The sequence below is a fragment of the Meriones unguiculatus genome, chromosome X, assembly GCF_030254825.1.
Source record: "Meriones unguiculatus strain TT.TT164.6M chromosome X, Bangor_MerUng_6.1, whole genome shotgun sequence".
In the NCBI taxonomy this organism is placed as follows: domain Eukaryota; kingdom Metazoa; phylum Chordata; class Mammalia; order Rodentia; family Muridae; genus Meriones; species Meriones unguiculatus.
In genome coordinates, this window is record NC_083369.1 from 146124669 (window position 1) to 146196757 (window position 72089).

Here is a 72089-nt window from a genome sequence, read left to right on the forward strand (position 1 = left end):
ATTCTAGCCAAGGACCACTCATGGAAATGGCCTGGAACCCCTGAACAGAAGTAGCCTATGGCAGTTCAGTATCCAAGTGGCCTCGATAGTAATGGGGACAGGGACTGTCTCTGACATGAACTCAGTGGCCTGCTCTTTGATCCCCTCCTCCTAAAGGGGAGCAGCCTTACCAGGCCACAGAAGAAGACAATGCAAACACTTCTGATGAGACCTGATAGACTAGGGTCAGAGGAAGGGGAGGAGGACCTCCCCTATCAGTGAGTGGACTGGGAGAGGGACAGGGGTAGGGAATAGGGAGGCTGGAATTGGGAAGGGAGGACTAAGGGAGGTACGGGACACAAAGTGAATAAATTTTAATTAATAAAAATAATTAAAAAATTAAACTTCTAGGGGCTTCAGAGATGGCTCAGTGGTTAAGAGAATAGATTGCTCTTCCAGAAGACCTGGGTCTGGTTCCCAGCAGAAATGTGGAGGCTCACAACTGTCTGTAACTCTAGTTTTGGGGATCTAATACACTTTTCTGGCCATTTTGAGCACTAGGCATGCATATAATGTGCAGACATACATCAGGCAAAACAACCATATGTTTAAAATAAGTTTGAAAAAAGTTAAATTCCTGTGGGAACCAGGATTGAGGAGGGGCTAAGGGAGACAAAATCACCAACCTGGGAAGCAGACTCCGGAGACCAGCATCTAGTACAGCTCTATTTTTATTGTTGAATAGCAAGCATATTTTTTTCTTTTTTTAAAAAAAGCTATTTATTTTTGTGGTGTGTGTGTGTGTGTTTGTGTGTGTGTGTGTGTGTGTGTTAGCACATACATATGTGTAAAAGTGTCCATAGAGGCCAGAAGATGGAATCAGATCCTTTGTAGTTAAATTGACAGGTTTGATAACAGTACTAGCAAGTATTTTTATATGGCTTTGGACCAATGGGAAGTTGATAAGAGTTCTGGGGTAGGCAACCAACACACTGTCACTATGGGGAGGTTCCAAGCCTGCCAGCACCTGCCAGCACCCTCTAGCACTTTCCAACACCTTTCAACACTAACTCTTCTGTGAAGACAGGGAAAGCAGCCACCACCCTGTTCCAGGCCCCATCTGAGGCTCTACCAGTTTCCTGGGATCCTCCTCTTTTGTCAGTGGACATGGGCAATAATACTATTGAGTGGTATGGAAGCCTCCCTCACCATCCACCTGGCCTCACCCCGGGGTGCAACACCCACAAATTCATAAAATTAATTTCTCTAGTTTTGGCTAGTATATTGCCTCATTTTTTCTAGTTAATTCTTATGAAAGTACCTGTTTCTATTTCAGTGTGTTCTGCATGGATTTCTGAGTTCTTCAATTTCAGATATGTGTTCTATTTTCATGATACATGCCATTGATGCCTTTTAGTTCTCTTTGACATGAAAACATAGTTTTAAAATGTATTATAATAATATATTTTCTGGAAAACTTTTTCTTTCCCATCGGGATATTATTCTGCTTTATTTTGTCTATTTAGGTAATATATTTGAATCAGATCATCTTATTTTTCATTTTCACATGAAATTAATTTTTCTAAACTTTAAGAAGGAGTTGTATTCCAAATGGCATGTTAATCTTTCCGTTTGACTATTTAGGTGTAGAGTTAACAAAATTATGACTTTACTGGGCTTCCTTTTTTTTTCTCGTTTGTTTATCTTCTTTCTGTTTTAGTCAATTGGGAATCTTCTTGCTTTATGAGTGTTCTGTCCTGAACGGAACCTTAGTGGGTAGGTCCAGGAGTTTGTGAGGTGAAATTGTTGTAGCCCTTTTCTTTTTTTAATTTTAATTTAATTTTTAAATCTTAATTACAATTTATTCACTTTGTATCCCAGCTGTAGCCCCCTCCTTCATTCCATCCCAATCCCACCCTCCTTCAAATCCTCCCATGCCCCTCCCCAAGTCCACTGATAGGGGAGGTCCTCCTCTCCTACCATCTGATCCTAGCCTATCAGGTCTCATCTCTGTGGACTGGCAAGGCTGCAATCCCCAGGGAGAGATGAACAGAGAGCCTGCTGCTGAGTTCATGTCCTTTTTTCTCCTTACTAGGGAACTCTCTTGCACACTGAGCTGTAATGGGCTACATCTGTGCAAGAACTCTAGGTTATCTCCATGCATGGTCCTTGGTTGGAGTATCAGTCTCAGAAAAGACCCCTGTGTTCTAGCCCTTTTCTAACTTGCAGTATATCTTGCCCCTGTAAGTTCTTCATGCTCATGTAACTGAAATTATGCATAACAAAACCCTGTATATACTATATTTTATGCACAGATACCTATGTTAAAATTTATAAATTAGTCATAGTAAGAGACTAATAACAATTACTACTAACAATATAGTGCATTTAAGGTACTATAAAGACAGCTCAGCAGGAAAGACCACTTTTTCTTCAAGAATGGGGACCTGAGTTCAGACCTCTAGCACTCATGTAAAAGCTGTGCATAGCTGTATGCAAATAACCTGAGTGTTGGTTTTGGGGAAATCACCATGGAAGTGAGGATAGCTGATGATCATTGACCGCTGGTCTAATGCTCCTCCAACAGCCAAGCTCCAAGTTCACTGATGGACTCTTTCTCAAGGTACTAATAAGGTGAAGACACTTGAATTTCCACTTGGCCTCTGTGTGTGTGTGTGTGTGTGTGTGTGTGTGTGTGTGTGCTTGTGAACATAACTATGTACAAATATGCATGTATCACAATACAACAAATAAGTGGAATTAGAATTAAAATTTCATATTGCATTGTTCCCCTTTCTCTCCTGTTTCTGTGATGTGAGAATGTGTCATGCCTACGTCTCTGACAGACAAAGTGAGGGTCATAACTGATTCCTCATGTAGCACCATTACAGTAATTTTTGCAGTGTAAGGTGCAATAGTAAAACTGGCATGAGCTTCTCTTTCCTTCACAGTTGAGATCCACAATTCAATTTCAGGGGAAACTTGTGATCTGGAGGTTCATTTGTTTTTGAGTTGGCCAGAGTTCCTGATTATGATGGTAAATCTTGGTTGTTAACTTCTTTGGATCTGGAAACAACTATAAGATATGCTTCTGGTTGGGCAGTGAAGGTATTTACTGGAAGGATTAACTGAAGAAAAATATCTTCCCTTAGAGTGGGCAAAACTTTTGGTATTGGTGTGTGTGTGTGTGTGTGTGTGCAGATATAAGGATGTTTAAGAAAAAAGCTATTTTTTTTTAAGATTCATTCCTTTTTATGCGTACTAGTGTTTTGCCTGCATATATGTCTATGTACTATGTGTCTTCTTGAGGCTCTGTTGAGGCCAGAAAAAATTGTCTAATTCCATGGAACTAGAGTTACTAATAGTTATGAGCTGCCATATGGATGTAAGGAAAAAATCTGGGTCCTCTGCAAGAGCAGCAAATATCCTAAACTGCTGAGCTTTTTGTTTAGCTGCAAAAACTGTTGCTCTCTAAAGCCTACCTTCTCTTTCTTCTGGGAGAAGAAAGAGAAGGTAGGCTGATGCTGCTGTTCTGTTGATGCTGATGCTGCTGTTCCTGTTCTTTGCTGTCACAGGACCCCTTTGCTGTCACAGGACCCCACCTTCTTTGACTTTCCAGCATGGATCAAAGACACATGATTCTCCAAGAGTCTTTCAATATTCTAGGGCCATATTGGGACTGCTGTGACATCCAGCCTCATGGACTGAGCAGCTAAGAAGTTTTCAGCACCTACAGCATACTTGAATTTCCCAGCCAAATGGTGTAAGACAGTCTAGTAAATCTCCTTGTAATATATGTCCAATCTCTATTATGCTCCTTAAGAGAACAGAACTTAACAACATACCAATGCTTTCCTCTTCTTCCTCTTACACAGACTCAAATCTGGTAAGCCCTTGTTGGTAGGTGTCTCTACACCTATGATGTTACTTGATTTGGCAGTAAGCAGGTTGTGTTGAATTTCAGTTTTACTAAATTATTGTTCTGTTAATTTACATTCAGAGATTTGTGGACTTCAACAATTACACAGTACTGTGGCTTTACCCTCCTTGAATTGGACTGGGAGACCACTGGCAATCATAAGAGACAGGACAGGACAAAATCAGTTCAAGCCTTATCATTGCAACCCATTTTTATCACTTGGTGCAATGAAACTCTGATCATAGTTAGTTGTATTACCCAGACAAACACAGCTGACTGGGCATTTACAAATGTGTTTGAGAGAAGGATGCACTGTTGAGGAAGGTAGTGCTTCAAGATATCAATACATAGTATAGGTGAAGAAAGCAACAATCACTGTCTTAGTTACTTTTCTGCTGTGATAAAACACTCTGACAAAAACAAATTATTGAATAAAACATTTATTGGGGGCTTATATTTCAGAGAACTCATTTTATTGGGGGCTACACTTTTAGTGGGTTAGAATTCATTACCATCATTGCAGGAGGCATGGCAGCGGGCAACCAGGCATGGCACTGGAGCAGTAGCTGAGAGCTTATGTCTTGATCCACAAGCACAGGCAGAGAGAGCTAACTGGGTGTCTCCAGTGAGACACCTGTTCCAACAAGGCTATACCTTCTAATCATCCCCAGACTGTACTGCCAACTGGGGACCAAGTGTTCAAACATATCAGGCTGTGTAGCCATTCTCATTCAAACCATTACAACCAGCTTCTGTTGGTTAATCACAAATACTACTTACCTGATTACCATTTATGCTGAGAAGTGTTCTGGGAGCCTGATATTAGCAGGATAATTAAGTCACGGTACCTATCTTTTTTGTGCTCTATTTGAACAATGAACAGAACCCAGAGAGGGAAGGATTCATCAGTCATAAACAACACAAAGACAAAACGGGAATCCCCTATCCATAAAAAGAGCTACAACCTACGAAGTTAATGGAACCTCAAAGTATGCCCTCATTAATGCACTTCCTCCAACAAGGCCATCTGTCTTTTTTATTTTTTATTTTTTTTAAGGCCATATGTCTTAATCCTTCCCAAATAGTACCACCTACTGGGGACCAAGTACTTAAACATATGATCTTATGGAGCCATTCTTATTCAAAACATTATGGCCAGCTTCTGTTGGCTAATTGCAGATACTACTTACTTGAAGTTAATGAAGTTCATGTGAGCACTCTCCTGAATTCTTAAGGTTTCGTTTCCCTTCTCAGTAGGGTGAGGACAAAACAGTTTGTGCCTGATACATCCCTTTTTATTCCTAGTAAATTCATAGTGATGCAGAATATAGGAAACAAATACTACAGTTTATATAGTTGTTGTGACAAATGTTTTCCACTCTAATTATCAGTACAGACCTTGTTGTTATAGAACATTTGATGTGTTTTTATATGTGCCAGCACTTTTGTGAGTCTTTGTAATTTGGTTAGGGGTTGGGTGATGAACATAAGGATTACATCTAACATTGATAGCTTCAGGCAGAGTTTCTGGTGTATTTTTTTATGTAGAGAGATACATGGAACTCAAGATTTGGTTTGATGTCTTGGTGTGGTCACTCATAATTAATCTTATTAGCTATGTGCAACTGTAATATGCAGAACAAATACATTCTACTTCCCCGAGCCCTGAAAATTTGTTAGTAAAAGCACGTTCATTTGGAAAAGTTTTCAAATTTCCAGGTATTCTTATATTGATTTAAGAGTTAGTGACTAACTTCTGGCATGTTTCCATCTTTGTTCATGTTTGTCAATGTGCATAAAAACAGGAAGATATAGCCCATGGGCAGAGGAAAGACAAGGGAAAGAATGAGAACTGAGTTGATTGATGATATCAAGGGGGGATGCCCTGCTTGGCAGACTCATTTTTATGGCTGGTGTACGTGCTATGTAGCATGTCTTAGCCAAAGACAGCTTTGTTGAGGGAGTAAGATTTTGTCCTCGTTATTTAATTAGGCACATCATACACCATCTGGTTCTGTTCAGCGGGTTGCATTAAAAATTCAGCCAGTGGATGGGGAGGACCCCGGGGGACTCCGGCTCTCCCCACTGAAATATTGACTATTGATAGATTCCAGGAGAAGGGGAGTCATTGCTTTACTTGTCTACCACCCAACGGGCTCCAGTGAATAACTCCAAACCCATGGGCACTCAGATGGCTCTGCTTAAATTCAGTGTGTCACAAAACAAAAAGCCATGAATCCAGGAAAGAGATATTTAGGAAAGAGAGAGGGAAACATTATAGGGGTGAGATGGATATACGAAAGGTTAAGGGATAAGAATAATCAGAATGTATTATATAAATGGGTGAAATGGTCGCAGAACCAAACAATAGGAATAAAACCAGGGCAAGTGTAGGTTTTCTGAAGCAGTAATGCTTTAGGTCTGGTAAACTTGGTGCTTATAATAGACAACTATAATGCTATAAAATGAATCAATAAAGTGAGAAACATTCAGTGGCATACACACAGCTTTCTTTTCTTCCTTGTATGTTTCCTTGTCATGTTATTAAATTAGAGAAAAAAAGGTAGATTTGGGTACCAGTTATGTATAGTCACAGAGGAAGGCTTCATGTGACTTGACAGATGCAAAACATTGTCAGGAAGAACAGATATTTTCCAACAGCTTTAAATCTTCATATGCACTGTGTGTGTGTGTGTGTGTGTGTGTGTGTGTGTGTGTTTGTCTGTGCAAATTGTATAAGAATGAAATATCAAACACTAGAAACTTCAGTCCACTGAAATAATGTGAAGGTGTTCTTAGGAATCTGAAGGTTGTGGTTCTTTGAGGGAATGAGAAAGATTTACTATATCAGAAAAATAAAAAAATATCATGAGATTAAAAATATGTATGTTTTAACATTACCTCTTCTGAAAGTACAGCATCAAGTTTTTTCTTCCTTCCTTCCTTGAAACCAATTTAAATCAGTTTTTTTAAAAATCTTCTGTTCAGGTACTGTATAGTGTTTAAATTTATTTTTTTTATTATTATTACTTTTTTTTTGTGTGTGTGATGTTCATAGGTGTATCCATGTTTAGATGTGTGAGGGCAAATACATGTATGCATGGATGTATAAGATCACATGGAGATTCAAAGTGGGAAGTGAGTATTTTCGTCTATTGCTTTCCACTGTAATTGCTGAGGTAGAACGTCTTGCTGAACCTGGAGTTGTCCAGTTCTGGATAGTCTTTGAATCTTTCTGCCTCTGACTCCTTCTTGGTGCTCAGATTGCAGGCTGCTGCCACACCTACTCTGTTTTTTCGGTGGTTTCTGAAGATCTGAATTTGGAAAGTTATTCTTGTGTTGCAAGTGTTTCATCTCCTGAGCCATTGCCCTAGATCTACTGTGTGCTTGGCTATGTACTGATACATTTTTTCATAGCCAGCGTAAACTATGTAGTTCTAGAAATATTTCAAGAATGACAAGATCAGGAGTCATGTTTTAGAGTAGAGGGTTTATGAGACTTCCAAAGCAAAGAAGATGGACCTGAATAATTCAGATGATGTGTCATCTTGTCGTTGAGAATAACATAACCTCTATTCTTGAAGTTTCTGTTTTGTCAGAGGCCTGATAACTTGGATCCATCACTAAGTACAACTATTCAATTTTCTATGAATGGTGTAGAGTACTGTCACATGTAGAGCTGATGGAATTCTCTCTGTAGTAACACAGTGTGTGTGTGTGTGTGTGTGTGTGTGTGTGTGTGTGTGTGTGCCAGAAAACAAGAGTGACAGGGAGAAATATTTTATGAGGTAGAGAGCCGTCATTTCATTAGTTTTATATTGAAACCCACTGTTAAATCCTAAATATTTAAAAATAATGTAGGACTAACATTCATTCCTTTCCCATACTTGGGAACATGGCATAAAATTATTTTAAGAAAGAAGGGAAGCCAAGGTATATATTAACTTGAGAGCCATTTACTCTGGGACTATCCCCCAAAATTGAGCTTAAGCTACATGACATAATGGAAGACCATCCTTCTTTGGAGTAAGGGCATGTATTGATCTGGAAGCTTTTTGTAAATGCAGTTTTATTTTCCAATTTCCCCTACCTAGTATGTCTCATTTTTGTATCTGCTACGGAACTTTCCATAAAGCTCCCTGTACAAATCTCTGAGTTGATTTTCAAAGTATAAGCTGACTTTCAGGAGATAATGATGGAGTGGGCTTCATCTTGGCTCCTCCTGCTGCTGTTAGTCACTCTGCTTTCTGTCCTCTTTTTATCTTTGCAGAAGCTTTGAAGCAACCGTCTTTGATTTCTACGCACTGTTCTGAGTCACTGTTAGATTCCTTGGAAGAGGCAAAAGGCTCATATGATTGTTACTCTGTGATTGTTTTTCATTTTGCTTGGCAACTATCTGTGCAGTTGTGGTGATACTGGGCTCTCCCCCATATGAGCCAACCTCACTTTGAAGATACTGGGAACTCCAGGTGTGAGGGGCCTTTTATCTGACTCCTCTCTATCTCCTTCTCCTTGTTTCTCTATCTGAACGTTCCTGTATCTTGTTCTCTGTCTTTCTCTATGTCAGTTGTCTCTTTCTCTTCTCTCCCTTAATTTTTGCTTTTCCCCTACCTCCCTTTCCTCAACCTCCCCTCCAACCCCATGTCTCTGTGTGTATGGCATATATGTCTTTTCATATGAATGTGTACATATGTATATACATGACTGTGTTTGTGTATGTGTGTGTGTGTGTGTGTGTGTGTGTGTGGTGTGGGGTTACAGAGGTTGACATCAGACATTTATTTCAATCACTCTTCATCTTAATTTTGAGATAGGGTCTACCACTCAACCCAGAGTTCATCATTGATATGACTACATTGGCTGTCCAGTGAACTCTAGGAATCTGGATGTTTTTGGTCTCCTAGAGCTTGGATTATAGACACACTGCTGTACCCAGCTCTTATGGCTTTTATGTGAGTCTTAAGGAACTGAGCTCATATTCTCCAGCTTGCACAGCAGGCACTTTGCTGACTGACTGCTACATTTCAGCCACTTCTATTTCATTAAAAAATCCAGGCCAAACCTTTGGGCAGAGTGCAGGGAATTTCATGAAAGAAGTAGGAAATAATAAGACCTGGAGAAGAACAGGACCTCCACAAGGAGAGCAACAGAACCAAAAAATCTGGGCACTGGGTCTTTTCTGAGACTGATACTCCAACCAAAGATCATTGATGGAGATAAACTAGAACCCCTGCATAGATGTTTTCCATGGCAGTTCAGTGTCCAAGTGGGTTCCATAGTAATGGGAACAGGGACTATCTCCGACATGAACTGATTGGCCTGCTCTTTGGTCACCTCCCCCTGAGGGGGAAGCAGCCTTACCAGGCTACAGAGGAAGACAATGCAGCCACTCCTGTTGAGATCTGATAGACTAAGGTCAGAAGGAAAGAGAAGAATACCTCCCTTATCAGTGTACTTGGGGAGGGGCATATGTGGAGAAGAGGAAGGGAGGGTAAGATTGGAAAGGGAGGAGGGAGGGGGGCCATGGGAGGATACAAAGTGAACAAAGTGTAATTAATTAAAATTAAAATTAAAAAATGGAAAGAAAAAATCCAGGCCAGGAATATGGCACAGTGGGTAAAGTCACTTGCTTCCAGGCCTAGTGATATGAGCTGGTGTTCCAGAACCCACATAGTAGGAGAGAACTGTCTCCTGTAAGTTATTCTCTGATACCATGTCCTACATGGTTTGGGTCCTGGAACTATGACTAGAAACAACGAGGTAATGGAGAAAAGACAGATGCACAGACACATGTGGAGAAAGTTGGGGCCAGATATGTGAGTAGGGATATCACTCTCATAGAGTAACACTACTACCATTGGCAACCTGAAACCTCAGCGTGTTTGTTGGGTACAGCAGAGGGATGAGGTTTGTTGGTTTCAGTAGGAGATCTCCATAGGTCAAACGTCTCAGGTTGTTAAACATTCAGGAGAAGAAGGAAGCTACAGTTGTCCATTTTTGTACATACTGGTCATTTGCTTGTAGTCAGAAACCCGAGGAAAAAGATTCAATGCAATTCCTATCAAAATACCAACACAATTGTTTACATATATTGAAAGAACAATTCTCAACTACATATGGAAAAACAAAAAGCCCAGAATAGCTAAAAACAGTCCAGTACAATAAAAGATCTGGAGACATGTCCATCTCTGATCTCATGTTGTACTATAGAGCAACAGTAATAAAAACAGCATGGTAATAGCCTAGAAACCGACTGGTGGATCAATGGAAACAAATAGAAGACCCAGAAATAAACCCACACACATATGGACACCTGATCTTTGACAACGATGCCAAAATCATTCAATGGAAAAAAGACAGCATCTTCAACAAATGGTGGTGGTATAACTGGATATCTACATGTAGAAAAATGCAAATAGATCCATATTTGTCACCCTGCACAAAACTAAAGTCCAAGTGGATCAAATACCTCAATATAAAACCAGACACACTAAACCTCTTAGAAGAAAAAGTGGGGAAGAGCCTAGAGCTCATTGGCACAAGAGACAACTTCCTGAACAGAACACCAACAGCACAGGCTCTAAGAGCAACAATCAATAAATGGGACCTCATGAAACTGAAAAGCTTCTGTAAAACTTTCCTGATTTTCTATGTTTTCAAGGCCTTGGAATCCTTGACATGGCTGTCTCATGTCAATAGTACATGCTCACTCAGGAATTCCCTCAGGGCTTTCTCTGCTCTCTATACTTTGACTTCAACATGTACAGTGTATGCTTGTGCCCACATGCATCTACACACACATTAACACAAAATGTAATCCATTTGACCCTTAAAAAAGAAGACAAGATCCTAACATTGAGAGGGCGATGTGGACATGGGCTCACACTCCTAAGCAAGAACCTATCTGTTATAAGTATCTGCTGACAAAGAACAAATCAGTTTTCTCCAGTGAAATCTCACTGGGTACATTAGCCGCACCTCAGGTCAGGTCTCAAAATAAACTCAATGGTATTTTTGTAGATGTTTTGTGTCATTTTGCTTTATTTGGTGTGGGAGCCAGCCGTAGGTATTTTGGGACACAATGGAGAGAACATTCAGGTTAAAAGAAAGAGACAGAAAACAGGAGAGTCTCGGGAGGGCTCTCAGTCACTATTGAAACCAGCAAGTTTATTAAACAGCTCCTTTTTAAAGACAAAGCACAAGTCACCTCGGTACAAGGACGGGGTTCATGAAATAGTCAAACTTGACCACATCCCTCTATAGCAGACACGGTCCAAGGTCTCACAGACAAGCTAAAGAAACTTGGAAAAAAACCTTCTGCTTATTTCTGTTTCAAGGTAAAGGTCAGGGTGAAAACATTCCACTTGCTGAACACTCAAGAACAAAGCAGCTTGCCAAGCATGCAGCTGTCCACGCACACAACTTGAGAATGAACTTTGGCTTTCCACAGTTTGGGCATTGTTTTTTTTTTTGCTTGCTTACTTTGATTTTTGTGGTGTTTTGTGTGTGTGTGTTTTGTTGTTGTTTAGTTTTGCATGTTTTAAAGATAGGAAAAGAAACAAAAACTTAAAAGTTGTGTGGGTGGGGTCTGGGAGAGGAAACACATGATCAAAAACATTGAATAAAACTTTTTTTAAAAATAAAAACAGTTAAAAAAACTTTTCTGGCTGTAAAACAAACCAACATAGACCCCAGGGGCTAAAGAGATGTTCAGCAGATACAGTGTTTGCTAGAGAGGTGCTCAGTAGATAAAGTGCTTGTCACACAAACATGGGGACTGAAGTCCAGAGCTCTAGAACTCACAACAAAAAGCTGAGCAGGCATAGTGATCCCAGTGATTCTAGCACTCAGGAGTCAGAGTCAGGGCATACCTGCTTCAAGCTAGCTTCTTAGCTCTCCAGTGAGTTCTGGGTTTCATTAAGAAATAATAAATCTACAACTAAAGGGGAAGTTGATTGAGGAAGACCCCCTACATCAACTTTTGGGCGTTCATATGTATTTGAACACGTGTATGTGTGTATCTGCACACATATATACATCCACAAACAGGTAAATATGTATAGGCATACACCACACATATCATACCAAATGCAATAAAGGCCTCAGGAGAAGACCGCAGTTTTTAGTTTACTGTGGAAAAGTACTGTTTGTGTCTGGCACAGCTCTGTAAGGTGACAATAGATTTGGGAAATGTGTTGAAATGACTGAGATGTGTGAGAAAGTCAATCAAACATTTATCTGGAAGTTATTTAATGAAGAAATGAGTCAGACAAAATGACACTTGTAGCTGAGACCTCATTCACACATTTCTTCAGTGTTAAGTCATTCTTTTAATTTTTCTTTCTTTTCTTTTTAGTTTTTTGAAACTGAATCTTGCTGTGTAGCTGTGGCTGGCTGGGTACTTCCTGTATCCCAGTCTGACCTCAAACTTACAGCTGTTCTTCTGTTTCAGTTTTTTTTTTTAATTTTTCATCAATTATACTTTATTCATTCTGCATCCCCCCATAAGCCCCTCCCTCCTCTCCTCCTAATCCCACCCTCCCTCCTCCCTCTGCATGCATGCCACTCCCCAAGTCCACTGATAGGGGAGATTCTCAGAAGAAGAAGAAAACAGGAAACAACCTAGGAACCTACCACAGAGGGCCTCTGAAAGCCTCTGCCCTGCAGACTATCAAAGCAGATGCTGAGCCTGATGGCCCACTGTTGGGCAAAGTGAATGGAATTTTATGTAAGAAGTGGGAAATAGTAAGATCTGGAGAGGACAGGGTCTCTACATGGACAGCAACAGAACCAGAAAATTTGAACACAGGGAACTTCCCAGAGACTCATACTGTTTCAGTTTTTTGACTGCTGGGATTACAGGAGTGCATCACCATATTGACTTCAATAATTATTTTTTATTATCATTTATTAAAATTTATTCAATTTGTATCTGTGCAGTGTCAATACTAACTCTTAATTAAAAAAAAAAACACATTTATTTAGTGTGTGTGTGCATGTGCCCACATTCCAGTACATTCCAGTGGTGTGTATGTCAGAGGACAACTTGTGAGAGTTGGTGTTTCCTTCAGTTATGTAAATCCTAAGTTTTAAACTCATATCATGAAACTTGACAGTAATCATCTTTACAAACTGAACCATATTGCCAGCCCTCTATATTAATTCTTTGTCATGTTGATTTTTGTTATTGTGTGTGTGTGTGTGCTTTGTTTTTTAAGATAGGGTTTCTCTGAATATTCCTGGCTGTCGAGGAACTTACTCTGTAGACGAGGCCGGCCTCATACTAACAGAGTCTCTGCCTCCCAAGTGCTGGGATGAAGAGCACCACCACTGCCCGTCTTCAGTATTATCTATTTTTTTTAATTTATTTGTATTAATTAGTTTATTCACTTTGTATCCCCCCATTAGCTCCCCCTTCCTCCCCTCTCAACCTTACCCTCTTACTCACCACTGCCCCTCCCCCAATCCACTGATAAGGGAGGTCCCCTTCTCCTTCCTTCTGGTCTTAGTCTATCAGGTGTCCTCAGGAGTGGCTGTATTGTCTTCCTCTGTGGCCTGGTAAGGCTGCTCCCCCATCAGGGGGAGATGATCAAAGAGCAGGCCAATCAGTTCATGTCAGAGACAGTCCCTGTTCCCATTACTATGGAACCCACTGGGACACTGAACTGCCATGGACTACATCTGTGCAGGGGTTCTAGGTTATCTCCATCAGTGGTCCTTGGTTGGAGTATCAGTTTCAGAAAAGAACCCTGTGCCCAAACTTTTTGGATCTATTTCTCTCCTTGTGGAGCTCTTATCCTTTCCAGGTATTACTATCTCCCACATCTTTCATAAGATTCCCTGCATTCTGCCCAAAGTTTGGCTATGAGTCTCAGCATCTGCTTCAAAACCCTTCAAGGTAGAGCCTTTCAGAGGTCCTCTCCTACCTCCAATGTCCATCCTCTTTGCCTTTCTGAATGGGATTGAACATTTTAACCAGAGTCCTCCTTTCTGATTAATTTCCTTAGGTGTACAGATTTTAGTAGGTTTATCCTATATTATATGTCTAATATCCACTTATGAGTGAGTATATACCCTGTGTGTCTTTCTGCATCTGGGATACCTCACTTAGGATAATCTTTTCCAGTTTCCACCACTTACCTGCAAATTTCATGATTTCCTTGTTTTTTTATTGCTGAGTAATATTCCATTGTGTAGATGTACCACAATTTCTGTATCCATTCCTCAAATGAAGGGCATCTGGGTTGCTTCTAGCTTCTGGCTATTACAAATGAAGCTGCTACAAACATGGTTGAGCACATACTTGAGCATTTTTTGGATATATATCTAGGAGAGGTATAGCTGGATCTTGAGGAAGTGCTATTCCTAATTGTCTGAGAAAGCGCCAGATTGATTTCCAAAGTGTTTTTACAAGTTTACATTCCCACCAGCAATGGAGGAGGGTTCCCCTTTCTCTACAACCTCTCCAGCATGTGTTGTCATTTGAGTTTTTGATGCTAGCCATTCTGATGGGTGTAAGGTGAAATCTCAGGGTTGTTTTGATTTGCATTTCCCTGAGGACTAAGGACTTTGAACATTTTTTAAGTGTTTCTCTGCAATTCGATACTCCTCTATTGTGATTTCTGTGTTCAACTCTGTACTCCATTTTTAATTGGATTGCTTGATTTGTTGCTGTTTAACTTCTTGAGTTCTTTATATATTCTGGATATTAACTCTCTGTCAGATATAGGGTTGGTGAAGATTCTTTCCCAATCTATAGGCTGTTGTCTTGTTCTGATGACAGTGTCCTTTGCTTTACAGAAGCTTTTCAGTTTCATGAGATCCCATTTATTGATTGTTGCTCTTAGAGCCTGTGCTGTTGGTGTTCTGTTCAGGAAGTTGTCTCCTGTGCCAATGTGTTCAAAGCTCTTTCCCACTTTTTCTTCTAAGCGGTTTAGTGTGTCTAGGTTTATATTGAGGTCTTTGATCCATTTGGACGTTAGTTTTGTGCAGGTGATAAGTATGGATCTATTTGCAATTTTTGATATGTAGACATCCAGTTAGACCAGCATCGTTTGTTGAAGATACTATCTTTTTTCCACTGTATGGTTTTGGCATTTTTGTCAAAAATCAGTCTTCTATTCCATCCCATTGATCCACTATTCCGTTATTATGCCAGTAACATGCAGTTTTTATTACTGTTGCTCTATAGTACAACTTGAGCTCAGTGAGGAGATAACTTCAGAAGATCTTTTATTGTAGAGGATTGTTTTTAGGAATTCTGGATTTCTTGTTATTCCATATGAAGTTGAGAATTTTTCTTTCAAGATCTGTAAAGAATTGTGTTGATAATTTGATGAGAATTGTGTTGAATCTGTACATTGCTTTTGGTAAGATAACCATTTTTACTATGTTAATCCTGCCAAGCAATAAGCATGGAAGATCTTTCCATCTTCTGATATATTCTAATTCTTTGTTCAGAGACTTGAAATTTTTTTTCATACAATTTTTTTTTCTTTGACTTGTTTGGTTAGGGTCACACCAAGGCACTTTATGCCCTTTGTGGCTATTGTGAAGGATGTTATTTCCCTAATTTGTATCCAGCCACTTCGCCAAAGATGTTTATCAGCTGCTGTAGGGTCACTCATATATACTTTCATATCATCTGCAAATAGTGATCAGTGGCTGGTGAGGACAGCACTTGTGTGTTCAGTAGAATGTCCGAACTAAGGCCCTGTGGGAACCCAGAGACTTTTCTGGAGTTGGGTGTCCTGAGGGTTGTTTTTTTTGTGTGTGTGTGTGTGTGTGTGTGTGTGTGTGTCTGCAGGTCCATCTGGGATTCTGGGATGGCAAGTAGAGCAAGCATGCAGATGCTTGTGGTTCTGCCTTGCTGGTTACTGGGCAACTGGGTGCCTGGGCTCCTGGGTGCTTGCAGCAATCTGGGGACTTTTCAGGAGAACTTATTTTTTTGAGGGGGCGTGTCGGCTGAGTGCTCTGAGGTCAGAACTGTTCTGACCTCACTGTGGATTTCCACCTGACAGAGAAGCTCAGTCTTTGGTGTCCTGGGACCCTCAGTTCTGTCTGGGATGGTGAGTCAGGTGTACAGGCAGGACTCTGTGCTGGCGGCTAAGCACCCCACTTTGGACTGGCTCCTGGGTGTCTGCTTCCGGGGATTTTCGACGACCGGGGTCGTTTCCCAGGGATTATCTGGGTGACCTAAGGTTGGTCCGGATCACTTCCTGCACCGTGGGGTTTTCTCTCAACTGGAAATCCCAGTCTCTGGTGTGTGGGGCCCATAGTTCAGTCTGGGATAGTGATCAGAACTCACAGGTGACATGTGGCTCTGGGCTGACAACTGAGCGCCTGGCGTGACCCAGGAACTGTTCCGAGGTTTAGCTGGGTGAACTGAAGTTGATTGAATCACACACCTTAGGTTTTCCTCTCACCTGGGAAACACGATGGCTGGTGTTTTAGGGCCCAGAATTCTGTCTGCTGATCACTCTGCAGATCCTGTTGTGTTGCTGGTCAGAAAGATTGTCCTCCTGGCACTGCCATCTTGGATCCCTCCTCCAGTATTATCTCTTAACTGGTGGTCTTCATGGGCTATTCTGTTCAATATAGTATGTAACCTCAAGCCTTGCCAAAAATTCCATGCCTCTAGAAGCTTTCAGGCATATATTTTTGGGAGTTGATGTCTTTAAAATTTTGTCTTAGTTTACAAAAAAGCAGGGAGAAAAAATATTAACATAATTCTCCTGGATTATGAATGCTTGAGAACTCAAAAGGCAATTGAATGTGGTGATCAATTGTTTTAGGAACTGGGCATGTTATAGGAAAGTGCATAGTTCAGACAGTGGATGCTGACTCTAGCTCTGCCTTTATATTTTGCACATATGGCCTCTTAATTCTGTGTCTTTCAGGGGAAACTGGGCTCTTCAGCTTACCTAGAGCTATTGTTGAGAACATAAGACAATGTTCACTTATCCCATAGTGTTTACAGGGTTTGTTCCCTGGCCGTACAGTGCCAGGGCTCAAGTGTCTTTTAAACAGTAGTGTAACGTGTGTAAAAACCCATGTTCATGTTCTCATTTGCCATGAGTTGCATCTAGATTACATGTACTATCTAATGTAGTATGATGTGTATGGTAATAGTTGTACTATACTGCTCAGGGAATTATAATAAGAAAATATCTGTAAGTATTCCATAGGATGTGATTTTCTGAGTGTTTCTTGATCAAACGGGCTTAGTTCCTCCCATGCAGAGAGATCCCACAGTGTTTGAGAGCTGACTGCATTTCGAAGTGACTTTGGTAAGCTGTGTCTGTAAGGAGGTGTGCTATGGCATTTGGTTTAATAATAAGAAGAGTTTCTGGAAACTGAAGCCAAGCCACAGGTGCAAGTCAAATGTTCCATGCTGGAATCGTGTTTAAAGTCCATTCACCCTGATTTCTTCGTTTTCTTTTTTTCTGACTAAGATGTGTGTAGGCCAGCTTTCTAAGACATAATGCAATATCTGACTCAACTACCTTATAAAGGGAAAATGTGTGTTGGGATTACACAGTCACACACTATATCCATTATACCCTTGATTTTGGCCTACGGTGAGGAAGGAGTATAGTATTAGAGTGTGGTAAAGCAGAACCACACACCTCATGAGTCAAAGGGGTGAGTTAGAAGAACCAAGGTTCCCACCATATGCCAGGGCACACATATAATGACCCAAAGACCTTTAGTAAGATTATTGCCTCTCACAAGTTCTACTATCCCTCAACATACTACTATTTAATACATAGGTTTTGGAGGTGGATATGAAACACCTGAATTGAAGCAAGATTTATTGATCCTCCTTAAAACACTCCAGAAGGATGGAAACTAGATGTGAGCTCACAGAAGAGCAGTACTCTGACCATTCTAGTCCTATTACTTCTCCTTGTTCATGGCTCTGGGAATACCCATCCTAACCAGAATGTGTTTCTCGCGACTTCAGAAAAGTCCAGCACATCACATACCAAAGCATGCAGCAGAGTTTTCTTGTCCATTTCATTCCCTCTCCTATATTATTGGTTTTTATTGCCCTATAGGCACGTGTGGCTATCAAAGAAGCTGAGAAATATAGCTTATTTATGTTGCAAGATGTAAGCAGGAACGGCAGGCTACAGCAATGGCATTTACCTGATTAAAATGGTTCAGAAGTTAGCAGGTACTTACTGTTGTGTGTGGATATGGTTTAAATATGTCTCACAAAGTTTCTCCTGTCAGTAATCTGATTCTCAGTGTTACAAGGTTGGGAGATGGTGGCACCTTTAAGAAATGGAGCACAGTGGGGGGAAGTTATGTCATTGGGAGTGTGCCTTCCAAAGGTATTATGGAATTCCCAGCTTCTCTGACTTTTTACTTTGACACATGGTGCTTATGGTGCTTTTTTTTTTTTTTTCCTGTTACGTTTCTTTCAAATGCCATGGGGCTTTCTAGAGCCAGTCCTGTTGTTACGTGCTCTAAAACTATGGACTAAATCAACCTCTTTTCCTTATAAATTGCTTTATGTATTTCATTATAGTAAGAAACAACAAGTACACAATACACCATGGAGTCAGAGCATCTCAACAGTGTTAGTTTTAACATGAAGGTGAAAAAAATTAGGATGGATGCCCAGAGGTATGATTTAGGCTGTCTCAAAGGCAGAATGGAAACTGTTAATGTCACACAGGGAAAAAGAAAGTTGAATGAAAGCTTTCTTCTTTGTACCCAGGAAACTTTCAGTACCTTTGCATGGCACTCATCAGCTTCTCCCTATCAGCCACATACATGCTCCCTCATTAACAAGGCAAGGCAATTGTGCAGATCCTCAAAACAAGGGGTGAGGATTTTAAAGACCTACAGAGTAAACTAACCTGAGCTCACGGGGGCTCACAGAGACTGAACCACCAAGCAATGAGGGAGCATGGGCTGCATCTAGACCCCATACACATATGTAGCAGATGTGCAGCTTAGTCAACATATGGATCAACATATGGAGTAGCGGCTATCTCTGATTTTGTTGCCTGACTTTGGAGAGGATACCTTTAGTCATATTGTGACTTGAGATGCCAGGATGAACTGATACTCCTTGGGGACCTCCTCTTCTCTGAGAAGGAGAGAGGAGATTGGGTGTGTTTGTGTGAGGGTGGGACTGAGAGGAGAGGAGGGTTGGGGCTGGGATCAGGCTGTAAAGTGATTAAATTATTTTAAAAAAATCGCCTCAGGCTCAAATGGTTTTGCTCCTGGGGGTGGATGTGATGCTGACAGCAGGGAGCACATCCTCTAACAGCCTTCAGATGCTGGTGTGTTTCCCACTAAGACAGAACACAGCCTTTAGCTTGTGAAAACTTTCCTTCATTTTGCTTTTAATTGAACAAACTATATTTAATGCATGTTTAATAGGAAGCACAAGCTGTGAATGAATTACCCTTAACCTTTCAAACTCTCTAAAATAGTAACTATTTGCAGAGCCACCCACATGTGGTTCAGTGCACTAAGAATATTCTCCAACAAGCTCTATTCCCAGAGTGATTTCTTCCTGTATGTTTTTGCCATGTCTAGGCCAATTCCAATCTTTCTGTTCTCTGGTCCTTTTGATTTTGGGTCAAAGAATCAACACCCTGAAGCAGCCTTAGGTATAAGACAGAAGTTGCTTACACTGTCAACCGGGCCATAAGGCTCACTGGAACAGATGCATTTTCAAATTTCTCATTTCTCACTTTAATTACAACCATATTTTAAATGCTCTTTGATCATCTCCCCCTGAGGGGGTGCAGCCTTACCAGGCCACAGAAGAAGATAATGCAGTCAGTCCTGATGAAAACCAATAGACTAGGATCAGAAGGAAGGATAGGAGGAACTTCCTTATCAGTGGACTTGGGGAGGGGCATGGGAGGAGATGAGGGAGAGAGGGTGGGGTTGGGAGGGAATGAGGGAGGGAGTTACAGGTGGGATAAAAAGTGAATAATCTGTCATTAATAAAACAATAAATAAATTAAAAATATGCACAGCTTCTATTTTCTCTCTGCTTCTTATGTTTTCTCAAGGTTGCTTGACCCTAGGTGACTTGACTGTTTATCTTTGAGGTGTGTGTGCATGTGTGTGTTTATGTGTATGCACTTGTGAGCACATGCATCCTTCGATGATGTTCCTCAGGAGCTGTCTACCTTGTTGTGTTATGTTTTCAAGACATGGCTTCTCAGTGGCCTGGGGTTACCACATGGGATAGACTAATTGGGCATTAAGCCCCAGAGATCTGCATGTCTGTGCTTCCTCTGTCCTGGAATTAAACACACATAGATTTTTATGTGGGCTCTGAGGATTGAATTTAGGTCCTCATGCATTCATCTACAGCATGGATCTACTGATCCGTTTACCTAGTTCTGGTTACTTGGCTTTTACACCTGAAAAAAGTCAATACATGTAGGGTGTGTTGGATAGTTGATATCAACTTGACATAAACTAAAGTCATTTGAGAGGAGAGAACCTAAATTGATAAAATGCCTCAATTAGACCAGGCTGTAGGCAAGTCTGTGGGGCATTTTTCTTAATTAGTGATTGATGAGGAAGGTGCCAGCACATTGTAAGTGGTGCCATTCTTGGGCTGGGGTTCCTGAGATCTAAAAACATGCAGGCTGAGCAAGCCAAGGGAAACAAGCCAGTAAGCAACATTCCTCCATGGTCTCTGCATCAGCTCCTGCCACCAGATCCTTGCCTTGTTTGAGTTCCTGCCCTGACTTCTTTTGATGATGTGTAAATGTAAGGCAAATAAACCCTTTCCTCCCTAAATTGCTTTTGGTCACGGTGTTGAATCACAGAAATAACAACACTAACTATGACACAGAGCAAGAAGACCTTTAGAGCAATCATTTCTTGGCAAGAAACTTCTGCTTTCCTCTTGTTTCCAGTTTCTCATTAATGGTACCAAAAGTTTCTTTACTGGAAACAGTGCTTGCGAAGCAAGCATGAAGACTTGAGTTTGGATACCCAGGATGATTTACATAAAGGCTGATCATGGCAGCACCTTCTTTCAGCACCAACATTCAGTGGGTGGAAGAGAGGAACACAGGTGGATCTCAAGAGCTCTCTATCTAGCAAGTTGTCTGTCTATCTTGACATTTTATCCAAAATGGTGAACTCTGGGTTCACTGTGAAACTATGTGTCAAAAATTAAGGTAGAGAAGCATAGAGGAAGATACCCAGTATCAACTTCACACACAGAAACACATGAATACATGAGCACATATATCCTCACATACACATTTGAATACAACAACAATACTCACACACATGTGCATACATATGATGATAGACAGATGAGAGAAATCATCTACTATATGTAGATGATAGATATAGATAGGTAATAGATAGATGAAAGAATAGTAGATATAAAGATAATGGATAGATAATAGTTGGATATTTAAAAGATAGATCAACATATCAATAGATATGACAAATAACAGATGAGAGAGAAACAGAAAATGAAGTCAAAGAAACAAAGAGAAATTTACAAGCAACATAATTTCCAAGCCACCTTGATCCTATAATACCCTCAGTTTTCCTTCCCACCTATTTAAAGCCTATCTTTCAGTCAGGCCCTGGATTGATAAACAGAATGGAAGTACACTGTGCTAACTGGGGAATAACATTACGTTTCAGCATTTCTTTTCATTTACATAATATCACAAAATAAATCCCCATAGCTGGCTCCTTTACAACTGTGATTTAAAGATCTTTACAATCTGACTCACCTCAAATACCTTAAATCTAGGTGACCTCTTCCCCCTAAAACAGTGCTCCTGCCAAAGTTTGAATCTGGAATGTTCTTTGAGATGGTTAGTCTTATTGGCAAGTTCACAGGTTCTAGAATCACTTAGGAGAAAAGCCTCTGGTCATGCCTATGAGGAAGTTTCGAGATTTGGATAGTCAAGCTTAGAAAACATATCTTCAATGTGAGCAGCACCATCCTATGTGCTGGGGTCCTGAGCTGCATAATGAGGACAGTTAGGACACTGCTACTTTCAATGAAGATGTTGTGATGCTTGTTTGAGCATGGAGTTTAGATGTGTCAAAGAACTTGCATGGACTAAGGAGGAATAGTAAACGAATTAATATAGTATGAGTTCCAGCTATCCAGAAGGGGATTTGTGCCTCAGAAGCAAAGGTGAAAGCCATAGCAGCAGCCACAGTATCATCAACTTAGCACATTCTCCAACTTCTAATTTCCACAAGATGAGGAAGAGCTAGAGGACCATGCAGATAAAGAAGAGCACAGTCAACCTTTATAATAAGACATAAATTTGCAAAGTGTTTGCCTCCAAGGGAGACATTATCTCCATAAAATTGGGTTCTGTGTATATGAATGTTCTTGCATGAGCACGCACACATGATATACATATAAGTGTTGAGATAAGAGGTCAATTTGAGGTGTTGTTCTTCAGAATGACATCCACCTTGTTTGGAAAGGGCATGTGGCTTACCAATTTTGCTAGTCTGGCTGACCAGTGTACCCCAGGAATCTTGCTGTCTCTGCCTCCTCAGGGACAACATTACAACTGTGTGCCATCATGCTCTGCTTTCTTTTCTTTTTAAAAATTATTAATTTTATTTTTGATATAATTACAACATTTCACTCTTTCTTTTCCCTCCCTTTAAACACTGTTGTATAATCTTCCTTGCTCTCTTTCAAATTTCTGGCTTCTGTTTTCATTAATTGCTATTATATGTATGTATATGCATATATATATATATATATTCCTAAATATAAACTGTGCAGGCCTTTTAATGTTACTTGTATGCATGTTTTCAAGACTGACCACTTGATATTTAATAATCAATTGGTGTGGTTTTCCTTAGAGAAAACTATTTCTACCGTTCTCAGCATTTCTTAGTTGCCTGAAGTTCTTTGTATAGGGTTGAACATCATTGGCTTTCCCTGGTACTTTAGCATGTCAATTGGTGTCATTCTTCTACAGTTCACATTTGGGCAGTCATGTGGGTGAAGTTTTGTATGTAGCTACTGACATCAGTAGGAGACACAGTCTCATAGAAAACTTCATGATTCTCTGACTCTTAGAATCTTGCTTCCCTTTCTTCCACAATATCCTGTAATCCTTTGGTGCAGGAGTGCTTTGTAGCTGTATATAATGGGACTGGGATCTACAACTCTGTGTTTTGATTGGTTATGGTTTTCTGAAGTGGTCTCTATTTATTCCAAAGAGAAGTGTCCTGGATGAGGGATAAAGAAAGACTGCACTTCTCTGTGGGTATAAGTGGTATAAAGAGAAATGTGTGTCCTTAATATGTATATGTATATGTATATATATATATATATATACATATATATATATGTATATATCAATTAACATGGGGCAGCCCATACTTTTGACTACTGAACGAAAGGAAAAAAAAAAAAAAAACAGATCCATGATATACAGTAACATTTGTCAAGTTTGCATTCCACATCATGAGGGAAATGTAACTAGTGCTAGTGAACTCATGGTTATTAGAGGAGAATCTACAACTTCTAACTTACTAAACATCATAACCCTCCAAAACTATATATGATAAAATTAGCTATATGTAGGCAAAATACTTATACACATTAAAAATAAATAAATAAATAAATCTTAAAAAAACAAATGTATGAAAAACTATGCCTTGTATTTAATTGGCTGTCACAAACTGATATTTACAAGCCTTTTCTTCAACTTTCTGATGACTAGTACTCATTATATTTAATTCTACCTACTATATTGTCATTTAAGAATACTTATTCATAGATCCATGAATTGATATCTCAGTGAGTTGGCTGTGAGAGTGTGTCTCCTTGTAGTATCAGAATCTATATTCATAAACTCTTACCAACTGACTGCATGGCTGCCCAAATGTGAATTGGACAAGGCTGACTACCAGTGATCATGCCGAACTGAACTGGGAAAAGTTCACAAGGCCTCAACCCTACACAATTACAGGCGACGAAGGAATTCTGCAGGCGCCACAATCTTGGGTGAATTATTTTGAAGACTGTCTTTGCTCATTACCATAGTTTCTTGTCTCTTTATCTGGCAGCTTCATGTCTGTCAAGTTTTTGGATGAGTCACAGTTTTGTGCAGCAATATCAAGAAAGGAGAGAAATATCAATTTGGAGCTCTGGGTGCTTTAGACCTTGCCCTTGGTAACATCCGTGGGATCTTCCTAATGGAAGTTCAGAATGATAACAGAGTGGAGCAGACAGCAAAGACCATGGGTTTAGGCTTTAATCCAAGGTGAGCAACTCTAGAGTTCTAATCTTCAGGCCATTTACAAAATATGCTGAACCTCAGTTGCCATGGAGACTCATCAGTGCAGTGTGGGCTGCTATATCTTCTTCTGTGAGTAGTAATTGTTGAATGTCATCTAGGCAAAGTACCAATTTCTAGTGTTTGAATGCCATTGGCTCTTAAAATTGGGTTCCATCACTCTAAAAAATTTGGCAAACATTAGTGGTTAGATGAGTGAAAATTTCTCCACCTAAGCCCAAATAGTTACCAACAGCTAAGATTTAAAAGTAGGTTAAGAAGTTTACACAGGCACTATTTCTACATATTTTATGTGTGCATATGTTTATGTAAAGTATGTAAATATATATTAGCTATCTTATTATCTAGTTAATTATCTGTCATTTACTATGTAAGTTATGTGTGCATCTTTTTATTTTTCTATCTATCTATCTATCTATCTATCTATCTATCTATCTATCATCTATTTTTATCATCTGTCAGCTATGTCTCATCTATCATCTATCTATATATCATCTATCACCTAAGTTATATATTTCATAATTAGGATATATTCTATGAATTTATCAATCTATCACTCTAAGTATGTATCATCTATGTATGTATATGTATATATGTATGTTTGTAGGTATATATGTATCATCTGTCTTTCCATATATTCATCAAACACATATAATCCATTGTTTTCCATTTATTCATCTACCCATCCATCTGGATAAGGTATTTCCCCTTATCCTCTATTTCTGAGTATGAGACTTTAGTGGCTGTGTCTGAGGCTACAATAACTGATGTTGGATATTTTCTCCTTAACACAATCAGGATCAACCCAGTCTCATTTTTCAGTACTGAGCTTCTAGTCTTAAGACCCCCAGAAGTGGTGAACTCTATCTTTTCTAATTTGACAATGATGATTTTGCAAATAAATAAATAAATAACCAGAGAATACTTTGTGTTCAATAAGCTTTTTGATGTAGCTCTCAGTGAACACAGGTTGAATTGTGATAAGAGGGAAAATTACCTAATTTCTTTTTTTCACTCTCTTTCTCTGAAGCTTTTCATTTTGTTGAATCATCATGCTGAAAGAATCCAATTGGTCTCCTGAAATTATTTCACATAATTGCTTGAAAATAGCTTTCGCAAATGTTGCTGGCTATGAAATGTACAATTTCTCTTTTGAGATCTCCCCTTGGTCTGAGTCTTTGCATGAGTCAGATAACGCTTTGGCACTGCCAGCTAAGGGCATGCTCTAAGGATGGCTGTGGCTTAGCATGCCTGTTTAATCAGACAGATAATTTCCTAATGACTCCATGCAAGCATGACTGTGCATTGAGGGATGTGTTGTTCTGCAGACAAATGGAAAGCATATACTTTTACAGCTGGAAAAAAAGAAGGTAATAACCAGACTGAAAGGAAGAAAATGGCCTATTCAGGGAAGTAATTTTTAAAAGCTTACCATAATATGAATAAATATCCTTCTATTTTTCTGTCCTTGTAGATTTTGTGTCTTAGCAGTGAAAATGTTTGCTACTTATCTCTTGGAGTACCAGATCATAAAATGATCCCATATAAACATATAACAGTCTGAGTTTCCCAGAGTTCAGTGACAGAGAAAAGATGCCTAAAGGTCTAGGGGCCACATGCAACTCCCAGCATGCTTCTTACATGGCCACAACATCAACCTCTAGAGCACTTGCCTTCCTCACTAGTAAGATTTATCTAAGAGCATTTGCTTTTATATTTTCTGGAAGTAATGGGACAACAATGCCTTCCAAGAAGCACAAAGCATCACTGGTGATGATGATGATAATGATGATGACAGTGACAATGACAATGATGATTTTAGTAAAAAAAATGGTCAACATAAGCATTCTGATGTGATTCTTACTAGGAATGTGTGGCAGAATTCAGCAAGTGCAGCTACCATGGCTGTTGTTTGTGTTTATAAAGAAAGTGTTATTGAGACACAGCATGTCAGTGGTTTATATTTTCTCTATATCTATTTTCATGTTATAGTAGTAATATGGAAAGTGGTTTGTAGCAGTACAGAGTGGTACATATGTGTACAGAAGTAGATCCTAATTGTGTGTATGTGTGTGCATTCCTGTTCTGCTATGGTGTACTGTCTTAGTTTCTTTTCATGTCACTGTTTGTTTTTTGTTTATATATATTTTTAATATTAGTTACAGTTTATTAATTTATATTCTCAGCTGTAACCCCCTCCCTCATTCCCTCCCAATCCCACCCTCCCTGTCTCATCTCCTCCCTGCCCCTTTCCAAGTCCACTGATGGGGAGGCCCTCACATATCATCTGACCCTAGCTTATCAGGTTTCTTCAGGACTGGCTGCATTGTCCTCCTCTGTGGCTTAGCAAGGCTGCTCCTCCCTCAGGGGGTGGGGAGAAGCCAAAGAGCCAGCCATTGAGTTCATGTCAGAAATAGTCCTTCTTGAGTAGTTTCTTTTGGTGTATAGATTGTAGTAGGTTTGTCCTATATTATATGTCTATATGAGTGAGGATATACCATGTGTGTCTTTCTGCTTCTGGGATAGCTCACTCAGGATGATCCTTTCCAGTTTCCACCATTTACCTGAAAATTTCATGATTTCCTTTTTTATTTTTTGTTGCTGGTTAACATTGCATTGTGTATTCCCCTTACTGGTGAACCCACTTGGATACTGAGCTACCGTAGATACTTGGATACTGGGCTACATCTGAGCAGGGGTTCTAGGTTATATCCATACAGGGTCCTTGGCTGGAGTATCAGTCTCATAAAAGACCCCTGTACCCAGATATATTTGGTCCTTGTGGAGTTCCTGTCCTCTCCAGGTCATTCTAACTCTTCCTTCATTCATATGATTTCCTGCACTCTGCCAAAGGTTTGGTTTTGAGTCTCAGCATCTGCTTTGATACACTGCTAGGTAGAGTCTTTCAGAGGCCCTCTGTGGTAGGCTCCTGTCCTGTTACTTGTTTTCTCCTACTTCCAATGTCCATCCCATTTGTCTTTCTAAGTGAGGATTGATCATCTTACCCCGGGTCCTCTTTCAAGGAGATGCTCAATGTCCTTAACTATCAGGGAGATGCAAATCAAAAAGACCTTGAGATTTCACTTTTCACCCATCAGAATGGCTAAGATAAAAAACTCAAGTGACGACACATGCTGGAGAGGATGTGGAGAAGGGGGAACCCTCCTCCATTGCTAGTGGGAATGTAAACTTGTACAACTACTTTGGAAGTCAATCTGGTGCTTTCTCAGACAATTAGGAATAGTGCTTCCTCAAGATCCAGCCACTCCTAGGCATATATCCAAAAGAAGCTCAAGTACACAACAAGGACTTTTGTTCATGTTTGTAGCAGCTTTATTCATAATATCCAGAACCTGGAAACAACCCAGATGTCCATCAATGGAGGAATGGATACAGAAATTGTGGTACTTTTATACAATTGAATACTACTCAGCAGTTACAAACAAGGAAATCATGAAATTTGCAGGCAAATGGTGGGATCTAGAAAAGATCATCCTGAGTGAGGTATCCCAGAAAGACACACACAGTATATACTCATAAGCGGGTACTAGACCTATTAGATAGAAGAAATATACTAAAATCTGTACACCTAAAGAAGCTAAACAAGAAAGAGGACCTGGGGTAAGATGATCATGTTACTATGTTAAAACAACCTGAAAAAAGCGATGTAAGGGAGAATGGGTCTGTTTGGGCTCACAGTTCCAGAGTATAGTCAGTCAAGGTGGGGAAGCTTGAGGAGGCAGCTGGTCACATTACATACACAATCAGGAAGCAAAGAGATGAATGACTGTGGCTCAGTTTGTTTTCTCCTATTTATTCAGTCCTAGATTCCAACCCATGGGATGATACCACCACCTATTATTAATTTTTTTTTGTGTCATCATGGTGTTTAATTCAACATGTCACCTAAAAAGGCTTGTAGCAAGAGTACAAACACTTCTCCAGCATGTCTCCTAAAGAACATTTCACTCACTTCTCTGTTTGGCCACTTGCCTCTTGTCTCTCTCTTCAGTAATTGTGAGGTGTTATCCTTTTCTTCAGAGAAGAGAAAGACGTGGTTTGTTGCCCTTGCCAATAACAAAAATGTTGGAAAACAGAGCGGCAAAGCTGTTGCCATTGGCATCTTTCACATGAACCATATCAAAAGAGCCGGGATGACTTTCTCTGATGGTGATCACACCAATTCCTCCCAAGTTATCATCTCCATTCACCATGCACAGGTTTTCAATGTCAAAACTGATGAAGTCAGTTATTTTGACTATCTCCAAATTGATCTGAATGGTGGCATTCACATTAGTGAGGGGATAAGGGTAGCAAATAGTACAAGCATCATGGGTCACCAGATGTGGGATTACTTTTGTGCCCACAAAGATCTTTCTCACTTTACATAACTTGTACATAGCGTCCTCAGGTATAATGATGAACAGTATAGTGCTCCTGGGTGTCATAGATCAGACAGAAGTTCTCTCCAGTCTTGTCAGTGCTGATGACATTCATAAACCCAGCAGGGTAGGTTATATCGTTCCTGACTTTGCCATCAATCTTAATGGAGCGCTGCATGCAAATCTTTTTTCACTTTATCTCCAGTCAGAGCATACTTAAGTCTGTTCCTTAGGAAAATGATCAGAGGCAGACATTCTCTCAGCTTGTGAGGGCCAATGGATGGACAAGGAGCAAACCTGCCAGTGTTTTGGAGCCACTACATGTTCCACATGTTTCTTGGAACCATGAGCTGCACTGGGAACAGAAAGAGACCCAATTTTAGGGTAGTCCTTCCCACTTTATTTAAACCAATCAAGATAATATCTCCCAAGCATGCCCAGACGCTAACCTAATCTAGGTAATCACTCACAGTTGTCCTAAGAGGCTTGTTTGCTTGTTGATTTTAGAGCTTCTCAAGTTTACATCCAATAGTAACCATTCCAGGTCCTGTCAAGATGACATCCAGTATTAACCCTCCTATGTAGTAAGTAGAGCTGACTGTATATTCTTTCTGCTATCTCACCTACAAACCTTTGCTTTCTGGTGCTAAGTTAACCAATGGTTCCTCTCCTTGTCTCCAGAAAGTACAAATTGGTTGCTAACAGTGAATTTCCTTGACAAGAATATGTTCAGGAAGAATTATCTATGTCTTCTGGAGCCTCACAGAAACTCTACAATGCTGCCAGGGGTGGATGACAGCACTAGGCAGAGCAGTAAGTAGAATTAGAGTCTTTTCTGAGGCCAAGTGATAATGCATTTAGTTTGGTGGCTTTTAACAAGTTGGTCAGCTACCTCCGTAGTCCTAACTTAATGAATTGGAAAGCTGAATGCTTATCACAACATTGGTGTTTCTAAATCTCTCATCTGGAAGAATGTCAGACCTTGAAGGGGCAGACTCTTCTATTAGTGTACCTTCTAAGTGTTCTTTCTGTTTCACCATTTAAAGCTTCATGATGAAAAATGCTCATTCCCAGAATCATTCCAGTGCACTATGTTTAAAAGCTCAGCACCCCAAAAGTTGTGTTCCATTCACCCTCTTTATGACATGAGATGAGCATGCTTGTTTCAGTATGTTCTTGTCCACTATATTTGAACACATATTCCATGTTTTCAGCTAGATAATTCCAAAAATGTACCTGTCAAGTTTTCTTCTTGAATGAGACCTTAAATTAAAATGAGCATACTCAGAGTTGCACTTCTTTTTAAAAAGTGGAGCTACAGGGGGGGGATACAAAGTGAATAATGTGTAATTAATAAAAAATTAAAAAGAAAAAAGAAAAAAAATTATGTGTGTATCTGTTTGTCAACATGTGCATTACATATGTGCAAGTGTCTGAAGAAGCCAGAGGAAGACTTCAGAAACCCTGGAACTGGAGTTAGAGACAGTTGTGAACCACCTAATGTGGGAAATGGGAACCAAACCCAGTTCCTCTGTAAGAGCAGTCTTAGTTAGGTTTTCTATTGCTGTCATGAGACATCATGACCAAAAGCAACTTGTGGAGGAGAAGGTTTATTTAAGCTTACAGTTTGTAGTTTATCATCCACGGAAGTCAGGGCAGTAACTCAAGTTAGCAATTCTGAGGCAGGAGCTGATGCAGAAGCCCCAAAGGGGTGTTGCTTTACTGGTTTGCTTGGCCTACTTTCTTAAAGAACCCAGGACAACCAGCCAAGGGATAGCACCACACACATATGGCTGGGCCCTACCTTATCAATAACTAATTTTAAAAAATACCCTGTAGTACTGGATGTGAAATAATGCTGTGACTCTTTCATAAAGCTTTTTATGTTTTGGTGATCCCCAACCATAAAATTATTTAATTGCTACTTTATAACTGTAGTTCTGGTACTGTTAGGGATTGTAAAATAAATAGAATATATGCAGGATATCTGATAAGTAATCCCTGTGAAAAGGTTCTTCAACTCTACAGGGGCTGTGACCCACAGGTTGAGAACCACTGCTTGCCTACAGCCCAATCTTTTTTTTCCAAAAATTATATATATATATATATGTATATATATATATATATATATATATATTTAAAACAAATCTTTTTTTTGTTTTGTTTCTTTTTTATTACAATTTATTCTCTTTGTATCCCCACTGCAGCTCCCTCTCTTGTCTCCTCTGAGTCCCACCCACCCTCCTTCTTCTCCCCCATGTCCTTTCCCTAGTCCCCTGATAGGGGAGGATTTTCTCCCCTTTTATCTGACCCTAGCCTATCAAGTTTCATTAAGGCTGGCTGTATCATCTTCCTTTGTGGTGTGGCAAGGCTACACCCCCCTAGGGAGGTGATCAAAGAGTCAGCCACTGAGTTCATGTCAGAGACAGCCTTTGTTCCCATTACTAGGGAACCTACGTAGAAACTGAGCAGCCAATGGGCTTCCTTTGAACAGGGGGTCTAGGTCCTCTCCATACATGGTCCTTAGTTGAAGTATCAGTCTCTGGAGGCCCCACTAGGCTCTGTTTTTTTCCTCGTGGAGTTCCTGTCCCCTCCAGGTCTATCTATCTCCCTCTTCTTCCATAAGGATTCCGACACTACAAAACTCTGCCCAAAGTTTGGCTATGAGTCTCAGTCTCCTTTGATACTGTGGTGGGTAGAGTCTTTCAGATGTTCTCTGTGGAAGGCTCCTGTCCTGTTCCTTGTCTTCTCCTACTTCTGATGTCTATCCTGTTTGGCCTTCTGAATGGCTACAGCCCAATCTTATGGAGACATTGTCTCAATTGAGGCTCCCTCCTCTCAAATGACTCTAGCTTGTGTCAAGTTGACTTAAGAGTAGCCAGAATAAGCAGCAAGTTCTCCTTAATCACTGAGCAATCTCTTCAGCCCAGAAATGTACTTCTTAAGTGTGTTTAAGGATGCGTGTGCTCAGGGACACATGCCTTAACTTAGCATGCCTGTCTTTAAAGTGTGTCCCTTTATGAATAAATACTGTTTCCCTGCATAAAATCCCCATAGTTCCTTTGTTCAAGGGGACATTGCTATAGAGATAACTCCTATCTTCTCACCCGCTGAAGATAATAATTTTGCAATCTTTTATTGTCTGGTCGTGCTCATTTTGATTTTGTACTCACCAATGTGAGAGTCCATTGATTGAGGTTTCAAGCATTTGATAATATTTCATTTCACTGTTAGGAGTCAATGCTGGTGACCATAGATTCCAAATAGTGTTCCCTCAGAAATCCATGTTGCAACTTAAATCTTGTAGGCAATAATATTAAGAGGTGTGAACTTTTTAGTGGCAATTACATTATGAAGGCATTGATTGTTCTTTGTTCAGTGTGATAGTACTCTAATGAAAGCTCTTACAAAGAGCCTGTGTTGATCTTTTATTTCTTCCATGAAGTTTTCCCTGCAGAGGAGTCTGTAGGAAGCCATCTTAGGGGAAGTGAGCAGCCAGTATCACATACTAAGTTGGATAATATCTCCATCTTTCAGAACTGTGGCAAATATGCTTATTGTTCTGTTATTCTCCCTTGAGGATTTTATTATACCAATTCAAAAGACAAAGATAGACGTTTTTGAAATTATGATTTTTAAAATTCTTGCAATAGGATCCTAACTTGCATTAGGCTCTTACCTTAAAATTAAATTGCACCCATGCACGTGTGTCCGTGTGTGTGTGTATAACTTGTGGAAGTCAGATCTCTACTTTACCTTGTGGATTCCAGGGATCAAACTCAGATTATCATTGCTTGGTGACAAGTTCTTTTATTCACTGAGCTATGTCTCTGATCCCTACAAATGAACAGTTTTTCTGAAAAAGAGATATTAGCTACAGCTGCCAACTTGACACAGCACAGAATCATTTGAGGAATTCTCAACTGGGGACCACCCAGAATAGATTGGCCTGTGGTTAATGTCTTTGAAGAATTGTCTTGATTAATGATTGATAACCCAGTCCGCTGTGGGCAGAGACATCCCTAGGCAGGTGATCCTAGGTGGTATAAAAGAGATCACTGAGCAGAAAGCCAGAGAACAAGCCAGTAAGCAACGATATGACATGGTTCCAGCCTCTGTTCCTGATCCAACTTGCCTCAATGATGGACTGTCACCTGGATGAATAAATCAAATGACCCCTTCTTTTGTCACCGAGTTGCTTTTGTTCACAGTACCTATCACAACAAGAGAGAGCAAACAAAAACACCACACAAGGGCTATTTTGCTTAATGTTTATGGAACAAGAGAGATTAAAATGAAAAACAGGCTCCTTTGAAGAATGAGGTTTTTCTAGAGAGTGCAAGCATATCACTCATACAAGTTTGGAGAGAGAAAAAAAAATACACCAGGGAAAGAAAGAGATCCAAAAGAGTCTGGCCGTATTTTCTGTTTGATTCATACCTCTAAATCAGAGAAAATTAGCTTACCTGAAGGGCTCAATCATATCAAGAAGACTCAGGCAATTCCCAATTATTATCATCAAACCTTTTCAGACCTTCTTGCCTCCCCATACTGCAAGTAACATATGGACTTCCTAGTTATTTAGGTTTATATTTTCTTTTTTAAAAGTTTATTAATTTATTCACTTTACATTCTGATCACAGCCCCCTCCCTCCCCCTTCTTCCTCTCATCTCTGTCCCACCCTTCCCCCTTTCCCCCTCCCCATCTCAGAAAAGAGGAGCCCACACCTACCAACTCACCTCTACAATCAAGTTGTATCAGGGTTAAGTGCATCATCTTCCTCTGAGGCCAAACAAGGCAGGCCAACTAGGGGAAAGTGATCAAATAGTAGGCAACAGAGTCCATGTCAGATACACCCTCTGCTCCACTTGCTAGGGGATCCACATGAAGACCAAGTTGCCCATCAGTTACAGATGTGTTGCTGGCCTAGGTTCAGTCCATGCATGCTTTTTTGTTGGTGGTTCAAGCTCTGTAAGCCTACTTGGGGCTAGGTTAGTTTACTGTGTTGGTCTTCTTGGGGTGTCCTTGACCCCTTCAAGAACTTCTATCCTTTTCCCCACTCTTCCACAAGACTCTTGGAGCTCCTCCTAATGTTTGGCTGTCAGTCTCAGCATCTGATTTGAATTGCTGCTGGGTGGAACCTCTCAGAGGACAGTAATGCTAGGCTCCTGTCTGCAAGCATAGCAGAGTATCATTAATAGTGTCAGGGGTTAGCTCTCTTCTATAGTGTGGGTCTTAGGTTGAGGTTGGGCCAGTCAGTGTTTGGCCATTCCCTCAATCCTTGCTCCATCTTTATCTCTGCATATCTTGTAGGCAGACTAAATTTTGAGTGGAAAGTTTTGTGGGTGGGTTGTAATCTCTGTGAATTTAAGCCTAGAGTGGTCTACAAAGCAAGTTCAGGACAACCAAGACTACACAGTGGTACCTTGTCTTAAAAAATAAAAAGGAAAAGAAAGAAAAAATAAGAAAAAGCACTGTGTTGGAATTTTGATGGGAGTTGCATTGAATATGGAGATTGCTTTTGGTAAAATGGCCATTTTTACTGTTATTTATTTTAATCCATGAGCATGGGAGATCTTTCCATCTTCTGATATCTTCTTCAGTTTCTTTCTTTAGAGACTTTTTGTCATACAGGTCTTTCACTTGCTTGGTTAGAGTTACACCAAGATATTTTATAGTGCTTTTGGGTATTATGAAGGGTGTTGTTTACTTAATTTCTTTCTCAGCCTCTTTATCATTTGTATAAAAGAGGGCTACCGATTTTTTTGAGTTAATTTTGTATCCTGTCACTCTGCTGAATGTGTTTATCACCAGTAGGAATTCTCTGGTACAGTTTTGGGGACATTTACGTATACAATCATATCACCTGTGAATAGAGACACTGTGACCTTTTCCTTTCTAACTTGTATTTTCTTGATCTCCTTTAATTGTCTTTTTGAAATAGCTAGAACTTCAAATACTATGTTGAATAGATATGGAAAGAGTGGACAGCTTTGTCTTTTCTCGGATTTTAGTGGAATTGCTTTAAGTTTCTCTCCATTTAATTTGATGTTGTCTATCAGCTTGCTCTATAGTGACTCTATTATGGTTAGGTATGGGCCTTGTATCCATGGTCTCTCCAAGACTTTTAACATGAGGTATGTTGGGTTTTAGCAAAGACTTTTTCAGCATATAATGAGATGATCATGTGCTTTTTTTCCTTCAGTTCTCTCTCTCTCTCTCTCTCTCTCTCTCTCTCTATATATATATATATATATATATATATATATATGATTACATCAATGGATTTCTTTTTGTTTCTTTTTTATTATTATCATTTATAATAATTTATTCAATTTGTATCTTGACCATGTTCCCCTCCTTCGTCTCCTCCCAATTCCACCCTTCCTCCTTTTCCTCCCCCTATGCCTCCTCCTAGTCCACTGATATGGGAGGTTCTCCTCCCCTTTTAATTGATCCTTGTCTATCAGGTCTCATCAGGACTGGTGGCATTGCCTTCCTTTGCGGACTGGCAAGGCTGCTCACCTCAGAGGGAGGTGATAAAAGAGCCTGCCACTGAGTTCATGCCAGAAAGAGTCCCTGCTCCCTTTACTAGGGACCCCACTTGCAGACTGAGTCTATGGGCTACATCTGAGCTAGGGTTTTAGGTCCTCTCCATACATTGTCCTTGGTTGGGGTATTATTGTCTTCATGGCCCCCAGGGCTCAGTTTTTATGGCTCTATTAGTCTCCTTGTGGAGCTCTTGTACCCTCCAGGTCTTTCTATCTCCCCCTTATTCCATAAGATTCCCTGCACTCTGCCCAAAGTTTGGTTATGAGTCTCAGCTTCTTGGGTTCATTTGTTTGGAAAACCTTTTTCTGGCCTTTTCCTCTGAGGTAATCTCTATCTTTTTTTTTTCCTGAGTTGTGTTTTTTTTGTATGCAATAGAATGATGTATCCTGTCTTTGCATCCATTCTGTTATCCTGTCCCCAGTTTTATTGGGGAATTGATGCTGACAGATAGTAATGACCAATGATTTTTGATTACTGTAGTTTTGATGTTGCCATTGGTTGTGTGTGTGTGTGTGTGTGTGTATGTGTGTGTGTGTGTGTGATTCCCTTCTTTAGGTTTTGCTTATGTGAAATTACTTATTTCCTTTGTTTTCTTGGGTGTAGTTACCCTCCTTATTTTGGAGTTTTCCATTTAGTATCCTCTGTAGAGCTGGGTTAGTGAAAAAATGTAAAACTGATTTTACCATGGAATACCCTGTTTTCTCCATCTATCATGATTGAAAGTTTTTTTGGATATAATGGTCTTGTCAGGGATCTGTGGTCTCTTAGGGTTTGAATGTTATGCGGCCAGGCCCTTTTAGCTTTTAAAGTCTCTGTTGAGAATTCTGGTGTAATTCTTCTAGGTCTTCTTTTATATGTTACCTGACCCTTATCTCTTATGGATTTTAATATTCTTTTTTTTCTTTGTTTTTCACAGTTAGTATTTTGATTATTATGTGGCAGGAGGATTTTCTTTTTTGGTCCAATCTATTTGGTGTTCTGTAAGGTTCTTGTACGTTTATAGGAATCTCTTTCTTTAGTTTAGGAAAATTTCCTTCTATGATTTTGTTAAAGATAATTTTCTGGGCCTTGAGCAGGGAATCGCCTCCTTTTTACATTCCTATTATTTTTATTTTTTATTTTTTCATTGTCTCCCAACTTTCCTGGATATTTTGTGTTAGAAACTTTTTAGATTAAGCATTTTATTTGACTAATAAATCAGTATCTTCTATTGTATCTTTGATCCCTGAGAGTCTCTCTTCCATCTCTTGTATTCTGTTGGAAATGCTTGGGTCTGTAGTTCCTTTTCTCCTTTCTAGGTTTTCCATCTCCAGGACTGCCTGAGTTTGTGCTTTCCTTATTGCTTCTATTTCCATTTTACCAAATTAAACAGTTTTATTGATTTTCTTTGCTTGTTTGTTTGCATTTTCCTGTATTTCTGTAAGGGATTTAATCATTTCCTTCATCCGTTTGATTGTATATATATATATTTATTTCTGTAAGGGAGTTATTAATTTCCTCTTTAAAGGCTTCTATCATCTTCATAAGAATAAATTTAAGGGTCGGGATAAGATGGCAGTGCCAGGAGAACACTGTGTCTGAGGAGCAGGGCAACATTTTCCATACAGCGACCAAGAACCTGAACTGTGGGCCCTAAAATAACAGTGATCATGTTTTCCAGGTGAGAGGAAACACCCACGGCAGGGGAATCAGTAGGGTCCACGCTCAGGCCACCCAGCCAGAACCTGGAAGAGATCCCAGATCAAGCAGGCACTTGGTCGCTGGACCAGAGCCACACGCTTATGTGTCCTGATCACCTTCCCAGGCTGAATGGTGAGCACGAAAACCACCAGATACTGGGAGTCCCAGTCATGAGAAAATCCCACAGGGAAGAAAGGAAATGGTACTGACTTGGGTCACCCAGTCTTTCCCTGGAAAAAGTCTCGCAGAATGGAGGGTACAAGCCACCATCACTGAACTGGGCTCCAGCTGTAGGCACAGACAGCCGCTGTATGCCAGCTATCTGGCACAGACAGAGGTGTGTGCCCCAAGGCAACAGAGACTGGGAGTCCCTGATGGAAGAAAACCTCACAGGAAACGAAGCAAAGGAGATAGACTTAGGCCACCCAGTATATCCCTAGAATAAGTACCGCAGACCGGCCCAACCCAGGGACCTGCTGTGCACCAGATAGCCTGCTGTTACCAGGAGAGCAGTACCCACCCACCACAGATTACTGCTTGGATACTGGGGCACAGAGCCCCAACCTCAGACCTACAAAAGCCCGGAATCCCCGAGATCAATCCCCAGATACTGCTCCAAGGGGCAACCAGTTATCCCTAACAAAACTGACCAAACCATGGGACACACAGGTTACAGCAGCAGCTCAATAAATTTACAGCAAGAAACGCAGAAGAAGGGCAGCTGTCTCCAGGACTTCTCCAGGTGAGAAGAGAACCCTCTCAACTAACAAGGACCACAGTTACCACTCAGGTCTCTATGCCTAAGGTGAGCAGTGGCAACTCCTGAAAAACACCAGCCATCCAGTGACTATACCCAAAAAGCTGAGAAGGCTTCCTTCAGGAAAAACCATCTTTCTGCAAAGGGGATTCTCTCCACTACAGAATTCCAGGAACCACCGGAAACTAACCTCAAAGACCTACGATAGCCCAGTGGGGTAGAGGCCAGCGTAAAAGTTCAACCAACAAAAGACAGAGCAATATGGCATTTCCAGAACCTAGTTATCCAGGGGCAAGTAGCCCTGGACACCCCAGCATACCTGAAATTCAAGGAGATGACCTAACATCTAAGCTCATGAAGAGGATAACAGAGGAAACAAATAAAATATGTAAAGACCTAGCGGAAGATAAACTCAAACAGATTATGGCCATCCATAAAGAAATACAGGAAATTGCTGCCAAACAGTTTGTGGCCTTTAGAGAGGAAATGCTTAAATCACAGAATGAAATAAAAGAAACAGAGGATTATTGAAACAAACAGCGGAAGGAACTGATGGAAAAACAGGAAAATACAGTCAGACAGGTGAAAGAAATCAACAAAACAGTTCAAGATCTGAAAAAAGAGTTGGAAAAATTAAAGAAAACACAAATGGAAGAAAGAATGGAAAGGAAGAATCTAGGGAAGAAAACAGGAACTACAGAGGTAAGCATACCCAATAGACTACAAGAGATGGAAGAAAGAATCTCAGGTGTGGAAGATACAATGGAAAAAATCGATGTATCTCTCAAAGAAAATGTTAAATCTAAAAAATTCCTGACACAGACCATCCAAGAAATTCAAGACAACATAAAAAGACAAAACGTAAGAATAATAGGAATAGAGGAAAAAGAAGATTCCCTGCATCAAGGCCCAGAAAATATCTTCAACAAAATCATTGAAGAAAATTTCCCCAACTTAAAGGAGAGGCCAATAAGAATACAAGAGGCCTATAGAACACCCAATAAATTAGACCAAAAAGAAAATCCTCCAGCCACATAATAATCAAGACTGTAAGTATACAGAATAAAGAAAAAATACTAAAAGCTGCAAGGGAAAAAAGGCCAAGTAACATATAACAGTAAAACCAATAGAATCACTCCTGACTTTGCAACAGAGACTATGAAAGCCTGAAGGGCCTGGACAGAAATCATGCAGACCCTAAGAGAACACAGATGTCAGCCCAGGCTACTATACCCCGCAAAACTCTCAGTCCTCATAGACAGAGAAAACAAGATATTCAATGACAAAAACAAATTTAAACAATACCTACCCACAAACCCAGCATTACAGAAGAAACTAGAAGGGAAAATACAACCCAAGAAAACTAGCTACATTCAAGAAAACACAGGAAATAAATAACCTCACTACAGTAAAACAAAAAGCAACCAAGCACACAACCTTATGACCACAGCCAACATCAATATTAAAGGATCTAATAGCCACTGGTCATTAATCTCTCTCAACATCAATGGACTCAATTCTCTTGTAAAAAGACACAGACTAACCGAATGGATACATAAACAAAACCAGCAATCTGTTGCGTACAAGAAACACACCTAAGGCACAAAGATAAACATTACCTGAGGGTAAAGGGTTGGAAGACAGCTTTCCAAGCAAATGGACCCAAGAAGCAAGCGGGAGTAGTCATTCTAATATCTGATAAAATAGTCTTTCAACCAAAATTAATAAAAAGAGATGGGGAAGGACACTTCATACTCATCAAGGGAAAATTCCAACAGGAAGACATCACAATCCTGAACATCTATGACCCAAATACAAGGGCATCCACATTTGTAAAAAAAAAAAAAAAACATTGATAAAACTAAAACCACGTATAGATCCCCACACATTAACAGTGGGAGACTTCAACACCCTACTCTCAACAAAGAACAGGTAAGCAAAACAGAAATTAAACAAAGAAAAATGTCTCTAACAGAGGTCATGAAAAAAATGGACCTAACAGACATTTACAGAACATTACACCCAAACACAAAAGAATTTAACTTCTTCTCAGCACCTCATGGAACCTTCTCCAAAATCTACCATATAGTTGGTCACAAAGTGAGCCTCAACAGATACAAGAAGATTGCAATAATCCCTTGTATCCTGTCTGATCACCATGGAATAAAGCTGGACCTCAACAACAACAGAAATAGCAAAAAGCCTACACAAACATGGAAACTGAAAAACTTGCTACTAAATGACAGCGGGGTCAGGGAAGAAATTAAAGTCTTCCTAGAACTCAATGAAAATGAAGACACAACATACCCAAACTTGTGGGACACAATGAAAGCAGTGCTAAGAGGAAAGTTGATAGCACTAAGTGCCTTCAAGAAGAAATTTGAGACAGCTCATTCAAGCAACTTAATGGCTCACTTAAAACTTAAAAACCCTAGAAAAAGAAGAAGCAGACACACCAAAAAGGAGTAGACTGCTGGAAATAATCAAACTCAGGGCTGAAATCAATCAATTAGAAACAAGTAAAACAATTCAAAGAATCAATGAAACCAAGAGCAGGTTCTTTGAGAAAATCAATAAGATAGACAAACTCTTAGATAAGCTAACTAAAAGGCAGAGAGACACCATCCAAATCAACAAAATCAGAAATGAAAAGGGGGACATAACTACAGACACTGAGGAAATCCAAACAATCATTAGGACTTACTTCAAAAGTCTATATGCCACAAAATTTGAAAATCTAAATGAAATGGACAATTTTCTTGATCGATTTGACTTACCAAAGCTGAATCAGGACCAGGTAAGTCAATTAGTCCTATATCTCCCAAGGAAATAAAAGCAGTCATCGAAAGTCTCCCATCCAAAGAAAAGCCCAGGACCAGATGGTTTCAGTGCAGAATTCTACCAGACCTTCAAAGAAGAGCTAACTCCAGTTCTCTTCAAATTATTTCACAAAATAGAAACAGGAGGAACATTACCAAACTCATTCTATGAAGCCATAGTCACCTTGGTACCTAAACCTCACAAAGACCAACAAAGAAAAAGAATTTCAGGCCAATCTCCCTTATGAACATTGATGCAAAAATATTCAACAAAATACTTACAAACCGAATCCAAGAACACATCAAAAATATCATCCACTATGACCAAGTAGGCTTCATCCCAAGTATGCGGGGGTGGTTCAATATACGGAAATCCAACAATATTAACAGACTGAAAGAAAAAAAAACACATGATAATCTCCCTATGCTGATAAAGCATTTGACAAAATCCAACATCCATTCATGTTTAAAGCATTGGAGAGATCAGGGATACAAGACACATATCTAAACATAGTAAAGGTGATATACAGCAAGCCTATAGCCAACATCAAACTGAACGGAGAGAAATTTAAAGCAATCCCACTGAAATCAGGGACAAGACAAGGCTGCCCACTCTCTCCATATCTCTTCAACATAGTGCTGGAAGTCCTTGCTAGAGCAATAAGACAGTTGAAGGAGATCAAAGGGATACAAATTGGAAAGGAAGAAGTCAAATTATCACTATTTGCAGATGATATGATAGTATAAATGAGTGACCCCAAAAACTCTACCAGGGAACTCCTACAGCTGATAAACACCTTCAGCAAAGTGGCCAGATAGAAAATTAACTAAAAAAAAAATCAGTAGCCCTCCTGTATACAAAAGACAAAATGGCTGAGAAAAAAATTAGGGAAACAACACTCTTCACAATAGCTACAAATTACATAAAGTACCTTGGTGTAACTCTAATCACGCAAGTCAAAGACTTGTATGAAAAAAATTCAAGAATCTGAAGAAAGAATTAGAAGAAGATATCAGAAGATGGAAAGATCTTCCATACTAATGGCTTGGCAGGATTAAAATAGAAAAAATGGACATTTTACCAAAAGCAATCTACAGATTCAATGCAATTTCCATTAAATTATCAACACAATTCTTTATAGAACTTGAAAGAAAAATTCTCAACTTCATATGGAATAACAAGAAACCCAGAATTGCTAAAACAATCCTCTACAAAGATCTCCATCCCTGATCTTAAGCTGTACTATAGAGCAACAAGTATAAAAACTGCATGGTACTGGCATAGAAACAGAATGGTGGATCAATGGAACCAAACAGAAGACACAGAAATAAACCCACACACTTATGGACACCTGATCTGCGACAAAGATGCCAAAACCATACAATGGAAAAAAGATAGCACCTTCACCAAATGGTGCTGGTCTAACTGGATGTCTACATGTAGAAAAATGAAAATAGATCCATATTTATCACTCTGCACAAAACTGAAGTCCAAGTGGATCAAAGACCTCAACATAAAACCAGAGACATTAAATTGGTTAGAAGAAAAATTGTGGAATACCCTTGAACTCATTGGCACAGGAGACAACTTCCTGAACAGAATACCAACAGCACAGGCTGTAAGAGCAACAATCAATAAACGGGACCTCATGAAACTGAAAAGCTTCTGTAAAGCAAAGGACACCATCATCAAAACAAAATGACTGCCTACAGATTGGGAAAGAATCTTCACCAACCCTTTATCTGACATAGGGCTTATATCCAGTATATATAAAGAACTAAAGAAGCTGAAAAGCAGCAAACTAAGTAATCCACTTAAAAAATTGGGAACAGAGCTAAACAGAGAATTCTCTGTAGAGGAACATCGAATGGCAGAGAAGCACTTAAAGAAATGCTCAACCTCATTAGCCATTAGGAAAATGCAAATCAAAACGGCCCTGAGATTTCACCCATCAGAATGGCGGAGATGAAAAACTCAAGTGACAACACATGCTGGAGAGGTTGTTGAGAAAGGGGAACCCTTCTCCACTGCTGGTGGGAATGTAAACTTGTACAACCACTCTGGAAATCAATCTGGCGCTTTCTTAGACAACTAGGAATAGTGCTTCCCCAAGATCCAGCCATACCACTCCTAGGCATATATCCAAAAGAGGCTCAAGTACACAATAAGGACATTTGCTCAACCATGTTTGTAGCAGCTTTATTTGTAATATCCAGAAGCTGGAAACAACCCAGATGCTCCTCAACTCAAGAATGGATGCAGAAATTGTGGTACATCTACACAATGGAGTATTACTGTGCAATGAAAAATAAGGAAATCATGAAATTTGCAGGTAAATGGTGGGACCTGGAAAGGATCATACTGAGTGAGCTGTCCCAGACGCAGAAAGACACAAACGGTATATACTCACTCATATAGACATATAACATAGGATAAACCTACTAAAATCTGTACATCTAAAGAAACTAATCAACTGTCTTATTGTTCTATCCAGGACTTCCAGAACTATGTTGAAGAGATATGGAGAGAGTGGGCAGCCTTGTCTTGTCCCTGAATTCAGTGGGATTGATTTAAGTTTCTCTCCGTTCAGTTTGATGTTGGCTATAGGCTTGCTGTATATCGCCTTTACTATGTTTAGATATGTGTCTTGTATCCCTGATCTCTCCAATACTTTAAACATGAATGGATGTTGGATTTTGTCAAATGCTTTATCAGCATCTAGGGAGATTATCATGTGTTTTTTTTTCTGTCAGTTTGTTAATATGGTGGATCATATTAATGGAAGACAGTTGAAGGAGATCAAGGGGATACAAATTGGAAAGGAAGAAGTCAAATTATCACTATTTGCAGATGATATGATAGTACACGTGAGTGATCCCAAAACTCTACCAGGGAATTCCTACAGCTGGTAAACACCTTCAGCAAAGTGGCTGGATACAAAATTAACTCTAAAAAATCAGTAGCCCTCCTGTATACAAAAGACAAAATGGCTGAGAAAGAATTTAGGGAAACAATACCCTTCATAATAGCCACAAATGACATAAGGTACCTCGAAGTAACCCTAACCAAGGAAGTCAAAGACTTGTATGAAAAAAAATTTCAAGTCTCTGAAGAAAGAATTAGAAGAAGATATCAGAAGATGGAAAGATCTCCCATGCTCATGGCTTGGCAGGATTAACATAGTAAAAATGGCCATCTTACCAAAAGCAACCTACAGATTCAATGCAATTCCCATCAAATTACCAACACAATTCTTTACAGACCTTGAAAGAAAAATTCTCAACTTCATATGGAATAACAAGAAACCCAGAATTGCTAAATTCTACAATAAAAGATCTTCTGGAGGTAATTCCATCCCTGATCTTAAGTTGTACTATAGAGCAACAGTTTTAAAAACTACATGGTACTGGCATAGAAACAGAATGGTGGATCAATGGAACCAAACAGAGGACCCAGAAATAAACCCACATACTTATGGACACCTGATATTTGACATAGACGCCAAAATCATACAATGGAAAAAAGATAGCATCTTCAACAAATGGTGGTGGTCCAACTGGATGTCTACATGTAGAAAAATGAAAATAGTTCCATACTTATCACCCTGCACAAAACTGAAGTCCAAGTGGATCAAAGACCTCAACATAAAACCAGACACATTAAATTGGTTAGAAGAAAAATTGCGGAATACCCTTGAACTCATTGGCACAGGAGACAACTTCCTGAACAGAATACCAACAGCACAGGCTGTAAGAGCAACAATCAATAAACGGGACCTCATGAAACTGAAAAGCTTCTGTAAAGCAAAGGACACAGTCATCAAAACAAAATGACTGCCTACAGCTTGGGAAAGAATCTTCACTAACCCTTTATCTGACAGAGGACTAATATCCAGTATATATAAAGAACTAAAGAAGCTGAAAAGCAGCAAACTAAGTAATCCACTTAAAAAAATGGGGAACAGAGCTAAACAGAGAATTTTCTGTAGAGGAACATCGAATGGCAGAGAAGCACTTAAAGAAATGCTCAACCTTATTAGCCATTTGGGAAATGCAAATCAAAACAACCTTGAGATTCCACCTTACACCCATGAGAATGGCCAAGATCAAAAACTCAAGTGACAACACATGCTGGAGAGGTTGTGGATAAACGGGAACCCTTCTCCACTGCTGGTGGGAATGTAAACTTGTACAACCACTCTGGAAAGCAATATGGTGCTTTCTCAGACAACTAGGAATAGCGCTTCCTCAAGATCCAGCCATACCACTCCTAGGCATATATCCAAAAGAGGCTCAAGTACACTAAAAGGACATTTGCTCAACCATGTTTGTAGCAGCTTTATTTGTAATATCCAGAAGCTGGAAACAACCCAGATGCCCCTCAACTGAAGAATGGATGCAGAAATTGTGGTACATCTACACAATGGAATATTACTCAGCAATGAAAAATAAGGAAATCATGAAATTTGCAGGTAAATGGTGGGACCTGGAAAGGATCATCTTGAGTGAGTTGTCCCAGAAGCAAAAAGACACACATGGTATATACTCACTCATATAGACATACAACATAGGACAAACCCACTAAAATCTGTACATCTAAAGAAACTAAGCAAGAGAGAGGACCCTAACTAAAACGGTCCATCCCCATCCTGAAAGGCAAAGAGGATGGATATCAGAAGAAGAAGAAAATAGGAAACAACCTAGGAACCTTCTACAGAGGGCTTCTGAAAGCCAGAAGAAGAAAACAGGAAAGAAATTAGGAACCTACCACAGAGGGCCTCTGAAAGCCTCTGCCCTGCAGACTATCAAAACAGATGCTGAGCCTGATGGCCAACTGTTGGGCAGAGTGAATAGAATTTTATGTAAGAAGTGGGAAATAGTAAGAGCTGGAGAGGACAGGGTCTCCACAAGGAGAGCAACAGAACAAGAAAATTTGAACAGAGGGAACTTCCCAGAGACTCATACTCTAACCAAGGACTGTTCATGGAGATAACCTAGAACCCCTGCATAGATGTAGCCCTTGGCAGTTCAGTGTTCAAGTGGGTTCCATAGTAATGGGAAGAGGGACTGCCTCTGACATAATCTGATTGGCCTGCTCTTTGATCACCTCCCCCTGAGTGGGGAGCAGCCTTACCAGGCCACAGAAGAGGACAATGCAGCCACTTTTGATGAGAACTGATAGACTAAGTTCAGAAGGAAGGAGAGGAGGACCTCCCCTATCAGTGGACGTGGGGAGGAGCATGCATGTAGAAAGGGGAGGTAGGGTGGAAGCCGGAGGGGGAGGAGGGAGGAGCTTATGGGGGGATACAAAATGAATAAAGTGTAATTAATAAAAAATTATATAAAAAAGAAACTAATCAAGAGATAGGACCTTGACTAAAACGCCCAATCCCCATACCGAAAGGCAAAGAGGATGGACATCAGAAGAAGAAGGAAACAGGAAACATCCTAGGAACTTGCCACAGAGGGCCTCTGAAAGGTTCTACCCTGCAGACTATCAGAACACATGCTGAGAGTTATGTCCAACTGTTGGGCAGAGTGCATGGAAACCTATGTAAAAAGTGATTAATAGTAAGATCTGGAGAGGACAGGAGCTCCACAAGGAGAGCAACAGAACCAAAAAAATTGAACACAGTGAACTTCCCAGAGACTCATACTCCATCCAAGGACTATTCTTGGAGATAATCTAGAACCCCTGCACAGATGGAGCCCATGGCAGTTCAGTGTCCAAGTGGGTTCTACAGTAGTAGGAAGAGGGACTGTCTCTGACAGGAACTGATTGGCCTGCTCTTTGATCACCTTCCCCCGAGGGCAGGGCAGCCTTACCAGGCCACAGAAGATGACAATGCCGCCACTCCTGATGTGATCTAGTAGACTAAGATCAGAAGGAAGGAGAGGGGGACCTCCCCTATCAGTGGACTTGGGGAGGGGCATGCGTGAAGAAGAGGGAGGGAGGGTGTGACTGGGCGAGGAGGAGGGAGGGGCTTGTGGGGGGGATACAAAGTGAATAAATATAATTAATCAAATAAAAAAAGAAAAGAAAAAAAATAAATTTAAGTTAGTTTTCTTGTGTTTCAGGTGTGTTAAGCTATATGGGCTTGCTGTAGTCGTATAGCTGGGTTCTGGTGGTGCCTTATTGCCCTGGGTTTTGTTGAGCATATTTTCAAGATGGCCTTTAATCAACTGGTTTTCCCTCGAGTTGGCGTCCTGGTAGTCCCTGATAGCAGTAGGCCTCTGGTATTTCAGGTAGAGGTGATACTCCCTCTGGCTTCTGGCCTCTAGTAGTTTCTGCTAGCTTTCGACCTCTGGCCTTGCAGGTAGAGCTTGGGTCCAGATAATGGTATGTAGAGGGCATGGAGTTGGGGGAGATCTCACTACAGCTGGATTTGCCCGGGGGAACTGGAATGGCAAGGAATTGGGGAGGAGTCTCACCTGGTAGTCCCTGATGGCTGCTGGTTTCTGGGATTTCACATGTAGCTAGGGCCTGGGTAATGGTGGGTGGAAGGCCCTGGGAAGACTTTGAGGCTTATTTTTTAATGAAAATAAAACTAAGAGAATATTTTCTTTCTTTACACATAATACAAATTTTTATTAGTCCTTAAAAATCAGTTATTGTGTGTGTGTGTGTGTGTGTGCATATGGCTACTCTTGTAGGTGTGTGCTTGAGTGTGGAGGACAGAGGTAGGCATTGAGTGTCTTTCTCAATTGCTCTCCATCTTATTTTTTGAGGCAATGTATCTGTTTTTCATTAATTATTTTATTTAATCACTTTACAGCCTGATTGCAGACCCCTCCCTTCTTTCCTCCCAGCTTCACCCTTGCTCCTCCCCCATCTTCTCCAAGGTGTCTTATTGAAACCAGAGCTCATCAGTTTTGACATATTTACTGGCCAATATGTTCAAGGCATTCATCTATCTCTATTCGGGCAACATTTGGGTGTTCAGATCTCTATTACAGCACCTAACTTTTTCTGTGTGTGCTGTGGATTCAAACTCAGGTCCTCAAGCTCGCACTGTGAGCACCTTTACCCACTGCGCCATATTTCCGGCACTGAGTTACCTTTTTAAAAAGCGAAGGCCTCTTTATGATTTTAGGGATGGAATACTGGACCAATGAAATAATTTTAATTTTCACCTCCATTTTCTTTCTTTCTTTCTTTCTTTCTTTCTTTCTTTCTTTCTTTCTTTCTTTCTTTCTTTCTTTCCTTCCTTCCTTCCTTCCTTCCTTCCTTCCTTCCTTCCTTCCTTCCTTTCTCTCTCTCTCTCTCTCTCTCTCTCTCTCTCTCTCTCTCTCTCTCTCTGTTGGGATGGCTTCTGGCTTCATAGCACAGGCTACCTTCAAGTTCATACTTGTCCTCCCTAACATTACAGGCGTACACTACCACAGGTGGCTATAGATATCATTTTACGTTTTGCTCCACCTGAAGGAGTGGATATATTAATTAGCTTGATAATATGTGTATACTAAAACACTGGGTCATATAACTTGCATTCACAGTTTTCAAATTGTCTCAATAATATTTACGAGATAAAGTGTGGTGACTGAATCTGTGCAAAATTATTATATCAAGGTAATCAGCAATATTTCTTAAACATTTATGACTTCTTTGTATCAGGCAGCTTCAAACATACTCCTTTTAAGTTCCTTGATAAATATTTAATGCTGTTTTTATTTTTTTCAAATTTAAGCTGCTCTATTATGATTCTACAGAATAGAACGTACTCTTGTCAGGGCTGAGATGATCTCAGTCAGTAAAGTGCTTCTCCTGCAGGCATGAGGACCCACATTCCAGCCCCAGCATCCATGTAAAAAGTCAGGTGTGGTGTGCACAAGTTTAATCCCTGTGTTGGGGAGATGGAGATGGTTGAGTTCTTGGATCTCAATTTCCAGCCAGACTAGTTTCAAGCCCCAGGTCTTAGTGATAATTGCTATCTTAAAAAAAGGTGAATGATGCCTTAGAAATAACATCCTAGCTTTCTCTTTTGCTTCCACATGCGTGGGTGTATTTTCTTTTTAGTTTTTTCTTTTTAAATTAAGTTCATTTACTTTTCATCCCAATGGCAACCCCCTTTCTTCTCTCTTCCCCTTTCCATCACTTTTCCCACATCCTTCCCCTTTCCATAACTTTTTCCCCAGAAAGAGAGAGCTCCCCTCTCCCATATCAAGTCTCCCGAACACATCAAGTTACATCTGGACGGAACATATCCTCACCCACTGAGTCCTGGCAAGGCAGCCTTGCCAGGGCAAAGTGATCCAAAAGCAGGCAACAGAGTTAGAAATAGACACCATCACCACCACTCACTAGTCAACCCGCATAAAGACCAAGCTGCTCATCAGCTACATATGTGCAGGGTGCCTAGGTCCAAATCATGCATGCTCCTTAGCTGATGTCTCAGTCTCCATAAGCTCCTCCATGGGTCTCAGTTAGTTTTCTCAGTTGGTTCATGTCTTTTCCGTGTTCTTCCATCCTTTCCCCCACACTTTCACAATCCTTCACAGCTCCATGCCATGCTTGCCTGCAAGTCTTAGCATCTGTGTCAATCTGCTTCTGCCTAACATTTAAGTTAGACTCTTGTCTGCAAGCATAGCAGAGTATCATTAATAGTGTCAGGGGGCTGACTCTCTACTATGGGGTGGATATCAGGTCTGGCCAATCACTGGTTGGACATTTCCTTAATCTGTGTTCCCTCTTTATCCTTGCACTTTTGCAGGCAGGGTAATTTTTGGATCAAAGGTTTTGGATCAAAGGTTTGGATCAAAGGGCGGGTTGTTGTTCCCCTCCCTTCACTAGGAGTCCTGCCTGACTAGAAGGTGGCCACTCCAGCCATATCCTTCCAGGAGCCTACCTTGTTGCAGGCCTCCAGCTTGTCAAAGAGATAGATGTCCCCCCTCAGTCTCTCTTCTTGTTCCCAGCCCTCTAACCTTCCTTCCCCATTCTCCCCACATTCGATCACCACCCTTGTTCCCCTCACTATTTCATTTCTTTCCCAGTTCCCTCATGCCATTCATTTCCAATGTCTATTCTACTTTCCCTTCTGAGTGACATTCTAGTAAGCCTCCCTTGGACCCTTCTGGCTACTTTGTTTGTTTGAGTCTGTGCATTGTAAAATGGTTATCCTGCACTATATGGCTAATATCCACTTATAAGTGAGTATATACCATGTGTTTCTTTCTGGGTCTGGGATACCTCACTCAGGATGATCTTTTCTAGTTCCCATTTGCCTGCAAATTTCATGATTTCCTTGTTTCTAATAGTAGTATTCCACTGTATAAATGTACCACAATTTCTCTATCCATTCCTCAGTTGAGGGACATCTAGGTTGTTTCCAGATTCTGGCTATTACAAGTAAAGCTGCTCTGAACATGGTTGCGCAAGTGTCCTCGTTGTATGATGGAGCATCTTTTGGGTATTTTCCCAGGAATGGTATAGCTGGGTCTTGAGGTGGAACCAATCACATAGGTATATTTTCTTGTGCACACATAATCTCGATTCCCATGCATACGTGCACACAAACACAAACTCCTTCCCCCAAATGCACACATGTGTACATACAAAAGAATTTACTCCTAAGTATATTAGCTCTGATTACCCACCCTCCTTCTCTCTCCTCTTTACCATAGCCCACTCTTCCACCCCTCCCCCACAAGTAATCACTATTCTACCTTTGGTGCCCTGATATATTTTGTCCTTGTGGAGCTCCTGTCTTCTCTAAGTCGTACTAACTACCCTTTATTTCATATGATTCTCTGCACTCTGCACAAGGTTTGGTTATGAGTCTCTGCATCTGCTTTGATACACTGCTAGGTAGTCTTTCAGAGGCCCTCTAAGCTAGGCTTCTGTCCTGTTACTTGTTTTCTCCTTCCCTTGTCCACCCCATTTGTCTTCCTAAGTGAGGATTGATCATCTTACTCCGGGTCCTCTTTCTTATTTATCTTCTTTAGGTGCACATATTTTAGTATGTTTATCCTATTTTATATTTCTATATAAGTGAGTATATACTGTGTGTGTCTTTCTGCTCCTGGGATACCTCACTCAGGATGATCTTTCCTAAATCCCACCATTTGCCTGCATTTTTCTTTCAAGGTCTGTAAAGAATTGTGTTGGTATTTTGATGGGAACTGCATTGATTCTGTAGATTGTTTTTGGCAGGATGGCCATTTTTACTATGTTAATCCTACCAATCCATGAGCACTGGAGATCTTTCCATCTTCTGATATCTTCTTCAATTTCTTTCTTCAGAGACTTGAAGATTTTTTCAAACAGGTCTTTCACCTGCTTGGTTAAAGTCACCCCAAGGTACTTTATGTTATAAGTGGCTAATGTGAAGGGTGTTGTTTTCCTGATTTCTCTCTCGGCCCTTTTGTCTTGGGTATACAAGAGAGCTTCTGATTTTTTGAGTTAATTTCGTATCCAGCCACTGAATTTTTGGAGTCACTCACGTATACTATCATATCATCTGCAAATAGTGATAATTTGACTTCTTCCTTTCCAATTTGTATCCCCTTGATCTCCTTCAACTGTCTTATTGCTCTAGCAAGGACTTCCAGCACTATGTTGAAGAGATATGGAGAGAGTGGGCAGCCTTGTCTTGTCCCTGTTTTCAGTGGGATTGATGTAAGTTTCTCTTCATTGAGTTAGATGTTGGCTATAGGCTTGCTGTATATTGCCTTTACTATGTTTAGGTATGTGCCTTGTATTCCTGATCTCTCTAAGACTTTCAACATGAATGGATGTTGGAGTTTGTCAAATTCTTTTTCGGAACCGAAGGAGATGATCATGTGGTTTTTCTCTTTCAGTTTGTTTATATGGTGGATTACATTGATGGATTTCCATATATTGTTCCATATTTCCCTACCTGGGATGAAGCTTACTTGGCCATTGTCAATGATACCTTTTACGAGTAAGGATCTTAAGTCCATTTTAAAAGCTTTTTTTCCCCTTTTCACAAATAAATTTTATTACATTTATTGATTTATTCATTAATCAACTTTCAGAAATTAGTTCTTTTCTTCCATCATGTGGATTCTGAGGACAGGAATCAAGTCATCTTGATTGGGAACAATCAAGATTGGGAACAATCACCATTATCCACTGTACCATTTTACTGACCCCTGCTTGCTTTCCTAAGGGTAAGTTCTGAATGCTTTTTATATAGTCTGGAACACATTCTTTGTCAGTTTGCTACGTGCAAACATTTGCTCTTTGTGTTTGAGGCTTTCCATGTCTTCAGTTTGCAGCAGCCCTTCCGTGTTCCATAAGAATGAAGGGACCCATTATAGCTCTTGCTGGTTCTGTTCTGAGAAGATTGTTGGTGACATTGGGCATGACAAAGTTTATTTTGTGAGTCTGTTTCCTAGTTTATAAAACCACAGTGTGGGATGAGGGTATTTTTGAGAATCTTTTCAGCCACAATAGTGAGTGCTTTTGAGAGATCAGGAGACTTCACCAAGCTAATGAACAGCAGGGATGGACGAGAACTCAAGCTGGCTCCCACCTCCTGGCTTCGTTTGCTATAGAACTCTCTCTACTTTGTAAAACCTAAGTGTTTATTAGAGAGTACATTTACATGGTTCAAAATTCAAACAGGATAAAAAATTTCTATATGAAAAACATGCCTTTCACCTGTTATTATTTCTTGTTCTCCTTCCCAAAGCCTTTGAATATATCTGCGAGAGAGGTTTTTTTGGGTGTTGTGTATATATGTGCATTTTCTTTCTCTGCTTTTGTAAAGTGGATTTTACTTGCAGCTTCTTGCTTCTGATAGAAATTCAAATTATAACCATATCAGGATGCAGGCTTTTTTCTAGTATTAAGTTCGATTCTTTTGGTGGGGGTACTAAAAACTACTTACCTTTTCTTTTTTTAAATTATTTTATTTTATTTTTATTAATTACAGTTTATTCACTTTGTATCCCAGCTGAGGGCCTTCCCTTTCCCCTCCCAGTCCTATCCTCCCTCCCTCTTCTTCTCCCATGCCCCTCTCCCAGTCCAATGAGAGGGGAACTCCTCCTCCCCTTCCATCTGACCCTAGCTTATCAGGTCTCATCAGGACCTGCTTCTTTTTCTTCCTCTGTGGACTGGCAAGGCTACTTCCCCCTCAGCTTGAGGTGATCAAAGAGCCAGCCCAGAGTTCATGTCAGAGATGGTCCCTGTACCTATTATTGGGGAACCCTGTTGGAGACTGAGCTGCCATGGGCTACTTCTGTTCAGGGGTTCTAACTTATCTCCATGAATGGTCCTTGTTTGGAGTATCAGTCTCAAAAAAGACCCCTGTGCCCAGATTTTTTGGTTCTGTTGCTCTCCTTCTGGAGCTCCTGTTCTCTTCTTTATTGCCCCCTTCTTTTATAAGATTCCCTGCACTCTGCCCAAAGTTTGGCTATAAATCTCAGCATATGTTTGGATAATATGCTAGGTAGTCTTTCAGAGGTCCTCTGTGGTAGACTTGTCTGTCTCATTTGCCTTTCTGAATGAAGATTGAGCATCTTACCCAGGGTCCTCCTTCTTGATTAGCTTCCCTAGGTGTACATATTTTAGTATGCTTATCCTATATTATATGTCTAGTATCCACTTATAAGTGAATATATACCATGTGTGTCTTTCTGCTTCTGGGCCAGCTCACTCAGGATGATCCTTTCCAGGTCCCACCATTTACCTACAAATTTCATGATTTCCTTATTTTTCATTGCTGAGTAATATTCCATTGTGTAGATGTACCACAATTTCTGCATCCATTCTTCAGTTGAGGGACATCTGTGTTGTTCCCAGATTCTGGCTATTACGAATAAAGCTGCTATGAACATGGTTGAGCAAATGTCCTTTTAGTGTACTTGAGCCTCTTTTGTATATATGCCTAGGAGTGGTATAGCTGGATCTTGAGGTAGCACTATTCCTAATTTTCTGAAAAAGCGCCAGATTGATTTCCAAAGTGGTTGTACAAGTTTACATTCTACTCACCTTTTCTTATAGATTTTTCTGCTCAAAGTGTTTCCTGTGTACTCCTGTCTAGTTGAGTTGCTGATATTATATATGCATAAGCAATGTAATTATTCAAAGATTTCACTTTGTAACATGTGACCATTTTCTTGTACTTTGATGTGGGCCTTTGTATTTTCTCACTGGTCTTTCTCCTAATAAATTGTGCCAAGTGGGTAAATTCATCTGTCTTTTAGTCTTTCTTGAATTTGAATTGCCACACACTTCTCTGGTGTTAAAAGTTCTATCATATAGTTCTTTGCATATATTTACATATATTTAAATGTATTCAAAAGTCATGTTGGGGCCAACAACAGTTGTCAGGTTTGTATACCAACTGCCTTTATTGATGGCCTATCTTCTTTGCCTCAGAGTAATTTTCAAATACATTGAAATATATGTATTACATAAGTGTGGAAGGAGGGGATCAATCTCACAAGTTTTCTGTAAGCTTTACACGTGCACTGCAGCATGTTCACACCCAGTATTGTGTGTATACACACACACACACACACACACACACACTAAAAATAGAAAGCTACCGTGGTTTGGCATGAAACAAACACATTATTCCTGAAAGCAAGGCACTTGTCTTAACAACGTTGAATAACATATTTTTTTGTATTTTCATTTGAGTTCTGACCAGTAAGATATACTAAATTTCAAGATGTAGGATTCTTTACTTTTTAATTTTCTACTCTGTTATATTGACCTTCCTTTGTATGCAGGCTAAATGGTCACATTTCCTTTTTCTTTGTGTATATGTGTTTTCTGAGTATGTGCTCATGTATGCCGCAGTGTGTTCACCTGAGCATGTGTACATGGAGGCCAGTTGTTCAGATGGTTTCTTCCTTTATTGCTCTCCACTTGGTGTTTCGAGACGAGGTCTCTTGCTGAACATTGAGCCCATTGATTTAGCTAGGCTGGTTGGTCAGGAACAGTGCAGGGATTATACAAAGATGAACTTTGGTCCGGGGTATCAAACTCAGATGTCCATGTTTTTATTTATTTTTCCTGTGGAACCATCTCCCGAACCTTTCTCTGTGTTTCAACACCCTGTATAAAGTGCTGCTTGCCTTTTTTACCATTTTACTTTCTTCTGGTTTTCTTCAACTTCCTTTCTTAAAAATTCACAGCATCTAGAAATGCTGAAAGAATTTTAAAGTGTCACCTAGATTCTCCCATTAACATTTTATTAGTCATGTTTTAGGAAAAAAAAAAAAAACACCCTGCTTATCTCTCTGTTTATCCTCTTTACATGGATCCATCTTAGTTTTGATGCCTCTCAATGTAAATTGGATGCAATAATTTCTTCTAAATAATTCAGCTCCCATGTCATTAACTAGTGCTTACAGCTTATTCATAGTATTTTTAAAATTTGAGCTAAACTTAATAGACAAAGAAATTATATATCCAGTTGTTTTACGCCACATGAGTCATTGTGCAAGTCAAGTTCTTATAAAGGTAGAGTGTTGTTGCCATTTATTTGATTATTGCTGATTTACATATCTTCATTTTTATTATGTTTTTAAAACTTTTTCCCTTGTAACAAAGATACTGACTTTTAAAATAGTATTTTTATGTTTTGGAAACTTCACTCATTTATTCTTCCATCAGTGCTCTCCTTCCCAAACAGTATCACCTGTTGGATATCATAGGTGAGCCTATGGAGGACATTGCTAGTTCAAACCACAGTATTTAGCCACTGTTACTTCCCTCCAGCTCCCCAGAACAAGCTATTGATTTTGCATTCATATACATGTATGTAATTTTTGTTGTATTTCTGAACTGTTTTTATTGGGAAAAGGAAATTTTCTATGATGCCAAGACATGCTTACTTTAATGTATGAAGCTTTTTTTTTCAATCAATGGTAGAGCCTGCTGTGCACAGTTTCTTTGCCGACTGAGGAAGTGATTTACCCCATCTGCCTTCCATATAAACATGAACACTTCAGTTTGAGCCCCAGTACACACATGCAGGTGCATGCTTCTGATATCAGTACTGGGGTGGTAGACACAAGCAATTCTCTGGGGCTCTCTGGTGACACACTTGAATCCATTTGGTGAGTTGTGTGCTAAAGAGAGTAAGGTGACAAACACACGCACACACATATGCACATATACAGACACACACACACACATAAACACAGATACAGATACACACTCACACACATATACACAGATACAGAGACACACACACTCACACACATATACACAGATACACACACTCACACACATACACAGATACAGACACACACACTCACACACACATATACACAGATACAGGCACACACAATGTTCTATCTGTATATATGTGTGTGTGAGTATGTGAGTGTGTAGGCACATGTTACTGCAGGTGACTGTGCATGCCCGAAGACAACATTAGATTCCTTAAGTCTGGAGTTACGGAGAGTTGTGAGCAGCCCGATACGGGTGCTGGGAACTCATATCGTTGGGTGTGCACTTTTCACTGCTGAGCCATTTCTCCAGCCTCAGTGTATTCCTTTTTAGATTCATCAGTGTTGCCAATGGTATCTATGGTGTCTTCCTCTTGTTGGTTAGAATACCTGATTAAAAAGAAAAAAACTACCATCTGTTGTTGAATATTTGAGTTGCTTCTAGTTCTAGGGTATTATAACAAAGCAAGTTTTATATATCCATATACATATATGGAGATATATTTATATGTATATGGATATATGAAACTGGGTATAAATGTACCTTCAATTTCATCACATTCTTTTTTAAAATAAACAAGGGTGGATGCTACATTGTGCTACAGTGCCAGTCAGTAGGGACACAATGTAAACACGAATGATTCTCTCAATACAAAGTAAATAACCTGTGATTAATATAAAAAATAAAAAAATGTACTAAAAATATACTCATTTCTCTCCTCTTGATTCAAGACATGGTTCTGACCTATCTAATAAAACCAAAATTTCTAAATAAAAAAAAAAAAAAAAAAACAGTAAGGTGACTGGCTCCCAAAGAACAGCAATTGAGGATGCTCTCTGCTTTAGACTACTCACATGCAACCTCCTCAAGTCCATGTGTGTCTGCACATAGGTGTGCACACTCATGTGCGGACCTACATACAAACACATATAGACTCAATGTGCACATGAGAAATTCAACCCTTCCTTGTTGACACATACTTCATCCTTTCCGACTGCCACAGACAAATCAGTGATTGCAAATGTGAGTTGTCTACAGGATTCTTGGATTAATTTCAGGTTTTCTACTTGTGGTAATTCGTTGTGGGTAGGAATCACCTTCGGTTACCTGTTTAACCCTTACTTGGATGCTTGGAAACAAATGATCCCAACGATTATCTCTTGCCCTGGTCATTGCCATTGAGACACACGGTTTTGTTTGCTCTCTGTAAAACTTCAGCTGGTTCATGATTGCTGATGTGTTTGCTCTTGACTGTCTTTTTCTTAGTACACCCTGGCTCATCTCTGACTATATTTCTATTCACTTCATACTCTGCAGTCTGAGGCTCCAATGTCTTTTTGTTCTGTCCCAAATGACCTTTAAAAGCTCTGTTTGTTTCTTCTTTCCCTGTTTGCACTTCTATGAAGAAAAGGCTAGAGATTCAACATTTCCATTTTATGTGAAAGTTGGTACGCTACTCTGAAATGTTGCACCACAAGTCGGTGCTTAATAACACTCAGGAACCCTATTATTTCTGGCAGAGTACCTGTGGTTTTTTTTCTGTTTTGTTTTCTTTGTTTTTTTTTTTTTTTTTGTTTTGTTTTGTTTTGTTTTTTTGGCCACTTCTACCTAGAGTGAAAAACTTTCTATCTAGTAAAGGGGCTTCATGGCTGACCTTAATGTCTGCAATCAGGGAATAACATGGTTTTTTTTAAACAAAGTATTTAACACATCTATAGTAGTTATCATGCTGGATTTGGGTAACCTGGTCATCTAAATATTGCTATTGCCTGCCCATTTAACTGTGTGTGTACAGCATGCTGATGGTGTGTTTGGTGTATGTATGTAGTCATGTGTGCGTGTGTACATGTGTATGTAAGTGCTTGCGGAGTTCAGCAGTAGACATTGGTTATCTTTATTTTCCGCCTTTAAAAAGTATTTTCTTTTATGGTATGGCTGTTTTGACTGTGTGTATCTGTATGCCATAAGCATGCAATGCTCACAGAAGACAGAATAGGATGTGAGCTACCACGAAGGTGCTGGGAATCAAAGCCAGGTTTTTTGAAAGAGCAGCCAGTGCTCTTAACTACTGAGCCATTGTTCCAGTCCTCTTATGTATGTATGTATGTATGTATGTATGTATGTGTGCATTATTTATTTATTCACTTGTTTATTTATATTTTAACAGGGTTTTCCACATAACCTGGAGCTCAAAAATTTTGTTAGACTGACTGGTCTGTGATCTCTAGGGATCTGCCTGTCTCTGACTCGAGCTGAGATATCAGGCACATGTCAAGGTATGTTATGTGGTACTGAAGATCCAAAGTCAAGTCCTCTTGCTTTCACAACAAGCACTTTACAGAATGGTATTTGGTATAAAGGCATATCTAGTGTGATGAGATATGCATTTAACATTTGCTCTGGTCTTCTGAGGTACATTCTTTTGAATTCACAAAAGAGGACGAATATCATCATGTTTTATATGTGTATGCACACAGACATACATATATACATTCATATACGCACACCTATATGTGTATCAAAATATCATCATGAGACTCAGTATTTTGCATAATTAATATAAACTACTGTAATGTTTTAAAAACAAAAAACACTTACAATAAAGATACTTTACTTGTATCTCTTTGAAAATATTTGCCTGCTTTTAAAGGCCTCTCATTTTTACTTTCTTTTTTTTTTTAACCTTTCAGTCATTTAGTCTGTTGATCTGTGAGGACACTTTGCAAACGAACTAACTCCTAAAGATTTTGTCATTAAATAAGTATATTTGTGGCACTGTTTTAGGTACCTGAATTTTTATGACAGACATATAAATGGGAGCTTAACTTTCACTGCCTGTGCCCCTAATCTGATTAAATTAGTTCAGCTCCTGTGATTATAGCAGGTAGGTGCTTTTCTGCTTGGTGAGCAGCACTTACTGAAATGTAGGTTACATGTATGTACAGATTGAGTATCGGCAAGGAGCTACATGATTTTCCTGGGAATAGCTTAGTGAACTAGTGAAATTATTTACAAGAACATGAATGACTCAAAGAGAGCTACATTACAGAAAATTTCCCCTCCCCCTGCATGGCTGACAACTCATGAAAACTGCATTGCTCGAGCTCCTTGTGTGACTTGCAGATGAAGGCTGGGTAGGTCTGAAAGTCTTCTCTCACCAGCAATTGTTACAGTTTATAGAGCCGGGGAGAAGCCTTACGAACTTGTAAGCTTCATTTACTTCTTGGACCTTCTAAATTTCGTTTGTGTTTTGAATCCTAGGAGTCTCTTGCATCCTTCAAGGAGGGAATGTTTCAGTTGGAAGGAAATAACTAAATGACAAATGTTAAAGATTTTGGCTGTATATATAGTAATAGACATTTTAAAAAGTAAGGTGGAAGAGAACCAATTTTAAAGGATTGGGGATATGTGGCTCAGTGGTAGAGTGCTTTGCTAGCATGTATAAGACCTTAAGATCAATCCCTAGCTCTGCAAAAAAACAACTTACCGCTGTATTTTATTTAACCCATTGCATCTAATGTATTATTTCATCACTGATGATTACATTAAAATATTCTACATTTTTTTCTTACAAAGTTCAAAAAATAAGCGAGCTTTAAAAAACTCATCTCAACTCAGACCTGTCACATTTGGATAACTCAGTAGCCACCCATGGTTAGTGTTCACTATATAAGGTAGCACAGGTATAGACACATATCCAGTAAATGTCGTTTTACTTTATTTATTTCTGACATAGGATTTTATGTTGCCTAGGCTGGCCTTGAACTTTCTCTGTAGTTGAGACTGGCAGTGAAGTCTTGAGTGTCTTGCTTCACTCCCAAGTGCTATTATTGCAGGCTTGTACCACCTCATCTTGTTTTATGATGTTGGAGATTGAACCTAGGACTTCATGAATGCCAGGCAAGCGACTTACCAGCCGAGCTCTAGATGCAGCCCCTTAATTAGTTTTCTCTAATGTTGGGCTTCTCAGGCACCCTACTATTGACATTTTAGGTAATCTTCCTCCTTTCCCCAGTGGAGGCTGTCCTGTTGCTTTGGATCCATGCAGCAGAGGATCGTATGTTAAAAGCTTGGTCCCTGGTGTGGCAGTTTTCAGAGTGATATAAGGCTTTTGACTGCAACAGGATCTTTTATTTACTAATTTTGTGTGACCCAAGGAGCTTCGATGCTAGACATTCACAATCATCAGAGATTGACTTGGGGCAATAGCTCCCAAGATCATGGTCTCAGGCCAAAGAAAATCTGTGATGTGGACTCTTGGGTGCATATGCAAAGAGGAAGCAGGTTTTTATTAAAAATGAGTACAAAAAAGGGGGAAATTGAGAGAAAGTGGGAGAAACCAGAGAGCTGGGAGGAGTTTCTAATATTTACCTCCTTGTCTATATAGTGGACTGGGATGATTTCCTATCTGGAAGCTTCTTGCTAGAAGCCATCCTTAGGGTCACAATAATCTACATTAGAAGCAAAAATATTTGAAAGGACAATAGTTATTTTCATATGTCCATTAAGGTTTTAGTGGGTAGTCAGCTTGCCACCACTGTCCCAGAGCCCTGTCCTTCCTCTTTCCTGTCCAGTGTGGTTATCTTATACCCAACTATAGGCCTTCTTTTTCATCTTGCTCAGTGTTTGTGCTTTTTCAGCTTCCCCAGGGTTCCTCACTTTTCGGTGTTAAACACAACTCTTCCTTTGAATGCAGGAAACATACATGAGCAACTTGCACTTTCACTATAGTCCTTTCCCCCTTAATATATACAGGGACCTTGCTCCTGTCTCAAGAGCTGGGGCTTTTGGGAGGTGTTGGGATCATGAGTACTATGACCTCCATGGGTTCATCCATGAATGGAGTCATCACGTAATGGGCTATGGGGAGGTAAGAAATATATGGAAAAATAGGTCATTAAGAACACTTTTTTTCACTCTCTCTTTTTTTCTATTTTCTATTTTTATTTTTTAATATTAATCACAGGTTATTTAATTTGTATCCCAGCTGTAGCCCCCTCCCACATTCCTTCCCAATCCCACCCTCCCCCCTTCATCTCCTCCCTGTCTCTTTCCAAGTCCACTGCTAGGGGAGGTTCTTCTTCCCTTCCATCTGACCTTAGCTTATCAGTTATCTTTAGTACTGGCTGCAGTGTCCTCCTTGTCTGTGGCCTAGCAAGGCTGTTCCTCCCTCAGGGGCAGGGGGACCTAAAGGAGCCTTCTTTAAAGGACCTATTTTATTCTTGTTCTTTCATTGTGGTGTCTCTTTACAGAAATAGAACAGTGACTAAGACAGAGTTCTATTCATGGTAGCCAGGAATTGCAAACAACTTAGATTTCTATCAAGAATGGATAAAGAAAAGGTGGTACATTTATACAATGAACTATTACTCAGCTGTTAAAAAATGAAATTATGAAAGTCACAAGTAAATGGGTCGAACTTGAGAAAGATAGTATTGATTGAAACATTATAGATCTGGAAAGATAAATGTGGTATATATTCACTTAAATGTGGGTATTAGCTGTTAAGTCAATGATAACCAAGCTACAGTACAGACAGAGAGCAGTTAGATATAGAGTAAGGGACTCAGGGGGCAAGGTGAGGTAAACTTCCTTGGGAAAGGGAAATGGAATACATAATTTTAGATAAATGAAGAGAGGAAACTAGAGTGGGAGGATCAAACATGGAGGGGAAGAGGATAGGGAGTGAAGGAGTGAGTACAGGGAGAAATAGCTATAGCTAACACCAAGAGCTATTTTCAGGGTTGTATGGAAATCTAATACAGTAGAAACTTCCCACAGACATACATATATATGTATATATACATATACATACCTATATATACATACACACATATATGTATAGATACATATACATACATATATACATATACACACACATATATATGTATATATACATATATATATGAAAGAAATCTAAATAGAATAACCAAATAATGGTGAAGCCAAAGCCCTAACTATATATCTCTTGTCACCCAATGAAGTTCCCAATACAAGGAATGGGTACACCTTGGCTAAAGGGGTCCCATGGTAACCCCCAAACAATCCAGGCCCTTGCCAAAGATATTGGTGGCTCTCTACAAACTTACAGCAAGATTCTATTGCTGAAAACAACACCCATATAACTCATTGAACACAGAGCAGTTTAGCTGGTATTTACCTAGAGCCTTCACCCATAATAACTAGTGTTCATGGTATTGGAAGGTAGTCTACATGCTAGCAGAGGAGAAAGGTAAATACCAAGCAACCTAGAAAACCTTGAATCTGTAAGGGTAACCTGCTTATAAGATCTATTCATGCAATAGTGTCACAAGCTTATGGAAGTCATTAACCAATATCTGATTTGACTTTAAGGCCCACTCCATTAGGTGGAACCATACCCCAAACTGCCTGGGTAGCCAAGAATGTGAGACTAGATAGGCCAGACGCCTAGTGTCAAACTGAATAATATTGTTCTGCTAAAGGAACATAGCGATAAAGTGACTCCTAACAGAAGTCTGCTATACTCAAAGATTAGTGCCTTGCTCAGCTATCATCTTAGTGCCTTGCCCATACATCATCAGAGACATTTTCTCCTGCAGCAGATGGGAATAAATATAGGCATCCATAACCAGACATTATGTAAAGAGTGATACTGGAACATTTACTAGGATGTCTCTATCAAATCCTTCCCCTTAGGGCTTGGGGAGCCCTGTGGAAGAGGAGTCAGAAAAAGTATAAGAGCCACAGAGGCTATATGACAAGGCTTTCTCAACAAAACAGGACTCATGCATTTATGAACTGATGGAGACTGAGACAGCATGCAAAGGGCCAGCAAGGATCTGTATTAGGTGGGGTTATAGATCTGAAAGGAGAAGTAGACACACATCCCCATCACTAAACAAGAAGCTATCTCCAACTGATAGCCACTTGCAAATGAAAACTAAGCTTTCTCTAAGGGAGTCTCACTGGGGAAATAAACCACTCTTAAGGGTAGGCCCCATGGCCAGCAGTAGATGGCCAGCAGAAAATGAATTCAGTGGAACCTTTGGTGATTTTTTTTTGTCTCATAATGTTGTCAGGGCTTATTAGTACCATTATTTAACTCACAACTCCTTTGTGTATATCTTATGCCTTTCAGTTTTTGTTTTTTTCGTTATTTCTTCATGTGTGAATGTATGTGGCTCTGAGTCTATATTCATCTCTTGAGCCTTTCTTGGCTTTTTTTAAATTCTGTTTACTTGTTTTGTCTTATTATAATTTGTTTCTTTTGGTTTTATCTCATTTTATTGTTGTTACTTAGCTGACTCTTTGCTTTCTAATGAGAGAAAGCCAAGTTTTGAATCTGGATAAAAGGAGGAACTGGAAGGTGCTGGAAGAGGGGAACAGTAATCAGATCATATCCTATGGGGGAAAAAACTCTACTTTCAGTAAAAGGAATTGGTAGAAATGATATGTTCATTTTCATTTTGCTTATTTTTTATTGTTACATATATACATTTTTTAGTTCTTCGATAATTTTGTGCAACATATTTTGATCATATTCATAACCCTCTCCTATCACCTTCCACATCCTCTCTCTTCCCTACCCACCCAACTTACTTTTTTGATCCAGATATTTTGTTAAATATTAGCTTAATGAAAGCCAGAAGAAGAAAACAGGAAACAAACTAGGAACCTACCACAGAGGGCCTCTGAAAGCCTCTGCCCTACAGACTATCAAAGCAGATGCTGAGCCTGATGGTCAACTGTTAGGCAGAGTGAATGGAATTTTATGTAAGAAGTGGGAAATAGTAAGAGCTGGAGAGGACAGGGTCTCCACAAGGAGAGCAACAGAACAAGAAAATTTGAACACAGGGAACTTCCCAGAGACTCATACTCCAACCAAGGACTATTCATGGAGATAACCTAGAACCCCTGCATAGATGTAGCTTATGACAGTTCAGTGTCCAAGTGGGTTACATAGTAATGGGAAGAGGGACTGCCTCTGACATAATCTGATTGGCCTGCTCTTTGATCATCTCCCTCTGGGGGGGAGCAGCCTTACCAGGCCACAGTAGAGGACAATGAAGCCACTTTTGATGTGAACTGATAGACTAAGATCAGAAAGGAGAGGAGAACCTCCTCTATCAGTGGACTTGGGGAGTGGCATGCATACAGAAAGGGGAGGGAGGGTGGGATTGGAAGAGGAGGAGGGAGGGGCTTATGGGGGGATACAAAATGAATAAATTGTAATTAATAAAATAAAATTAAAAAATATTAGCTTAAGAAGGAAAAATAACCACTCTTTTATATGAAATTCACAGTTGCAGTATGAAATGTTTAGTTGTTGTATATACTGAATGTTTTTGTTACTGCATGCATGCATGAACTTGTGCATGGAAGACAGAGGGTGATAATGAAATTCAGGAATCCATAATTATTACCTAACACTGGGGTTACAGGCATGCATCATCACAGTTAGCTGCTTTTACAGGTGCTAGGTATCTGACTCAAGTTCTCATGCTTGGATGGCAGGCACTTGACCACCTGAGCCATCACCCCAGCATTTTATTTTTGCTATTTCCAGAAGAGTTTTCTCTTCAGTAAATTTCAGCAGATGGGGAATGTTTACATAATGTAATTGCTATTCATACTTTACCAAAGATGAGGTCATATATACTAACATATACACAGAGACCATGAGGTATTTCCTCTTAAAGAGATCAGATATAGAGATGAATAACTTGTAAATTTCAGCAGGTGTACTGGGGCCTATGACAGTATGTGGAGGACTTGGCATTGCTGTATATATGGAATAGAGAAATTTTTTTTGAACATGAGAGTGGGAACAGTATCAGTTACTTTGCCATGTAACAGGGATGTGTTTATAGAATAAGCAGTAAGGAAAGTATGAGAGATTATTCTGGCTAGAGATAGAGGACACACGTTTTGATAAAATTAGGTTTACTTCCTCAGTTCACAATTCATAGAGGCAGTTTGTGTTGTGAGTAGTTACAGGTTAGATTGTTTCACTCCTTTACTTTCGTGATAGGAATGTATTAGTCCATGCCGTTAGTATTGGCACTCGGCCACATGACTTTTTTAGTACAATGTGATGTTTGCAGACACAGTTGAGAGGTGTGCAGTCACACAGCTGAGCTTGCTGACTCTCCGCCTTTCAAATGCGCCCAGCATAAATTAGCAACGCCAAAATACATGGATCCATTATACAGCAGCCAATCTTTTCCTTCACTTCCTTGAATGCTCAGACTTGTGTATGAGTCAACATTTATTGTTTTGAAGTTTTGAGATTACTTGTCACACTGCAGTGGCTGACGGATAGACTCCAGTGTCTGATCACTGATCTGTAACTCAGCCGGTACGTGATTGTGTCTTTCATCCACAAACTACATTTCACACTGCCCAGAGAACATGGCGAACGTCTTACTTGCCTTATCCATCGTTGACTAAAGCAGGAATATGCTAACGCAAGGGGCCCCAGTGTACTTCCTGCAATATGGTAACAAAGTTGTAATTCAAGTGAGCCAAAGAATCAAAACTGTAGACAAATTTTAATGCAAAACATGGCTGTTCTAGCAAGGCATTATATCCAAAGACCTTCTAGGTCTATGTCATCCAGCTGGAACAGAGACACATCTTTAATTCCAGGAGACAGGAAAGCAGATCTCTAAGTTAAAGGGTAGCCTGGTATAGAGCAAGTTTCAGGTAAACAAAAAAGCTTAGCTCCAGGCTTAGTGGTACACGACTTTAATTCCAGCACTTAGGAGACAGAAGAATATAGATCTTTGAGTTCTAGGCAATGTTGTTTCAGGCAGAGTCAATGAGTTGAGAGGTAGTGCAATGGAACTGAGTTCATGGTAGTTCAGTTCACGTAATTCAGAGGCAGTGTTGTTGAAAGAGTTTTACCGAGACAGGCTGAGGAGAGGACAAGCTAGACACAGGTGAAGATATAATGAGCCCGAGAATGAGAAGGAGCCAGAAAATCAGAACATATTGCTAGAGTTACTTCGAAACCAAGCAGAACAATTCAGAGAGAAGCCAGGTTGAATCAGTCAGCTTGGAGAGGAATTTGAGCCAGATCATCCAAGTTGAACGAGACCTAAAGAGTTCAGAAAGAGCTAGAAAGGGTCAGTTTATCAGCAGTAAGTGTCATAGGCTGGAAACATTCTAAACCTATATTAGACTGTATGGAGTCTAGAAGTTTCTAGGATTTGACCTCAGTTAGAAGACAGGGACAGTAAGCTTTCAAGAAGACAATTAAAATAGGAGAATAAAAGATACTTTAAGACAAAATAAGCTATTTATTCATTTCTGTACTCATTTAACAATATTTAATGTTAAAAAGTTACAATGTATTCAGGCTGGGTAGATGATTTAGTCTGTAATAGCAACAGTATGGAGATGAATTCAGATATGCAAAAACTGTGAAAAGCAGGGCATGGTGGCAAGCACTTGTAATCTTAGTGCTGGTAAGAAGGGACAGAGACAGAATATCTGAAGGTCATGCATTATCAAGTGTTCTCTCTTTCACATGTGCACACGTGTGTGTGAGCAACACTGCCAGGAACTCAAAGGACAGCAATTGAAAGCCACAATAACAATCTATCTGAAAATTGTAGCTGAGAATCTAAAGGCTTTTATGGACACTTTTGTAAGAATCAATAAAAATTATCAAACAAAACTCAATGGAAAAGGATAGGTAGATGGTTCAGCAACTAAGAACACTTATACTGAGAACATGAGGAACTGAATTCAAGTCTCCAGCATCCACATGAAAAGAAAGGTATCTCTGCACATGTCTCTAACTTCTTCATTGTGTGGGGAGTTGTGAGGACATGTAGACTACAAGAGTTTGTTGGCTAGTTATCTTCTGGTTTAGCGATACAGAGAGTGATAGAAGAGAAAATGCAATGTCTGTCTCTGGTGTTTGTATTCGTGCACATGGGTGAACACACCCATGTACTCATAAAGTACAAAAAATACACATACATCACATCTCCCATACATACATGCAAACTTCAATGTATTGATCTCTCCTGTGAGAGCTTTGCTTGTTCTCTTAGTGTGGAATGCCCCTGTGATTTTTTTTTTAAACATGACAAATTATTCTCAATGCCTTTGTAGGGAAAGATCAAAGACAACAGAAAGGGAGGGAATTCAGGTACTCTCCAACTTCATTCTCATGAATGGAAGAATACAAAGACAGTTCTCCTTAGAAGGTGTACAAATTCTTAAACTGAAGGTAGTTAAGCAATGGGTATGAGTTACTCATGGGAACAACTGAATTGGAGGCTGATCATTGCAGGCCAGCCATGTAGGGCTGGGAAAGCAGGGCCAAACAGCTCCCTAGTTTTCACCTTCTCTGGCAGATCTTTCCAAAACGACAGTGTGCAGGCAAGACTTTGTTTCTTGTCTTCATTTCAGCTGGCTCTGAATTTGCGGCTGGTAATGCCTTGTTTAATGCATATCCCAGTGTGGCCGCCAATCTACTTTCATAAATAAGCCAAAATAATAGATTTCTAAAAATACCCCATGAGCTCAATTGCTTTCAGGCTGTTGGAGAAAGCCAGTGTTTCCTATAGAAAGTTGAGTGAGCTGAGTATTTTCAAAACCCTGTCCTCAGCTGCTCTCATCAGTGTGCTGGCAGCCATCTGTGTTGTTCTGCTGCTTCCTTCCTGTTCTGTCCAAGGAAGTTGGAAATAAATGGTCAGGACCCAACAGGATCCATGATGTTAAAGAGAAGTGTAATAGAGACATCGATCTTTGGAAGAAGCTCTGACACAAAAGTGCTTCTTTTATTTATGCAGTCAATAGGTGTCTCTGCAGACAATGCGTGCATGAAGAAGGCTTTCTGCAGTAAGTGGAGAAGAAAGTCAGTATTTCTTTTCAGTGCCAGCAGTGAACATAATGAAATATTTTACAGGCATAAAGAAGTTCACTTTTGTGGTGATTTGACCCCTGAACAGAATGAGGAAACATCATGTCAGTTCAAACTGAGATCATCTTGTAGAGCAACCAGCACGAGCTAGGTGTGATGACACTCACCTTAATCCCAGCACTTGGGAAGCTGAGGCAGGAGGATCATTGGTTCAAGGGCAGCTAGAGCTGAGTAGTGAGGTTCAGGACAGACTGGGCTTCATAGGAAGATTCTCTATTAGGAATGGAAGAGATGGCTCAATGGTTAAGAGCTATTGCTGCTCTTATATAAGACTTAGGTTTGTTTCCCAGCACTCACATGATTATGGTGGCTCACAGCTGTCTGTATCTTCAGTTCCAGGGTATTTAACGCTCTCTTATGTCCTCCTCTGGCAATGCACACACATAGTGCACATACATAGTTACAAAGGCAAAACAATTATGCACATAAAATGAAAACAAATCTTTAAAGTTTCTGTTTTTCGAAATAATCAATTAAGTGCTTGCTTCGGCAGCACATATACTAAAATTGGAACGATACAGAGAAGATTAGCATGGCCCCTGCACAAGGATGACACGCAAATACGTGAAGCGTTCCATATTTTTCAATGCAATTCCCATCAAAATACCAACTCAATTCTTTACAGACCTTGAAAAAAAGATTCTCAGCTTCATATGGAGAAACAAAAAACCCAGAATCTCCAAAACGATCCTGTATGACAACAGATCATCTGGAGGTATCTCCATTCCTGATCTCAAGCTGTACTACAGGGCAACAGTAATAAAAACTGCATGGTATTGGCATAGAAACAGAAAGGAGGATCAATGGAACCGCATAGAAGACCCAGAAATAAATCCACACACCTATGAATATTCGATATTCGACAAAGAAGCCAATTCCATTCAATGGAAAAAAGACAGCATCTTCAACAAATGGTGCTGGACCAACTAGATGTCTACATGCAGAAAAATGAAAATAGATCCATATTTATCACCCTGCACAAAACTAAAGTCAAAGTGGATCAAGGACCTCAACATAAAACCAGATACCCTAAATCAATTGGAAAAAAAAAGTGGGGAACAGCCTAGAACTCATTGGCACAGGAGACAACTTCCTGAACAGAACACCAACAGCACAGGCTCTAAGAGCAACAATCAATAAATGGGACCTCATGAAACTGAAAAGTTTCTATAAAGCAAAGGATACCGTCATCAAAACAAAACGACTGTCTACAGATTGGGAAAGAATCTTCACTAACCCTTTATCTGACAGAGAACTAATATCCAGTATATACAAAGAACTAAAGAAGCTGAAAAGCAGCAATCCAAGTAATCCAATTAAAAAATGGGGAACAGAGCTAAACAGAGAATTCTCGACAGAGGAATATCGAATGGCAGAAAAACACTTAAAGAAATGCTCATCCTCATTAGCCATCAGGGAAATGCAAATCAAAACGACCCTGAGATATCACCTTACACCCATCAGAATGGCCAAGATGAAAAACTCAAGCGATAACACATGCTGGAGAGGTTGTGGAGAAAGGGGAACCCTCCTCCACTGCTGGTGGGAATGTAAACTGGTACAACCACTCTGGAAAGCTATCTGGCGCTTTCTAAGACAAATAGGAATAGTGCTTCCTCCAGACCCAGCTATACCACTGCTAGGTATATACCCAAAGTTTGTTCAAGTACACAAAAAGGACACTTGCTCAACCATGTTTATAGCAGATCTATTTGTAATAGCCAGAACCTGGAAACAACCCAGATGTCCATCAACGGGGGAATGGGTACAGAAATTGTGGTATTTTTATACAATGGAATACTACTCAGCAATCAAAAAGGAGGAAATCATGAAATTTGCAGGCAAATGGTGGGATCTAGAAAAGATCATTCTGAGTGAAATATCCCAGAAGGAGAAAGACAAACATGGGATATACTCACTTATATAGACCTATAAGATATGAGAAACATAATGAAATCTATACACCTAAAAAAAGATAATCAATTGAGCGGACATGGGGTAAGATGATCAACCCTCATTTAGAAAGACAGATGGGATGTGCATTGAACGTATGACAGGAGTCTACTGAGCGCATCTGAAAGACTCTAACTAGCAGTGTTTTCAAAGCAAAGACTCATGACCAAACCTTTGGCAGAGTACAGGGAATCATAAGAAAGAAGGGGAGTTAGTCTGATGGGGAAAGGATAGGAGCTCCACAAGGACCAAATATATCTGGGCACAGGGTCTTTTCTGAGACTGACATTCAACCAAGGACATGTATGGATATAACCTAGAACCTCCACTCAGATGTAGCCTGTGGTAGCTCAGTAACCAATTGGTTTCCCAAAGTGAGGGGAACAAGGACTATTTCTAACAGGAACTCAATGACTGGCTCTTTGGTCTCCCCACCCCCGAAGGGAGGAGCAGTCCTGTTAGGCCACAGAGGAGGGCTTTGCAGCCAGTCCTGAAGATACCTGATAAAACAGGATCAGATGAATGGGGAGGAGGTCCCCCCTATCAGTGGACTTGGAAAGGGGCACGGTGGAGATGAGGGAGGGAGGGAGGGAGGGACTGGGAGGGAATGAGGGATCGGGACACGGCTGGGATACAGAGTTAATAAAATGTAACTGATAAAAAAAATAAAAAAAGACCATCTATAAAAAAAAAGAAATAATCAATTAAATAGCAGGCTTGTATTTCCTGAAAATGTCATTGACAGTGTCATTGACAGTAAAGGAAAGACATGAAAGTTAAATGTCACATAAACCAAAGCATCTTGAGCCAGATATTCTGTATAGAGTTCTGGGAAATGTTATTAGGGAAGCTGGTGAAAGCTGACTATGAAGTGTATATCAGACAGTATGTCAGCATGAATTTTCTTCAACTTTATTACTGTGGTATTATTAGTCAATAGACTATGGAATACTTAGGGACTTAAAGATATGATGTCAACAATCCACTCTGCATGTGTGGTGCACATTCATATGCAGAAGAATATGTACGTGCATGTGTGTGTGTGCACAGAAGGCCAGAAATTTCTTTCAGATATGTTCCTCTAGTGTTCTCCACCTTTTTTGAGACAGGATCACATGGATTTGGCTATGCTGGCAGGTGTGTAATCCCTGGGACATCCTCCCATTCCTATTGTTTCACCTCTCCCCATTCTGGGGTTACAAAATTAAGTGTGTGGGTAGGCTATGTATTGAACATTTGAGAGTTGGAGCCTCACTGGAGGAAATGTGTCACTGTGCCACTGCCCAGGCCCTGTGGAGAGTTTGAAGCCAGGACCCAATGAAATGTCATCAGCAACAACAGCAACAGCTGTTTTGACAAAGGGATCCATTTCCCAGGAGGCCCAGTGGCTGCTTTGGTGACACGTGATTCTTGGATTCCTTGGGGAACTAGGCATCTTGGCTGCAGGCCTGAGGAATGTGGTCCCTGATTTTCTGTACATATGTGGGCTGTCCCTAGCTGACCTCCCTCCTTGCTTCTGCCACTGCCTGAGGATTTTTAGCCTGACTCTATCCCTTGTCTACTCCATTTTTTTGACTGTACAGTTTGACTAGCTAGCTACTTGTTTCTGCTACCATGCTTCCCCATCATGAAGGACTGTATCTGCTCAGATTGTGATCTAAAATAAAATCTTTCTTAAGTTATTTTTGTCAGATACTTTGTCACAGCAATGAGAAAAGTAACTAATGTCACTACTCACATAATTTTCTTTTTAAATTTTAACCTTAGGACAATCTTATTGGACTTTAAAAGAAAAACACCACAGGGTAGGCAAGCTGTAAATCTCAAACATTACTCAGAGAATAATGGGAGAAGCAAAGTGAATCAAAAGCCTCAATAGAAAACCAGACACAATAAACCTGTTAGAAGAAAAAGTGGGGAAGTGTCTTGAATTCATTGGCACAGGAGACAACTTCCTGAACAGAACACCAATAGCTTAGTCTCTAAGATCAACAATTAATAAATGGAACTTCATGAAACTGAAAAACTTTGGTAAGGCAAAGAATACTATCAATAGAATGAAACAGCAGTCTACAGATTGGAAAAAGATCTTTACCAACCCTATACTCCCAAAAGGGCTAAATACAAAATATATAATGAACTTAAGAACTCAAACACCAATAAACAAAATAACCCAATTAAAAAATGGGGAGTAGAACTAAACAGAGTTTTCAACAGAGGACTCTAGAATGGTCGAGAAGCACTTAAATGAGTGTTCAACTTTCTTAGTCATCAGGAAAATGCAAATAAAAAAAGACTCTGAGATTCCATCTCACACCAGTCAGAATTGGTAAGATCAAATTTTCAAGCAACAACACTTTAAAAGAAAGGCTTCTTGCTGATGAAAATGTGGAAAAAAGGGGATCACTCCTCCATTACTGGTGAGAGTGTGAACTTGTATAACTACTTTGAAAATCAATCTGGAAGTTTTTCAGAAAATTGGGAATAGCTCTGCCTCAAGACACAGCCAGGCCACTCTTGGGCATATACCCAAAAGATACTTCACCATACAACAAAAACATTTGATCAACTATGTTCATGGTAGCATTATTTGTAATAGCTAAAAATTGGAAGCAACTTAGATGTCCCCTAACCAAAGAATGGAAAAAAATGTGGTACATTTTCACAATAGAATACTGC

General features: G+C 39.9%; 1 non-coding gene and 1 pseudogene across 1 annotated transcript; one reads left to right on the forward strand and one right to left on the reverse strand.

Moving 5' to 3' along the window:
• Positions 1-28160: 28160 nt before the first annotated feature.
• Positions 28161-33096, reverse strand: LOC110565222 (small ribosomal subunit protein eS4-like; annotated as a pseudogene).
• Positions 33097-67934: 34838 nt separating this feature from the next.
• On the forward strand, positions 67935-68041 carry LOC132650287 (U6 spliceosomal RNA). Its single transcript, XR_009588654.1, has one exon. It is a non-coding gene; the product is annotated as a U6 spliceosomal RNA (small nuclear RNA).
• The last annotated feature ends 4048 nt before the right edge of the window (positions 68042-72089 follow it).